General features: G+C 37.5%; 2 protein-coding genes and 1 long non-coding RNA gene across 8 annotated transcripts in view; 2 read left to right on the top strand and 1 right to left on the bottom strand.

The window, feature by feature from the left end:
• The window catches only part of LOC111195250 (uncharacterized), a 13059-nt gene extending 11289 nt beyond the window's left edge, over positions 1-1770 (top strand). The window contains exon 4 of the long non-coding RNA XR_002651574.2: positions 1671-1770. This is a non-coding gene — a long non-coding RNA (uncharacterized LOC111195250). The remainder of the gene's footprint in view (positions 1-1670) is intronic.
• A 13445-nt stretch (positions 1771-15215) lies between these two features.
• Positions 15216-56306, bottom strand: fam135a (family with sequence similarity 135 member A). Of its 4 annotated transcripts, none has more exons than XM_049472157.1 (22): positions 55743-56305; positions 52920-53007; positions 46950-47076; positions 42338-42417; positions 38901-39040; positions 37074-37144; positions 36088-36261; positions 35127-35253; positions 32775-32928; positions 29816-29893; positions 29238-29287; positions 27267-27422; positions 26314-26387; positions 26034-26188; positions 23328-25287; positions 21548-21708; positions 21146-21237; positions 20797-20894; positions 20359-20510; positions 19508-19618; positions 18484-18597; positions 15216-17728 (listed from the first exon to the last, which is right to left on the bottom strand). In XM_049472157.1, the coding sequence occupies exons 3-22, from the start codon at positions 47024-47026 to the stop codon at positions 17523-17525; spliced, it is 4230 nt and encodes a 1409-aa protein (XP_049328114.1). In that variant the 5' UTR covers positions 47027-47076; positions 52920-53007; positions 55743-56305; the 3' UTR covers positions 15216-17522. The 4 variants fall into 4 exon arrangements, with proteins under 4 accessions (XP_049328114.1, XP_049328113.1, XP_049328116.1 ...); XM_049472156.1 differs by having other exon boundaries at positions 27267-27425; XM_049472159.1 differs by lacking the exon at positions 29816-29893 and having other exon boundaries at positions 55743-56306.
• A 2262-nt stretch (positions 56307-58568) lies between these two features.
• Positions 58569-72089, top strand: part of col9a1b (collagen, type IX, alpha 1b) — a 46953-nt gene continuing 33432 nt past the window's right edge. The window contains exons 1-7 of one of the 3 annotated variants that reach the window (XM_049472168.1): positions 58569-58828; positions 59383-59450; positions 62963-63034; positions 64387-64519; positions 66177-66573; positions 69183-69266; positions 70746-70766. In XM_049472168.1, the coding sequence (XP_049328125.1) occupies positions 58806-58828; positions 59383-59450; positions 62963-63034; positions 64387-64519; positions 66177-66573; positions 69183-69266; positions 70746-70766 (798 nt within the window). In that variant the 5' untranslated portion in view covers positions 58569-58805. Of the gene's footprint in view, positions 58829-59382; positions 59451-62962; positions 63035-64386; positions 64520-66176; positions 66574-69182; positions 69267-70507; positions 70694-70745; positions 70767-72089 lie in introns of those variants that run through there. The other 2 variants (XM_022682071.2, XM_015606871.3) reach the window with 2 other exon arrangements.

Raw genomic sequence — 72089 nt, forward strand, 5'->3', positions numbered from 1 at the left:
TCCTCCACCAGTCTTACACACTGCTTTTGGATAACTTTAAGCTACTCCTAATGAACTTCATGGGTCATAGGTTGGTAATGCATTGCTATGGTACATGAGTGGGCTGCTACGGTATTGCTACAGTACAGGAACTGGTTGCTATGGCTTTGCTAAGTGAATGCTAAGGTGTTACTATATTATACTTTAGCTGTTGGTTGCTAAGGTGTTGCTAAGTGGTTGCTCTAGTCACTATGGTAGTTACATCAGCTAGCAGAGTGTTTGCCAAGGTGATTGTGGGTGGTTACTAAGTTGATACTATTGTAAAGGAGTGGGTTAATAAGGATTTGCTCGAGTACACTTGCTGGTTGCTTAAGGTGTTGCTAGTTAGTAACTACACCAATGGGTTGGTTGCTATGGTGTTACTGTACTATATGTTGGCTGTTGGTTGCTGTGTTGCCGTAGAAGTTACTAATCAATCAGCGTGGTTGCTAAGGTGCCCTATGCCCTAAGACATGAAAGGGCTAAAATTAATACTAGAGATCAACAACTGTATCATAACTTAAAATCTACATTCTTACTAAATCTTACGATGTTAAAACTTATATTAAAATTTACATTCTTAATAAAAATTACTGTTAATACCCATATTAAATTTTACATTCTTACTTAAACGTACTATGTTAAAACTTATAATAAAACTTACATTCTTACTAAAACTATGTTAAATTTTATATTAAAACTCACATTCTTACTAAATTCTTACTACTGTTTGATCTTGTCTTTTTGAATGCAATTGAACCCTTACAGCACCGTGAGTCCAGAATCTAATAGAAAGTATTAATTCTCTGGACAGTAGAGACAGTTACTCCAACAAAAGCAGGATAAACTCTTTTAATACCATTATGTGTTGAGGAGGTGCTACCACCTAGTGGAGAGTTTAAAACACTAAGGCACATAATCAATCAATCAATCAATCAATCAATCAAGCTTTATTGTCACACAGCCACAGTACAAGTACAGAGACTGGTCAAATTAACCATCAACCTGTCCACAATAGGGGGGGGTTACATGACAGGAAGACAGAGAATAGGAAATTAGAATAATATAAATTAATAATATAATAATACAATATAATATAATACAATTAACATATAATAGCCTTTTTCATCCATAATTTTAGCCTGATTTTAATGATTAACTATCTAAAACAGAGCCAGGCTGTAAATTCATATATATATATATATATATATATCCCTCACAGCAAAGAACATTAAATAAGGTTAAAAATGTAAAAATCACTATTAATTAACCTTTATTTAACATCCAGACTATGAAGAAACACATAAGAATCATGTAATAAGCCTAAAATACTGATGAGTGCCAATTTCAACATTATAATTTGTTTGATGGTCGTGCGGTGACTGCACTTGAAGATACTTTCAAAGTTCTTGAAATTCTTCTTTTCGCATTGACTAACCTTAATTTTTTTAACTTTACTTATTTGAGTAGTTTTTTTTTTTTTTCATAATCTGGATTAGAACATTACTTAAATATTCACTATTCCCTGTTTACCTGTAACTCTACCTCTTCACTTCTTTACAACAGATGCTCTCAAACACTTTATTAAGAGGCAAGACATTTAAGTAATTAACTCTTGATGAGACACAGCTGTTAACTGAAACTCATTGCAGGTGAAGCTGACTGAGAAAATCCAGCCAAGATGTGGGTCAGTCTTGGCCTACAGACTGAAGGTACAATTTATCATTTTAGAGTTAGAAATTGTATATAAAATTAATATTTGTCATTGTGGCAATAATAAACCCAACATTTAGAAATTAAATATTCCTGACAGTTTCTTTTTATGTTTTGATCATTTAAAGTGTCAGTCACGTGTTCACTCAATCATGTGTTCATCCAATCATGTGTTGCTGCTTGATGGTGATTGGCTTTTAACTCTGAAACGTCTGGTTTGTAATGAGTCTCATCAGGTGAAGTGGAGCTGCAGTGCTCTCTCAATGTAGAGGTAAATATTATTTTTATATTTAAAGGTTTCACACACTTAATGTGTAGAGTTCAAAATGTATATTAATATTTATGAGGTAGTGATACAAATGTTTTGGTTATTATAAAAGCTATTTTATTAAGGAGTTTTAAAGGTTAGGCCGGTTAGCTTGAAATATAGGTAGGTTAGCTAAATAAGTTCGATAGTTATTTAGCTGTATTAGAGAGATAGCTTAGTTAGAATAGCTACTTAGCTAGCTAGGTTAGCAATGTTTAGCTAGAAACCAGAGACTGTAAAAAAGATGGACGCCGTGTCGCCGTTCCCATTCATTCAATGAAAATGAAGCCAAAATCTTCCGCCATGTTGGCGAGCCTGACACCCGATTCTGCGCAGTAGAGACCAGAGGAGGGAGAAAGACTGTGGAGAGACAGCCTACTCATTTAAATAACCCCGCCCCTGAGGGCTGCCTCGCGGTCATAGACTGCAGAGCGGGGCGGAGCGGAGCTGACGGTCTGTTATTGGTCCCGCCCATAAGCAGCCCTTTTACACATCAATAACCACACCTTTTTTTAATAGAGCTGAATAACGTTTTAAAAAACGAATTATGTGGGGATATAAAAATTTGACAATATAAGCAGAGGTTACACTAGCTGCTGCATTTAAATAATGGAGGTAGAATTACAGTATATTAGAAAAACACGTGATTGAAAGTTGTTCTGTTTTGCCATTGAAACCTATGGGGATGGGTGGAGTTACACAGCTTTCTGCAGCCGAACAGCAGGGGGCGCCCGACCTGTGGTGGCTTCACTTTTGAGAGACGATGCTCTGTCCAGCTATATACAGTCTATGCTAGAAACCTATAAAAACATGGTAAAGCTATAAAAAATTCAAACATTAAAAAAAATGATATAAAAACATGCAAACACTATAAAACATGATTTAAAAACGTGGTAAAAAAAAAACTTAGTAAAACCGTAAAACAATGGCGAAACTATACAATATTATGATTAAAAAATATGGTAAACATGTTAAAACAATAAAACAAATGTAAAAATATGGTAAACATGGTAAAACTATAGAAACATTGTAAAAATAAGGTAAACAGGTTAAAACTATAAAAACATGATAAAAAAATATGGTCAACATGTTAAAACTATGAAAACTTGGCAAACATATGGTAAACAAGTTAAAATTATGAAAATATGCTAAACATGCTACAACTATAAAAATATGGCAGACAAATATAGCAAACATGGTAAAAATATAAAAACATGGTAAAAATGTCAAACATGGTAAATCTACATAAACATGGTAAAAATATGGAAAACATTGTAAAATTATAAACACATGGTAAAAACATGGTAAACATGGTAAAATAAAAAAAAAAACATGGTATAAACATGGTAAACATGTTAAAATATAGTAAATAGGGTAAAACTATAAAACATGGTAAAATTATTAACACATGGTAAAAACATGGTAAACATGGTAAAACTACAAAAAACATTAAAGAAATATGGTAAGTATGGTAGAACTACAAAAACATGGTGTCAGTGTGGTAAAATTATGGTAAACATGGTAAAACTACAAAAAACATTAAAGAAATATGGTAAGTATGGTAAAACCATAAAAACATGGTAAAAATATGGTAAACATGGTACAGCTATAAAAATATGGGAAACAGGTTAAAACTAAACTAGTATGAAAATGAACGTTGTAAAAAGTTGAGGCTCAGGGATTTTCACACTATCAGCTCTGAAATTGTTTAGTGCTCATTTTCTGTTCTTGGCCTAAATCTACTGGAACATCAGATTTTGTGTTAAAACAGTAAAATTGATAAGTATGTCTTGGTGTTGCAGCTGCTGTGATGCAGAAATGAGACGGTAAGAGGAGAGCTGGAATTCCAGGAAGGGTAGGGGGCGGAGCTACAATAAAACACAACATCTCTGCAACAATTTCTGTCTTTTTAAACATCTGACATCTTAAACAGTTAAGAAACTAGATATATTAGATATATGCGTTCATACAACCATCATTTCACCTTTCACTTTCAACTGAGCAATTCTGCAGGGTTTTTTTTTTACCTGGTGTTGATCATTTGCATAGTGGGCGTGTCCTCCCATCTCTCACTCACCGTCAGTGTGTAATCATTCTCCACAGGCTGCTTCTCTTGGGATTTGTATAAGTGTTACGTGATAGTGAACTGCCTGGCCTCAGTGTTGTAGGCTGTAAGAGCAAGTTGCTATGATTTTGAGTTGGTGAGTGTATTTGGATGATATAAGTTTGATATAAATATAAAAACTAAAATCTTAGCAAGTTAAATCCTATTTCTTGTTTATGTGTAGTTGTCAGATTTTTATAAGAATATGTTTATATTTATTTTGATTTTTATAAGAATTTAATTTATGTAATTTCATATATTGTAAGTGTATTCCTTTATTTATTTCATTTATTTTTTATACATGTATTTGCTAACTAAAAAAAAAAATATTTCCTGAATGAAACAAAATAGTATTTAGAAGATTAAATAACTTAATCCTCCTGTTATATTTGTTTATCAGGAACAGCAATGGTGTTTCGGGGTTAATTTGAACCGGTGCATGTTTGTTTATCCAAAATAGAAACCCCCAAAAAATAAAAAATCCTTAAAGTAGTCTGAATATTTCATTACTAACTACATTACTATTTATTCTATCAATATTTAATGCAGTGATGTTTCTTACCTCTTATAGGTAATGCTTCAATTAGGATAATTCACTCGTTTTTAATAAAAAATATTTGTGTTCAAACTTTTTTAATGTTTCACTACTTTATTACTTTTGAAAAACCAACGTATAAAACAATAGTTTTACAAAACATTGAAACATAACATTGCAATGTTGTTTTAGTTTTTGTAGTTTTTGCAGAGGGTGGTTGCAAATATGTGAGATGAACCATTTTTATTTAATATAGTGATTAAACTAATTAAGGCAAGCAGAAGAAGTTTTATACTGAAAAAATACTTTTAACTATTTTTCCAAGATCTTTAAACTTTAAAACGGGTCAAATTGACCCAGAACATAACAGGAGGTTTAAGTAAGTTATTAATTTTTATAGAAATATGAGGATTCAGAGTGATGTGATGGTGCAGGAGGAGCTAGTATGGTGTCCCGTGACTTTTGTCCTGTCTCGTACAGGTTAAGAGCTCTACACTGAGCTGCTGTGGGATGTGTGTGTGGTTGTTCTCCTGCATTGAGAGTGAATGTGATGGAGTTCTGCTGATGCTGCTTCTCTGATCTATACTGAGTTTGGCCACAGGGGGGCAGCACTGTTATTTATCTGCTCTTTTAAACAGAGGTCACAGGAAGCACATGCAACATCTCAGGTGGAGGTGAGTAGATTTAAAAGTCTGTAGAAAATAGATAATGAGCGCTACTCAGGTGTTATCAGGTGTACTCAGGTGTTGGTGGTATCATATCTGAGAGGTGAAAGTAAGGTGTTGCTTGGCAGTTTTAAGGTATTCCAGGTGGTTGCTAAGTGATTACTATAATGTTGCTATGATACGTGGTTGCTGTTTTGTTAGTATCATATCTGAGATAGTTTGTAAGGTGTTGCTAGGCAGTTTGTAATATATTCCAAGTGGTTGCTAAGTGGTTACTATGATGTTGTTATGATTTATCAAGTGGTTGCCAAGGTATTTAGTATGGTGTTGCTAGGCAGTTTATAAATTTTCCAGATGGTTGCTAAGTGGATGCTAAGATGTTGCTATGATTTATCAAGTTTCGGCTAAAGGGTTGCTAAGTGGTTGCTGGTATCATATCTGAGATTTCTGAAGTTTGTAAGGTATTATTAGGCTGTTGCTGAGGTGTTCTAGGTGGTTGCTAAGTGGTTACTATAATGTTGCAATGATTTGTTAAGGTAGTTGGTATGGTGTTTGTAAGCTGTTGCTGAGATATTCCAGGTGGTTGCTATAGTTTGTTTGCTAAGTGTTTTTTAAGGTGCTGTTAAGTGTTTGCTAAGGTATCCCAGATGCTTGTAACACTGCTGCTAAGTAGTGGCTGGGCTGATGGTACCATATCTGAGATCTGAGTTTGTAAGGTGTTGCTAAGCAGTGGCCATTGTATTTCAGGTGGTTGCTAAATGGTTACGATGATGTTGCTGTGGTTTAAATTCATCAAGTAGTTGCTAAAGTAGTTGGTACAGTTTTAGTAGGCAGTTGCTAAGATATTCCAAGTTGTTGCTAAGTTGTTGCTAAGTTGTTGCTATGATGTTGCTATGGTTTATCAAGAGGTTTTAAAGGTGGTGTTAAGTGGTTGCTAAGGTATTCTAGATGCTTGTTACAGTGTTGCTAAATGGTTGCTAGGTCATTGCTATAATATCTGCGTTTTTTGGTACGCTGTTGCTAGGCATTTGCTAAGGTATTCCAGGTGGTTGCTGAATGGTTACTATGATGTTGCTATGGTTTGAGTTCATCAAGTGGTTGCTAAGGTAGTTGGTACGGTATTGCTAGAGGTTATTTCAGGTTGTTTCTAAGTGGTTGCTATGGTTTGTCAAGGGGTTTCTTAGGGTTTGTTAAGTGGTTAATAAGGTATTCCAGAGTGTTTGCGAGGTCATTGCTATAATATCTGCTGTGTTGCTAGGTATTTGCTAAGGTATTCCAGGTGCTTGCTAACATATATGTGGTAGATGCTTAGATGTTGTTAGGTGGTTGCTATGGTGTTGCTAGGCAGTTGCTAAGGCAATGTTAAGTTTTTGCTAGGTGGTTGCTAAGGTGTTGTTAGGCTGTTGCTATATAATCCCACGTAGTTGCTAAATTGGTGCTAGTGCTGCAGCTGTCCCAATACTTTTGTCTGTATGGAGTAATTTGTTAATCCCCAGTTACATATACACATATACAGTTCTGGAAAAAAAGAAATCCTTTAAAAATATGTTTTTTATTTTTCTTTTATTTTACCAAATTGAAAACCCCTAGAATATAATCAGGAGGAAGATGGATGATCACAAGCCATCAAACCACCAAACTGAACTGCTTGAATTTTTGCACCAGGAGTAAAGCAGCATAAAATTAGCATAAAGCAGTGTGTAAGACTGGTGGAGAAGAGCATGCATGAAAACTGTGATTAAAAACCAGGGTAATTCCACCAAATATTGATTTCTGAACTCTTAAAACTTTATGAATATGAACTTGTTTTCTTTGCATTATTTGAGGTCTGAATGCTTTGCATGCAGTTTGGGAGAAATGTTGTCTGTAGTTTATAGAATAAAACAACAATGTTCATTTTACTCAAAAATAAACCTATTAATAACAAAATCGGATAAACTGATTTAGAAACCGCTTAGAAACATAGCTAACACATTAGTGCCCATTCCATCAGTAGGGCAATAACACATAACACTTGCAAAATAAGGGACCGGGATTCGAGTTAGAAAGGATAAGGAGCAAGGGGATAAAAAAGTGAAAAGCGATTTACTGTAGCGTTTAAATTAGATCTGAATGGGTGTCTCTGATTGGTTCTGAGAGTGTTCATAGAGAGAGAAAGTCTGTTAATAGATTTTTCCAGTGATTGATGTTAATGTTATTTTTGGTTTTCCAGTTGATGAGGATGATTTTATTGGTGGTGACTCATGAAAACAGGAGTATTGTTTTCTGGTGTTGTTTTAGTAGTTTAGTAGATGATGCGTCTCTTATAATAGATAAAGTGATTGTTTTGAGTGGATTTGGGTGATATAGATCAGGAGATAAGAGGGTGAATTCTATACTGAATGAGCTGTAGGTTAGTGTTTCTGATCATGTGGTGATTATTATTAGATCAGTTTTGGAAGTTAATGATGAATCTTCTTCCCATTGCTTGTAGGATAGAGTAATAGTAAAGTTTAATTGAGATAATATTTGATATATGTTGTGTAATAATAATGCTAATAAATTGTGAAATTGGTATAGACAGGTCTGATGTAGTTGGGAGGTATTTAAGGATTCAAGTTCTTCAAATGCCATTTTTCTGGGTTAGTTGAGGATGTGAATTTAAGGTAGTATTGTACAAATTGAGTTCTCCTGATGTTGTCCTAACTTCTGGGTTAGTTTGTAAGTGAATATAAGGTGGTATTGTAAGAAATCAAGTTTTTCTAATGCCGTATTCTGGGTTGGTTTTGGATGTGAATTTAAGGTGGTATTGTAAAAATCGAGTTCTCCTGATGCTGTATGTATTTCTGAATTAGTGAAAGAAGTGAATTTAAGGTGGTATTGTTGTAAGAATCGAGTTCTCCCAATGCTGTACAGATTTCTGGGTTAGTTGTAAAATGAATTTAAGGTGGTATTGGGTCCAGTTTCTTTTAGATGGGTTTAGATGGTGTTTGTTATCTTGTGAAATTTCCACCAAATTGTCAGAGTTGTTTCACAGTTATATTGTTTTATAATTGATTCAGTAATAGTGATAGTGATATATTTGCATGATGTTTTGATGTTTTGTAAGTCCAAAATCTAGCTGAAATATTGGGTTTTATCCATTTTAATATGTATTAGAGTTAATTTGTAAGGAAATAATGGTGGCAGTTTGGTGCCTCCATGATATTTTGAGTTGTGTAATGTGGTGAGTTTGATTGTGGGCGGCTTATGTTTAGAGTATTTAGAGATTGAAACCATGTAGATTGACGTTTTTATTGGGAATCATTGATAATAAATAGCTGATTTTTTGGTAATACTTAATAATTCATTTTAATTAGTGAAATGAGAAGTGTTGTGCAGTGATGGACATTTATATTTAAGTCACTTATTGCTTTGGTTAATGAGTTGAAGTTGAGATTAAAGACCCAGATATCAGAATTTCCTGGTAATTTCATGATGAATGGACCAATAAAAAGAGGAGGTTTTGTTGTAACAGTGATGTTTTCTGGTTGATTAGATGTTAAACTCAGTTTAATCACTCTTAATCACTCTCAAAGTACTTTTAGCGTCTTTAAAGTGCATTTTGACTGGATTTAGAGGAAAGTATCCAGTCTGTTAATAAAGTGAATAACACTGTATGTGTTCAGTGTGGGCGTCTATTCCTAAAAGCTGCCTGTGATTGGCTGTTTCAGAGCTGAAATTCTAGCGCTCGCTTCGTCCGACACTCTAATTTTGCTCTCATTTGCATATTCGAAAGCAAACAGCCAATCAGGAGTGAGAAAATGAACGAGCTGTATTTATAGAGCGTAATATGACTAGTGTTCTCGATCGTGGTGAGGTCTGAAAAAAAGGCTAATTTTTAGGTTTTATCCACCACGGATGAGAAAACTAGAGCGGAAGAATAAGTATTAACACTGACGCTCTAAAAAACTTTTAAAATTTTGTCCAAAAAAATTAAAAACCCAAAAAAAATTCTAGCCTCCTTTTTCTTCTTATTTTCTTTAACTTCTTTTTGGTCTGATGGTGCTCAGTGGTTCTACTGCTACCTGAGAGCTGCACCACCTACTCAGGTGCTACCTGAGTTAGGCTGCGACGTCTCAGGTACAGTCTGACATCCTTCTCCACCAGGAGCAGCATCAGTCTGGGAAGCTTCATGATCATCATCCATACTGGATCATCACACACTTCCCCAGTGCTGAAGCTCCTCTGCTCACACAGAGTGGAGACTGAGAGTCAGTGGGGTAAATCTGGGTAAAAGAGTGCAGCCCAAATTTATACAGAGTGCTGAACTCCAGCTCTTTTATACTCCAGGACTGAGCTTCACACTGATGCTAACAGAGTCAGGTGATCATGAGGGCGGAGTCTAACCTACCATAGATGAGATGATTGGGTGATACTATAGATATACCCAGTATGAGACTTTAAAACTATATTATCTTTAATATGTGGATCTGGTTTAAGCTTTTAGCTCCAGCTATAAGTCTAAGAATTTGAGTAAAAATGTATGAATAGAGATATAAAAATAAGATAAATTCTATTTTACACCATAAACCCACTAACTGAGTGGTACCTCTCAGAAATTTGCCCTTTATTCTCCAGCTGCAGTCTGGAAAACGTGGGTTTAAATGTTCTCCACAGTTCTGATGCCCCCGGTACATCAGAGTGGAGAACGTGGGCAGACAGGGACATTCAGGTTCTGAAATTAATCAGATCCCAAACTCATACAGAGCAAATCATCTCCTCACACTCTTAAACTCCAGCACTGATCTTCACACTGATGGTAAATGATGAGTCCGATGATCACAAGGGTGGAATCTTCCGTAACTGAGTAGACAGTGGTCAAAAACATGATTAAAAGCTGCAGTAGTGTAAGAGTTTCCGTCAGTTTTATCTTAATAAGTTAACACTCCTGAACTTTTGGCGAGATTATATGATAATAGAATTGAGAAACTCCATCAGTTTAGTTGGAGTTTGAAGCCTGTAGTCTACAAATTTAACACCCACCAATAAAACCAGTGAATGAAGAGACTAATCAGACTCTGTTGACCAGAGTCTAGAAGCTATAACACACATATCCACCCTTACAGCATTAGTTTCTACATTCATGGTAAAAGCTTTCCTACTGAGATGTTGCTCCTCCCACCTCTCTCTCTCTCTCATCGTCAGTGTGTAGTCATTCCCTACAGGCTGCTGCTGCTGCTTCTCTTAGGATTTATATACAGTATGTGTTATATAATAGTTTTAACTATAGCCTGGTCTCAGTGTTGTAGGCTATAAGAGCAAATTACTATAGTTGTTTTGTGTTGTTGAGTGTATATATAGATTATATGCTCTCTGGTCACATTTTTATTACTCAAGCTTAAATGACTGATACTAAAACAGAAAACTAAAATAAACTTAATCTTAAACTAACAAACAATGTATAGAATGTTGTGCCCACTACATGAGTTTTGTTAATGTAACAGATAGATACAAAACTTAAAATAGGCAGACTAAAAAAAACAAAGTAATTTTTTTAAGTTGGTGACACTTAAAAATACATATTTAACGTTTTTATGCGTATAGGACAGCTTGTGGTGGATTTCTTCAAACTGCAAAAGTTCTTTCGCAGTAAGTTACCTTAAAATTTGGGGTTTTCTCAACTTTTTACATAAGTTTTTACATTGCATTAACTCATTCAGATACCACAGCAATCATTGCAGATACAGTTGTGATGTTCAGGCAGGCAAATCCAATCTGATTACTTCCACATAAAAAAGTTCAGACTCATCTCAACAGATCAGAACCAGAGAGAGAGAGAGAGCATAAACTCAGTTTCCTTTTCTTTAAGTGACTCTTAAAATAAGTTAAACTCACCAAAACCAACTGTGTCAATCTAAAATACTAATATCCAAAAAAAAAAGGTTGAAAATCTCAAACCTATGGTGGCTCAGTGGTAGAATCAGCGCCACTAAGATCAGGAGGTCGTGGGATCAAGGCTTGTGAGAAGCAAATCTTTTACCGTATTTTCAGTGTAAAGTTGGCTAATCGAATGATAAATGCTAAAAAAAAAATATATAGCAGGTGTGAGATCCTGTGGCTCAGTGGTAGAGCACTGCCTCCCCGGTCAGGAGGTTACCGGTTCAAGACCGGTCAGGAGCTCCACATCACACAAACACCAGAGGAGCATCGGTGGTGCGGTGCTGATGGTGGCAGGAGAAGGGCGTTACCGAAAAACCTGAGACCCGAATCCCAGGAATCCCAGGAATGGGGGGGAGAATATCTGGGGTGTCTCCCCCCCTGGCCTCCGGAGAGAAGAACAGCAGGGGTTATAAATCACATACAAGAAAAAACTTAGTTAAATTTATATCCTGAGGTCTGGAATAAAACCTATCACCCCTAGTTGGAAGGAGTTTCAGGAAGTAAGACCCCCTCCCCCTTTCTCTCCAGGCTCCTCCCTCTTTTTTCCACCTGCTCCTCCTCACCTCACCTTTCTCCTCTCTCCTCCTGTACCACCACCACCACCAAGGACTTGAACCCACAACCTTTTGCTCTCAAGTCCAGCACTTTACCCCAAGGCCACCGAGCCAAACAAGATAAATGCTTTTTTTGGGGGGTTTGTCATGAAGATTGAGAGACAGAGTTTTAAAAAACTTAATCTCCGCCTTGGGCGGGTTCACTTGTAGAAAGGGCAGGGCTGCTTGCTTAGAAGAGTGGCAAAACAGAGACTTCTACTGGCTGATCTTCTTGGTGGAAATAAGAGATTGAGTGATCACTAGAGCAGAGATTATCTCTTTTGTCGAACAGGAAGATAGGTAGTCACACCAGTAGGACACTTTGTTTCGCCTCTCTATTGAGCAGACAGAAACTGTTCTACTGGCTGATCTTCTTGGTGGAAATAAGAGATTGAGTGATCACTAGAGCAACGAAACAGAGACAATCACTTTTATCCAACAGGAAGCTCAGCTAGTAGGGCACTTCGCCTCTGTTTCGCCGCTCTAGTGAGCACTCTCTCTTTATTCCCAGCAAGAAGATCAGCCAATAGTGCACTTTGTCTCTCTTTCACCACTCTATTGAGTGCCCTCCTGCACTTCCAGTGGTAAAGAGTGCCATGATGAAGTGCCTTCTAGGCCACCCTCTACTAGACAGTGTCTCAAAAGTGTCGTTTTCAGTAGAGTAAATGTGGTGGATGCAGGACTGTATAGGGCAGGGGTGTCAAACTCATTTTGGCCGAGGGCCACATTGGCATATTGGCTGTCCTCCGAGGGCCAGATGTAACCTATAAATGTAATAAAATGTAACCAAATGTAATATATGTAATTACTCCTTAATGTTAAATAACTCTCAATATATTATTTATTCAATCAAATATTACAGTTGCATGGAAAAAATGTTTGCGTGTTGCTCTATTAACATAAATCCTTTTAATTTGTCATGTCATGAAATCCAAAAACTCCATCAATCAAGAACCAAACTATTCAAGTGAATAGAAATGACATCAAGTTATATTAACTTTGATATTAATAAATATAAAATCAAAAATTGTGAGCTGTTAAGAACATAGCATTTCCTCAGATTTAGCAGTTCCTCATCCAACCACTAGTGGGAGCTGCAGCAGCAGCAACACAAGTCCGCAGTCTTCACTGAGTCAGAGCTACAGCCCAGCCACGGGCTACAGGGCTCAGCTCAGCCCAGCCAGTCTGGAGCGATTTTAACATTTTAAGTTCTTCTGTGTATGAAATAAAGACTTTTCTAACCGGATAATACAGCTCTCTACAGTTCATCTTTCAGCCCAACCAGCTAACAGCAGCAGTTTAGAGCAGAGTCACGGAGGCACTGCTAGGATTACATTAAAAACAGGTCAGTTATCGCGCTGCTAACCTCAGGATGTTTATAACTACGGAGTTTAGTGGACACACCATGGCTGCAAGGTTAGACTGTTGAAGGCTACTGAAGACTATTAAAGGCTATTGGAGGTTATTGAAAGGGTTATTGGGGCAGAAATCAGTAAAGGCTGGTTAGATAAGTGATTCACGTGCTCCTCCTTTGCTTCGGTGAAACTGTGAATAGCGCTGTCACAGTGATGTTTATTAACGTCATTAAAACAGATTTTGTCAGCTATTGTCGTATAAATATTCACACAGAACTTATATCTCTCCTAAAAAGCGTTTATTTTGGTCAGTAACACTCTTCGTAACACAAAAGGCATACCGGTCTTTCGCCTTGAAGCACAGCCGTCCGTCAGCATCAGCTTCTCTTTTTCTGGACATTATGGGATAAACATTTATATGTCTCAATTCCACCCGCGAAGTTACGCCTTCCCTCCGGCAGGGTTTCCACATCAATGACTACACTGCCGTGTAGTGGCAGTAAGCCGTAACTTTGCGGGTAATACAATCGACAAGCATTGTGGGAAATGTATTGTTTGGCCAAAGAACGCTTCCTACCTATTTATTATAGACACTAAGATCTTACAAGCTCTCGCGGGCCACATAAAAAGACGTGGCGGGCCACATTTGGCCCGCGGGCCTTGTGTTTGACACATGTGGTATAGGGTTATTATGGACTGGGATGTACTGGAATTAGGATCTCTGTATCTCGAATTCTGAGGAACTTTCAGTAAAAGTAAGAGCGGTTTTGACTAAATCAGGGATGCCCGAACTTATGGTGCAAGTTTAAAGAAGATCAGAGAAAGTCAAAATTTTCACCCGAAAAAATCATCAGTGGTATACGCTGTTTTTGGACGAAATTTTTGACTTTCTCCGATTTTCTTCAAATTCACAACTTAAATTCTGGTCATCCTAACATAGACAGATCCGGTCTTAGTTTTGCTGTATCTCCTTCCTAAGTTGAGATACAGAGATCCAAAAAATAAATCCTTTATGACCCAAAACCATGTATTTTTTATGCTAAAAATCACTTTAAAATCATCACCTCATACCTTTTTGATTCCATATCTGCCTTCTAAAATTACACTGTCCAAAACCCATATATATATCTATATACATCACTGCATCCCAACACATTTATTGTTCACCAACAGGTTCTGAAGATTTAAAAACACCAATCATCTTTACCTTGGGAGGGATCACCCAAGGTCTTCTTCTTCTGTGTGGGTTGCTGTGGTATCTTCCTGTGGTAGATCTGGATTTGTGGAGGTTGTTGTTTGTCTTGATGTTTGTCCGATATGAGCATCAAGACAGAGACACATCAAAATTACTACTAGATATTAAAGATGAAGTGGTTGCTAAGGTGTTGCTATGGTGTGCATTATCAAGTAGCTAAGTGGTTGCCAAGGTTTTGCGAGCCTTAAAACTTTTGGCTAAAATCACTACTAGAGATCAAAGACTTTACTATGTTTTAAAACTTACATTCCAACTTCCAAATTTCAGTGCTGGACGAGTTGGAGACCAACATTTACTCATGTTTGATCTTGTTGTGTTGAATGCAATCAAATTCTCACAACAATCTTGTTCTACAAAAGTTCTTTGTGTCGATATCTGAAAAAACTGTAGTGATTAAATAAATATAATAAAGAGGATAGAAAAAGGTGCTGGTTGCTAAGGTGTTGATGGGTGGTTGCTATGCTAATTGGTTGGTTGCTAAAATGTTACTATATTATACTCTAGCTAAATGGTTACTAAGGTGTTGCGAGCCCTAAAACTGCTACTAGAGACTAAATTTACTACTAAAGATCAAAACTTACATTGTAACTTCTAATATCAGTCCAGGATGGGGGTTGTGTTGAATGCAATAAAACCTTCACGACAATTTTTTTCAAAAGTAGGTCAGTAGATCAAAACGTGGCAGTTGACAAGTTGTGACAAAATAAAATAATACATTAAAATTTGATTAAAATCAAATTTTATGCTACAAAAAAAGAGGCAACGTCACTAATTTGAGTACATTTAATGAATTGTGAAGTCCATGGTACAAAACCATTTTTTAACAAATGATAAAATCGATGTTTTATTTAAATACACTTTTTTGATTACAAGCATAAATTAAAAGTCCCCGTTAGAAACCAAACTTAAATACTTTCCTCGTACATCTACGAACCTTCTACTACGCTCTCTCTCTCTACGAGACTCTCCTACCGCAACACGACCAAATTAAGATTCCGTTAAACGTGGAAAACCCCTGTAGTAGTAAAATGCTAACATGCTAACAAGTTCCTGTACCCAACGCCAGGCTGGGGTAGTGTGTGTGTGTGTGTGTGTGTGTGTGCGTGAGGTTCTGATGGCTGAACAAGACAGCGTTTTATATGTAACCGAAGAAGAGTCCAAGGCTGTGTTGTCTCAGCTACAATCATCATCATCATTATCATCTCACATCTGGAAGTCTTTTTATCGCAATCACGTTTGTTTTTTTTTATCGTAAAAAAGAACCGTCGTACAAAAACGCATGTACTCAAATGGCAACGGACTGATTACAAAAAAAACGAAGAACAATTTAATCTGATGCGGTTCGAATGCCGGTCAACCACGGATACGTTTAAACATTCTGGAGAACAGCGCAATTCTTTTTTTTTGTTGTTTTTCGCCACTTTTACGGAGAAAAACGAAAACGAAAAACAAACTCGGTACTTCAGTCAGTTCCTCCCACGATGACTGTATATAAAAGAGCATGGACGGCGGCACAACATCTCTTGGAACCGTGGTTTTAAAGTGTAGCTACGACAGGTCTGGTTGCAGTACGACAGCAAGCATGTAGCTCCGCCCACCACAATGATTTTTTACTTTTTTTTGTGTGTGTATTTTTTAGCGTAACATTTAGTTTTTTTCTGTGCTAATATTATTGTCACATTTTTTTTAAATTGTCCTACAGAAATCCTGCAGTTTATAAATTATATATAATATATAGCCAACATTTTTGAATATCGCGAACAATATTATTATACCCTGAAATATCACCCACCCCTAATTATCTAATTTTTAGCAAAAGTAAAATTCACACTGGTTTAATTTCCTATAATATATCTACCAGAGACAGATTATATCCAATATCTGTCCAGTATCATTTATTTTACTTTAATACTGGATAAATGGAGATATTTGGAGTACGTTATTAGTATTATTAGTATCATTCTAGATCAGTGACTTTTGTTACAAATCTGATAAAATTCTTGTATTTTTTTTTTAATATCTCAGTTAGGAGTGTGCCATTTTGTATCGTTTGCAATAATTTTGCCAACATTTTTGAATATCAAACGATATTATTATACCCTGAAATATCTTGCCACATCACCCACCCCTAATTATCTAATTTTTAGCAAAAGAAAATTCACACTGTTCTTATTTTTTTTTATTTTTAAGGCCATATCGCCCATTCCTAACGCTCGGTATATCGTAAGAAGGCGGGGCTATTTTTCGTATTAAATGTGTTGGCTGGATCTGATTGGCTACATAAATACTGTAGCTAGTTAATCATCCTATTATTGATTTTGTGATGTGTTTTTTGTGCTATTGTTCACATAATCAGCTACTTCATACACCTTTTATTATGTTCGCTAAGTAATTTTAGTTTGGAAATTAGCATAAAATGCTTCTGGTCATTTAGGCTATGCTGTAAACTGATGTAACTAAACTCAATGAAGGCAGGCTGAGACACTAAGCTTGGTCTTGGAGGGCGGGTCTTCATTTTTACAGAAAGCAAGCACAGCGTCCATGCTCTTATATAAAGTTATCAGCCTCTACGTATAAATATTTCGCTCTTTTTTCGTTTGTTTGTTAGTTTTGTAGCAGCTACTTTTCCAGTTCAGCATGAATAAGATTGAAATCAAACGAATTCGATTGTACTGTGGAAGAAACCTGGCAAAATAGAACTTGATAATAGATAAATAACACTGAAATTTTACAAAGAAAGAGACTTGGCTTTATCTCACCAACGAACAAAAAAAAAAAATTAAAATAATAAAATAAAATAAAAATCAACCGTAAATCAGTCTTTTAAAAAGAAAAATAGCAGTACAAAAATAAAAACGGTAAATCCCACATTCACAACAGACCGAATAAAAACAAATATCCAGAAGGAAATGTAAAAACACTGACATACGCTTCTCTTTACCCCACTGGACCAAGGCAGAGGCATATTTAAAACCATAAAAAAATAGTGATACGCTGTTGAATGTCTGTCGGGGTGTTGAGGTATTCGCTTCCCGCCTCCTGGATCTCTCCTGGTTCTCTCCTGGTTCTCCTGGTTCTACTGAAAGAACTTCAGTCCGGCCACCAGGAAGAACTTCTCCAGGAAAATCTCGGAGTCGAGGACGGCGATGTGCGCCGCCCGGCCGATCAGGGAGTTGGCGGTGTTGGGCAGTGCGTGGATGACATCGTAGCGCACCAGGTTACAGTCTTTGTTCTGAAGCACCGGAACCAGCAGGTTCTCGATCATTTCAGAGTACACCGGGCCTGCGGAGCACACGGACAGAGACAGACGGACAGATAAACCAACTAAACCTTACAGCAAATACAGAAAACAACAAGCACACTTACACACAGCAGAGACTCTGAGTCTTTAACACAAAATTCACTACATAATTCTTTATAGCTAAAACTAGTGATTAAAAAAACTATTTAACAAGACAAACTGAGAGTAAAAAAATAAAACCCCGTAAATAATTTAAATAACCCATAGACTGTATAGGTAAAGACAAACAGACAGATAATTAACACATGGATAGATAAAAAAAGATGGCAGACGGCTGCATAAATGGATGGATAATCCAGACAGACAGATTGACAAATAGATAGAAACAAACAGGTAAGATAAACAGATAGATTGATAATCCAGACAAGAGAAGGATTGATAGAAGGATAGATAAGAAACACAAATGGATGGATGGATGGATGATATGAATAGTCCAGACAGTGACAGACAGATTTACAGATGGAGATGGATTGATGAACAGTTGGATTGAAAAATAATCCAGATAGACACATAGAAAGATAAAGAAAGACAGAAATAAAGACATAAAGGCAGATAGATAGATAGATAGATAGATCAAATAAACGGATGGATAAATGGATGGATAATCTAGATAGATAGATACAATCAAAGAGACTAATTAAAGGACAGATACAGATACACCAATTGATAAATGAATGGATAATTATCAAGAGACACAGAAATGCAGAATCTCAGGCCTGGCTGTTTTCACTCTCACCCGTCTGCTTGTCCTTTAAGGCTGTTTTGCACATCTCGATGCGAGCGGAGTGATAGGGCACGTAGCGGTCCTGCAGAGAGCCCACCAGCACCACGTTCCTAAAGAACTGAAGACCTGCACCACAAACACACACAGCCCACGGAGATCCATCAGCACCAAATACACACGTTACAATACCCATAAAACTAGTTTTCTTTTTTTGGTTGGTTGAAATTAAACGAATTCGATTGTACTGTGGAAGTAAGCTGGCAAAACAGAACTTAGATAAATAAAAACAATGATAAAATTCCGATACAGCAGGCTATGTTCACACAGCAGGTAAAAGTGGCCAAAATCTGATTTTCTGACCAAATGCTATATTTACAGAGCAGTGCTTCACATTAAGTTTCACTTTAATCCTTCAAACAGAATCTTAGGAGCTACGAATGAGTTCAAAATTCGCTCCAGATCGCTGAAACGGATACGTTATTTGGCCACGGTCAGGTTTTCATTATTTTTTACATTTTCCTTTGACTCGAGGCCACGATATATAGCCACGTTTGGCCAATTCATTAGGAACACCGCAAGGTTGCAACAGAAGACTTCTAATATTGATGGATGAAACACATCAGTCTAAATATTTATGATCTCTGTTATCTCTAGGGCTGCAACTAATGATTATTTTGGTAGTCGACTAATCTGACGATTATTTTTTCAATTAGTCAACAATTATTCATGCCATTTTTAAAATGATAGAAACATAAGAACATGACCTTTAAATGGCATTTAAGTATCTGAACATTGTTTAAACATAAAAAGTACTGATATTTAGTGATTAAATATGTAATCTGTTGTGTTTGGGCACTTTTGGAGACACAAAGTTGAGTACACAAAGTTGAGTATAAACTGTGTAAGCAAACCATTTACCCATCTCCCATTGCAGCCAGCCTTTCCCCAGCACTTTGTGTAATGTGGTACTGTTACAACTTTTAACTTTTCGTTAGTTGTGTGAACTTCTGCAGGCTGCTGTATAACTGATACTAACCTGCTTTCTTGCTCAGCTTGTAGAGGAAGGTCTGTCGCGGGTCTGAATGGTCCCGGCAGGTCAGCTGCAGCAGCGAGCCGGACTTCTTCCACTTCTGCATGAACCACAGCCCTGTAAGAGAAGGTGAGAGTCAGAACAAAAACAGCAAACCCTGATACTGTTGAAAATATAGTTTCTTGAAGAACTTTTACAGATTCTTTAATTTGAAACTAAGGTATTTTGAGAAACCTTCAGGAAAGGGGTTTTAGAAAATGATGTTCTTGAAAGAGGACACAATTACACAATTCAGAAATCATATGAGTTCTTTACACACAAACACTCTCACATAAAGATAAAGATCTCACCAGCTCTATTTTTACCAGTTTCAGTTACCAGTTTCATGAGGCCACGCCTCATGTTACGCTTAGTTTGTGCTAAATGTCAAAAAACAAACAGGCTAGGTTATAATTAACTGTGATAGAAGCACAAAACTATAGAAAATTATTTAAAAGTTCTTACATCTTCTGCAACTTCTGACAGTAGGCATGGAGTAGGTATAGATTCCTCCCTCATACGAAGTCTAATCCTGGCTTATCCTGCTATGTACTTTCTGAGGTTCTCAACCAACAGATTGAAATGGTGTATCAACTGATTTAGTGGGTTAGGGGTGGAGCCAGCATAAGAAAACGGATGGATGGATGGTTTATAGGGGCAGAGCACCTTAAGCTTACTAGATGTTTTCTCAAAATACCTTACAGGGTTCCTCCACAGTTTCAAATTGATGAACCTCTGAATGTTCCTCAAGGAACTTAGACCTTTTATAGTGTACCTCAGTGTACATCTATTTATTTATCAGATATTACCATACGCACCCGTGTTGACGAGAGCCGAGGTGTTGTAGAGGGTGCCGAGGTGAGGGCCGGACAGTGACAGGAAGGTGTGCAGTCTGCTCAGGTAACACTTAAACCTGGGCCTGGTCAGCACTGACCGCACGATCAGATTCCCCAGAGAATGACCCACAAAACTGGGGAAAAAAAACAAAAAAACAGATTATAGTGGTGAGAAAACAAATACATACATTTATAATATTTACAACCTATGCATAATAAGACAGGGTTGTAGAAAGCTGCATAATATATACTTGTGCACTGTTCCAAGTACTCGTGACTATAACATAATGCTTGAATATTAAATAAATATAAAGATTCTGTGGTAGACTTGTGCACTTGCACCACCTGCTGGACAAAGTCCTCTACTGCATGTGAATTACACATTGACTAAAATGTGTAAAAACTGTAAAAGGAGATTACCTTATCTTGGAAACGGTGAGATTGTAGATCTGTATGTATTGCACAATTTCATCCAGCAGTCGGTCAGTCATAGACTCAAAGTCAGCGAAGGTGTCGTTCTGAAGAGATCACACCAAAACAAATAATAATTCTTTTTAAAGTTAAATAAAAATGTTAACAATTAGGTCTGTCAAAAGAAAAAAAAATGCTAAAAAATAGTCATGAGATCATTAAAGATTGTTGTTCGTTGTCACTTATTTGGTCATTTAAAGAGTACATTTTAAAATACTAATAAAAGTGATGAATGTGATTCATTTAGATCGATTTTTTTAATCGCTAGACAGCACTACAACAAAAACAAGCGTATTACCTGGTTACGTTCCGACATTAGAAAGTCAATGCGAGCTCCAGGCAGACCCAGCTCCAGATACGTCTTCACCAACCGTAAATCTGCACTGTTACCTGTAACAGCAAGAGAAAGAATTTAAAACTCTTGATCTCTTGAACCTAAAGGAGGGGAACTTTATAAACTTGTGCAGAATAGGGTATAAATACGACAAATAATTAAACATTTTGTTCACCAATAGAAAGAACAAAAAATAATTGCGACAAATCGACTAATCGACACAAATAGTCCTTCTTTGCAGCCCCAGTCCAGAAGCAAGCATCTAATAGAAAGCCTCCCTGGACAGTAGAGACACTGAATTCACAGATATATATTAACGATATAAGCACTGTTTATTTATATACTAAATTAGTATAGATTCCTCACCGTCCAGCCCGTGCACACACACGATGAGGTGAACCCCCTCGTCACAGCTCTCGTCCTCGTCCAGGCTGAAATACGGCACGGTGGAGGCCAGCTCTGCCACTTCACTGTACAGAAACCCGGGCAGCTTCAGCTGCTTCAGCTCCTCCCTCGCCTGAACAAACCTGCAATACACACACGCACATTTACACACAGTTAAAGCAGCAGTGTGGGCTAGCTGTACACATGCATTTCTGGACAAGCTGAGAGATTCAGACACAAATAAGCATGGAGACCTGGGGGTGGTAAAATAAGGCTATGTTTACATAGCAGGTAAAAGTGGCGTAAATCAGACTTTCTGACCAAATCCACTGTTTATTTTACACTGTTCACACAATATTTTATTTGTTCCATGTGTGATATAACAAGCTTTAATGTGTGTTAGATGACATTTAAACATAGATGCATTGATGTACGACTTCTGATACGATGCCGATATTACATGTATACAGCTCTGAAAAAAAAAATAAGAGAGCACTTAAAAAATGATGAGTTTCTTTGATTTTACCAAATTGAAAACCTCTGGAATATAATCAAGAGGAAGATGGATGATCACAAACCATCAAACCACCAAACTGAACTGCTTGAATTTTTGCACCAGGAGTGTAAAGCAAGTTATCCAAAAATGTTGACCATAGTTTATAGAATAAAACAACAATGTTCATGTTACTCAAAAATAAACCTATAAATAGCAAAATCAGAGAAACTGATACAGAAACAGAATTGGTATCTTAAGTTTTTCCAGAGCTGTGAGAATCTAGGCATCGCCCAATAACTAAAAAAAAAAAAGCAATTATCAGCCGATGCGATACCAATATAATTCCGATATCAACATGCAACCCTACATTTAGTTCAACTGGTTTCCAACTGTTGGTGCAGAAAAAAACATGTTTTTCCCCATTACAGCAGCTAAAGTATGAATGTTTTGGAAAGGAAAACTCAAAAAAAGTGGTGTCAGCATTTTCGTTATGTGCCTCACCTACAACAAACCACACCATGAAAAACATGCTGGCAGCAGATCAGTTAACCTAGTCTGGGTTTCCCCACTTCATCAGAATTTTCATAAATATGGGTTTTGCAAGTGAGCAACTGCGTTATTACTGTTTCACTGCACAGAACTGCCCTACTTTATTCACATTTTCAGATTGTAAGCAAGAGATGTGAAGTACAAATACTTTTTTACCCTATTTAAGTAGAAATGTTGGTTATCTATATTTTACTCGAGTAATTTTTACACATTTTCACACAATTATCTGAACTTTCTACTCCTAACATTTTAAAAAGAGCCTCGTTACTCCTATTTCATTACAGCCCCTTTTTATATTCATTAATAAAACCCCTATCCAGATAAATCTCTTCATCCAGATAGAGTGTATCTGACTGTGACTGGATGTAGAGAAGTATAAACATATACCATTCCGACACCCTATGGGTTTATACTGGGATCCATCATACCTGCACTTTTATACTTTTTAAAGTAGTTTTGAAACCAGTACTTTTACTTAAAGAGTAAAAAGCTTGAGTTGATACTTTAACTTCTACATAAGAAGGGTATTTTAAACCCTAGTATCTATACTTCTACCTACAGTAGAGTAATGAATGAATAATGATATTTCTCACACCTTTATTATCATCAAAACCACTTGGATGTTGGAATTTCATTGTTTCCAGTTAATTTAATTCTATTACCTTATCTTTAATGGAATGGCATGTTGTAAAAATCCCCAAGCAGGGAAATACTCACGCCTTCATCTGAGCAGGAGGCGCCGTCTCGTACCAGCAAAGGTTGCTGCAGGTCATCGCCGCTTCCGAAGACCGGGTTTTCAGGCTAGTTCTAGGAGAGTACGTCTCCCTGAGGTGCTCGAACCCCAGCTGATCGTATAAGAGACTCCGTGCCTCGGCTCCGCCTCCACTGCCCTCCACCTCTCCAGCCTTCGCATCCTCTTCGGGAAGACCGTTGACATAGAGCGGTGCGTCGGTTTCCTCGTAGTAGCCGTTCTCGATCATCTCGTGCTCTTGCTCTTCTTCGTCTTCTGCTGTTGCTGCTGCTTCCTCTTTCTCGGCGGCGTTGGAACGCGCTTGATTGCCCAAGGTGATAGCGGAAGTCTCCACGGGGCTGATCTCGGATATATCTGTACTGGAACGCGAACCGAAGTAGTTCTCCACCAAGCCTTTCTTCACCAGGTCTGTGCTGCTGGTGGCGGAGGTGCTAGACTGAGCGGCTGTCTGCAGGTCACTGGAGACTTCTGGTGCACCTACGCTAGAAGGACCAAGATCTGGAGGATCTGAAGCCTTGTCAGGAGCTGACGAGCTAGCTCCTCCTCCGCAAAGGGACAGAAGCACAGAAACGTCGTCCTTATGGAACACCGAATCATCTCCGAGGCTAGTGGTGGCTCCTCTTTGAGGTACAGTCCTTGCTGGGATGTTGGTGCACAACGGAAGGCGGATGTCGGCACCTCCGGAGAAAACCAAGGTCTGCTCTTGCACGATGACGCTGGATTTCCTCCCCACTGTCTCGCCCTCCACCTCATCGTCTGAGGGGAGCGAGTTGATGGAGGTTAGGGAAGACTGGACGCCGCTCACGGCGCTGGTGCTCTCTGGGTTTGGCAGCTCTGGCGTTGCGGACGCTTTCGACGCGGGACTGAGTTGAGGCAGCTGCTTTGCGCCAGCACATTGAGATGTCGGTTCGACCGATAATTGTTCAACCGGTAAAGGAACCCAATCTAGATCCACTCCAGCGAGAAGGGAAGAAGAAGCCTGGTTGCCCAGTGGACCTGGTGCCAACTGAGTGGCCGAACTTGGCTCACTCTCGATGCCTGAATCCGACAGGCGCGAGGAGGCAATTGGTATGTTGTCGCTCCTCAATGACATTGCACAACTAGCCACTAGAGCCACATCGGTGGTCCCCTGCAGCCCCTCCTGATTCTGATTCTGCCCACTTTGAGGCTTGGACTCGCAGCAGTCTATCTGTTTGATCTCAGGAATGTCCCTCCTGGGGGCTGGATGATCGCTTGGGCACGGAAAGAGGATGGTGACCTTATCGCCCTGGTAGGGGTTCTTGTCGCTAGGTTTGACCTCGATATGCCGAAGCCCAGCAGGCGCGATCAAACCGTCAACACCATGTGCCGTTTTGCTTTCGGGGGCTCCAGCTCCAGTACCTGCCTGGGGCCTGGCCTGTGCTTGCAAAGTTAAAAGATTTGTGAAATTGTCCCTCTGGATACCAGTGTTAGCCTGGCTGTCGTTCAAAAGACAGTCTATAGTGTGAGTGGTTGTGGCGTCATTCTGATAAATGGATTTATTTAATGTGGAGCTTAACCTACTGCCGGGATCTCCAGACAATAAGTCTTGCTCCTCTTTTTGATTGCACTTGGGGTCGCCCTCTTTGGACTTGCCAGCCGGGTCACCATGTGGAACCTTCAAGTTCTTGTAGCCGGTCAGAACTACCGAGTCCTTTGAGGTCTGTCTGATCAGCTTTTTTGCATTCTCAGTCTTGGCGTTCTTCTTGAGTTTGATTGACTTGGCCTTGGATTTGATTGGAGGCTCATTCGGTTCTGCCCAGCCGGTGGCCAGAGCGGACTGGTGGAGGTCTGGGCTGAGGGGACCTACTGCACTGGCACCCAACTCTTTTGAATTAGGCTTATCTGCTTTACTAGATACAGAACCAGTCCTGGTGTTGTGCAGACCAAGCCACGGACCATCACGATCTTTAGGAAGAAATGATAAATCAATCAGTTGCAGTTAACTAAAACTAAAACTAACAGACAACCATTTAACAGAAATCTCAAACTTCAGAGATGTTCTGGGTACATTTTTACATTTTGGATACAGTAAATTCCTCAAAAGCAATATTAATATTACTCTGAAAAGGGCTTGCATTTATTTGTTCTATCACATTCAAATATCCCCACAAATATTGCAAACTCTTGCTGTATAGTGACACATTTTCTTTGTATTTGGAGAAAGTTTAGACACTTTGGAGTAGACTACAGGACACCTAATATAATGCTTTGTAGCTTCTTTATGCTTTCATGCATCTTCTTTACATGCTGTACTTTGTTTGTCAAGACCCTTGTGGAGTGCAAGCATTTAAATATTGTAAAATAACAGGCGCTTTTTGTATTTTTGGACATTTTCTTCTGCATTTGATGTTCTAAAAGGGACCTTAAAAATGGAAACAAAAGGCTGGAGGTAAATGATTGTTTGGGATGTGTTTTGTAGAATGACCTAATTGAATGTTTAATTGAAGAGAGCATAATAAGTCCAGGTTATTTAGAGAAATTATAGAATATATTTAGAATAAAAGTCACTGTATTCCATATAGAAGAGTATTTTAATAGTGTTTTTTAAACATCTGTCCCAGTGTCCCTACTAACGCATTGTAAATATTGTATACCGTGAAGCTCTACAACCACACCCAAAAGCCATTAACTAATGCTAAGAATATACAAACCCTCCGTAATAGACTCCAGATATCGATCCTCAAAGATGATGGGCAGGGAGTTCACGTCCCCGTCCAGGTCAGCACATTCCACAGGAAGTGGCGGCAGGGAAAGGAAGTATGAGGAGCTCTTAATAGCTGCAGTCATCTGCTGGTGGCTGTGTGCACTGCAGAAACACGCACACATAAAAGAACTGTCACCAACACTGAGTCGCTAACTCATGAAAGATCACATATGTGCCCCATATGCTAAAATCCACCACTGTGGTTTGCTGGTGTGGAATTCACTCACTGCAGTTCCTGGAAGGCCAGAGCTGCCTGTCTCGGGTGTTCCAGGCAGAAGAACGCCTCAGCAAATCTCCGCACCTACAGGAAAATTATAGACCAGCACTGATGTTACACAGAAATAAATTAGAAGTGAACTGAAGCTACGAGAATTTTGGTGGGGTAAAAGATGTTTTTTTTTAAGATAATTAAAGTTAGAACAGGTCTATGGGTTACACACAAAATTGTTCATTAAGGTTTTTTTTTGCACAAAATCACTAGAGAGATTTCACCAGAGAGATTTCTTACCAGATTTAGTCTCTTTCAAAATGAGCCGTTTAAGGGCTCTGTCACTTTTATGCAAATAAGCTGTTGCTGAGTGTTTACCACACATTATTATTAGCTTGTGCTAAATGAAAAAACACGAGCAAACTGCAATAGAAGCAGTAGGTATAGATTCATCCCTCAGAAGAAGTCTGCTGACTAATTCTGCTGATGTTTTTGCTGATGTGTGTGGCTCTGGTGGGGGTTGCTGGGTGAGGGGTGGTGCCAGCTTTAACCACACAATATTGTTATCTTGTGCTAAATGGCAAAACACAAGGAATCTAGTTCTTGCTTAAGCTTAACTGCAATAGAAGCAGTAGGTATAGATCCTTCTCTCCGACAAAGTCTGCTGGCTAATTCTACTGACATTTTTTCCAACTAATCTAGTTAGTGAGGCTCTGGTGGTGCTAGTGTGGTTCTATGCAGGTTTTCTTTTTGTGAAATGACAATAAGGGTGCAAACAGAGGGCTATAAGGATCACTGGCAAGATGGTGTAGCACAAGCAACCAATAAAAACCCAAAAATGTGAGTATATTTTTGCCATTTTTAGCTGAATAATGTTTTGTTTGACAAATATTCGAGGCATGCCTAGTCCGCATGTAAGTAAGACCTTGTCTAGTCTGTGTAAAGTGTAGAGTGCAGTGTGTGTGAACTCACCCTCAGGGCGTGGTGTTCTTGAGCCAGCAGTGCTGAAACGCTCTCGTGCAGAGAGATGGCTTCCAGGAACTGGCCCCACAGAGCCATCTGCAGAGAGCACAGCTGGGCAAGGTTCATGTTCACCAGCTCAGCCAGCTCGTCTGGGCTCTCTGCCCTCTGCTGTAAGACAACACGCACACGGGCACAACAGTTACAATAACATCTGAACGAGAGGACACATTATTTACATACTATATACCTTCGCTATAACAATAGATTACCACCTGGATTTAACTAATTATAGAGGTAAGCGCTTCCTATTGGATAATATTCACTGCATAAGTGATAACGCTTCAGCTGCAACAAGTTATTTAACCCTAACTGATGCAGGGAGTATCTTCTCATTTGTGGAAAGACACAGCCTGCGGTCGTGGGCAATGCAGAGAAAACACGTAATGCTCTGCTAAGTGCAGTTCAGCCACTGATCTAGTCTTAAGAGTCTCTGTAAATCGCAAAATTCACCGGAGATCCTATAGTTACACATAAATGTGGGTAGTCCAGGTCCAGAAAACAAAACTCCAGTGGAGTTTTGAGTGGAGAACTGTTCTAAACACACACCTACCTATCTCAATTGTACTTGGCTGGTGGTGTTCCATAGACAAATTCTAACCATTTGTTCCTTAGCTCTGAATTACTGGGTAAAGTATATAAACACTGATGTGTTATTCGCACAAATAACACAGGAACGAGCCATGTCTGCCTGTGGGTGGTTGCGAGCCAAGGTAGGCGAGGCCATGAATTTACAAGTTTATGGTGATTTTCCTGATCTACTTTTTTTTTTTTTTTTTCATTTTACTGAATATTGTTTTTACTAGCTACTGCAGACAATGGAGGTTGAGGAAGAGTTTCATGTGCAGCATCATATACAACTCAGAGTCTACTGTATTTCACAAAGAACAAGAAAAAGGGGATTTTAGCGAAATGGCACCTTTTTAAATAACTTGTTGCCAGTTGAAATATAGCCACACATGCAGTAATTATTTAATGAGAGTATATTACATATTTGCTTAGTAATATTCAGGTGAGGACCTTTTTTTGGCCAGGCTGTGTAAATGTTTGCATTATTGACCAGCTCTACTATGTAATTTAAGGTGTTTAAACAAAATATAGAGGAAAAAAGGTGAAGATAGCATAATCAAATCCCTCCATTCCTCCTTCCATCCATGACCAGCTATGCAGCCAGCTGTATTCACTGACTGCCCAACACCCAGTCTGGAATCCGTCTGAGCCCCGGGGCTTCCCCAGCTCCAGAGCTGCTGTTTTTACAGATGTGTTACATTACGTTTCAGCACTGAGCTCTAACATCTGCTAAAATCCTCCTACAGGCCCCAGTGAGGGAGTACAGTCCAATCTTTTATTCCTACATATTCAAACATGCAAACACTACCAGCCATTGTCCAACAATACTAAAAAATACTACAAGATTTAACATGTTCACTGTTCCCCTGCGGGACTGTACTGTACAGTGATTTATGGCTCTGCTTTTATTGTGTTTTAGGTGTGAATCAATACATCTACACATATTATTTATGCAATGCAATTTTAAGCCTGTTAGGAGCTTATATAACAGGACACATATAACAGTGAACAGTATTTTAGCCAGTCATGCTTCAATAACTGTGACTCCATAACATACACACAGTGTGGACTAAAGTAGGTGAAGAAATAAGTATATAATTCTCAAACAAATTATAATAAATGATTATTTAAATTTCTTTAAAAAGTGTATAACTGATTTTTTATGCTATTCTGTTATTATTATGTCAGTGGCATTTAATAATCTTAAAAGTACAAAAATATTGTGTATCGCAATAATTTTCGGGGACAATATATTGTCACGAAAAATATATCGTGACAGGCCTAAGTTTAAGTGAAGACACCACAAGAACCCACAAACCCACAAACTCAGCCTCAAGGATGTTCAGAACCTACCTTGACTTGTTCGCAAAGCTCTTGAATACGGGCTTCCACATCTAGTTTTTCTAAAACAGGCAAAATAAACAAATGTACATTAATTGACGCTCTTCAGTTTTTCTTGGGTTAAACCATTTCAGAGAGAGAAAAAGAGAAAGAAAGAGAGAGAGAGTCTTTCTGAAGGACCTGAGGTTTTATTTATTTATTTTTACCACAGGCGTGAGATCTACGAGAAAGATAAATATATATATATATATATATATAGCAGAGGGGGGAAACGAGAGAACACAACAACAGAGAGCAGCAAAACTGCATAAGGATTGATTTCTAGTCTGTTCTAGTCAATCCTGGTTCTCAAATCAACCATGGATCTGAACCCAGTACTCTCAGCAGATCTAACAGAGGTAAGAGCTCTTTGTCTACCACAGACAACAGTCCACATGAAGGATGATAGATGATAATGTAGAAGAAGATCAAGACAGGACAGGGGAAAAATGGGGAAAAATGGGGAAATAGGATAAAAGGATAAAAGAAAGAACCCAAAAATGAAAGGCAAGAGGCGTGTTGAAGCTGAGGCCAGCTTTGGAGGGACATACCTATGTAGACGCGCCTTTGGCCTCGGGGAAAAGGTCTTCTGAGAACTCGTTCATAAAGGACTTGCATGCTGGGCTTGGCTAGTGTGGGATTGCACATATATAGGCATGTTTAAAACGTGTCCTCGTCGGTTTTACTGCTAAAGCTAGAGCCGCTAAGCGCTAGCTAGCCCTAACATACATGCAGGAACCAGCCACAAGACATGTAAGGCCGAGAACAGCCGGGGAAGAGGTTTAAGAGTTAGTGGTTTTAAGTGAAAGTGTGTTTGGTAAAGGGGAAGGAAGTGGTCACATTAGCCTTAACCCTTTCAGACCCTGAGTACACTCCAATTTACATTGTGTGTTTTATTCTTTAGTGCTTATTCTTTCACATAACTCAGATTAAGACCTGCTGTCCTTCAGAATAGATATTTATATTATACATAAATATTAGCCAATCAAACAGCAGTTCAGGCCTGCCTACTGCATATGAAAAATAAAAATCAGCAGACTTAAAGCATGGCAGCATCCCAGCTAATGAGGCACCATGTAATATTTATTTCAGAGATTTAGGAATTTTACCACTTAGAAATGATTTGTAAAACTAAAAAAACATAAAAAATACTACTAAGAATTTATATATAGATAATTATAGTATTTTATCTTGTTTTCTTAAATGCAGACAGAAAAGGCATTCAAATATTTTTATCACTGGACATAATTCAGGTCTGAAAGGGTTAAGAAGGACACAAACATTAAAAAAAAGAGTGGAGGGGTTGCATGCAAACATAAAATAAAGAATTAATCAGGAAGCATAACATTATGACCACCTTGTTTCTATACCCATTATTCCATTGTTTTATCAGCTCCATTGATCAGTTTGTAGTTCTATAAATATAAACTGTGGATTATAATCCTTTTTTTACCCTGTTCTTCAAATTTCAGTGCTTAATGTGTTGTTACGTGTCTTCTATGCTATCCCAGGTAGTTGCTATGGTGTTGCTAACTGGTTGCTAAGGTGTTTGCGATAGTATCGGTGGTGGTTGCTATGGTATCCGTATTGGTTGCTATGGTGTTTCTAAGTGGTTGCAATGTGGTTGTTAATGTGTTACTTACTGCTTTCTATGGTATCCCAGGCGGCAGCTATGGTGTTGCTAAATGGTTGCTATGGCATTGCTAAGTGGTTACTAGGTGGTGATGAATGTGTTGTTAGGTGGTTTCTATAGTATCCCAGGTGGTTGCTCTGGTGTTGTGATGTATTCATGATGGTTGCGATGGTGTTGCTAAGTGGTTGCTAGGTGGTTAATATGGTATCGCAGGCGGCAGCTATAGTGTTGCTGAGGTGATTGCTAAGTGGCTGTTACTCTGTGGCTATGTGGTTTCTATGGTATCCCAGGTGGTTGCTATGGTGTTGCTATCTGGTTCCTATGGTGTTGCTAAGTGATTGTTAGGTGGATGCCAAGGTATTGCTATTGTATCTGTGGTGATTGCTGTGATGTTGCTTAGAGGTTTGGAGGTTTAGAGGTTGGTTGCTATGGTGTTGCTAAGTGGTTCATAGGTGGTTCCCGTTACCTGCACTAATGGAGTACATACATTTTGGTGCAAAAGTACAGTAAATGGGCGTGCAATTTTGCTCCCCATTCATTCTTAATAGGAAAAAATGTGAAACAAGGGAAGTTTTTTTTTTACGAAAACCATGAACTACAAATCGTCCTATATAATCAGTAAATATAAAAAGATAAAATAATGGGATAGTTGGTGTTGAAACAAGGAGGTGGTGTTAATGTTATGGATGATCGGCGTATATACAGCTCATACAGAGTTAAAGGAAAGGGTTAATGAGTTAAAATAGGATTATTATTTTAAGTTAAATGCAAGGTCTGAATGTAGATTATATATAGATAGACTGATCTGAGTTAGTGGTATTATATAGAGGTTACTGGAATCAGCTAGTGGTAGAAACTAGTTTGAAGGTTCTAGTCTGAAAGCTAGTAGTGCTACTGTAGGTCTTGGAAGGTGAGTTAGCAGGACTCAGGTCTACTTGAGCATTAGCACAGCAGAAGTGTTGTAGAAGATTGTAAGTCATTATTTAAAAGGTTTAGACAGGTTTTAAGGAAGCGGGCAAGAGATCTAAGAGGGCAAAACACTTTAAACATGGACATCAGACATCTCTATATCAGTCTACTACAGTAAGATTGAATCTAAATCAAGATTTAGCGAAAACATTCAAAATATCAAAGTCAAAATTAAGTAATGGCTAAACAATTTATTTGTTCAGGGCCCCATGAAATCCATTTTATTTATTAATATGATTTATTTTATTTCTTTTTGATGTTCAGAAAAGGCTGTTTACTTATTCAAATTTGTGCCGATTAATAAAATATAAGCTTGTTTGTTTTAATGTTTGTTCCAGGAGCAGCATAAGGTCACCCAAAAGCAGTGTGTAAGACTGGCGGAGGAGAACATGATGCCAAGACGCATGAAAGCCGTGATTAAAAATCAGGCTTTTACCACCAAATATTGATAAAATATTTCTAAATAATTAGGAACTTTTGTTATTTTCATTATTATTTTTCCTTATTTTTCATTTTGTGCAGATAAATACTTTATAGAATAAAACAACAATGTTTGTATCACCCAAACTCTATAATTTTTTTCTGGTATGTGCATGAAGTGGACATGTTTAGGATGCTTAAGTTCTAAAAGAATAATTGTAGCGTTTGGCAATAGACAATTTTGCGCATTTCTGTCTAAATAATAACCTGTTTTTCTGTGGAAATCATAGGGCCCTATTTATTATAGAAACTTAAAGTCTGAGACTGACATAAAACTACACTATATACACTATATGGACAAAGGTTAAGATTTTTATACCTTTGATAACGAGGCAATTAAGAGGTGCATCACAATACATTTGTCCGTTTAGTGTAGTAATGTTAAACAAAAACACGTTTTTCAGTAATATGATCATTAAACTACGTACCAAGCTCCAGGCGTTGGGAAGCAGGGAGGCTCTTGGTGAGAGTCATGAAGTACTCGAAGAGGCCCTGGTACGCCAACAGCAGACTGGCACACAGGCTCTGATGCAGGGTGAAGGCATGCTGCAGACACTGGTCCGATACCAGGAACGTCTTTCCCTGCATCAAACAGATAGAAGCATCTAATTATCAATTACTAATATCTCATTTTCAATTACAATTTTCTAATTAAACTGAGGCAGATAAGTGAGATAAAGTAAAGGTGGTGGAAGAGTGAGATAGAGTGAGGTAGAGGGAGGCTGGTGGTAGAGTAAGACGGAGCGTAGTAGAGCAAGGCAGAGTGAGGCAAAATGAACTAAAGCAAGCTACAGTGGGGTAGAATAAGGCAGAGTAAGGTGAAGTGAGGCAGAGTGAGATAGAGCAAGGCTGGTGGTAGAGTGAGGCAGAGCGTGGTAGAGCGAGGCTGGAGGTAGAGTGAGGCAGAGCGAGCTAAAGCAAGCTACACTGAGGTAGAATAAGGCAGAGTAAGGTGGAGTGAGACAGAGTGAGGCTGGTGGTAGCGAGCTAAAGCAAGCTACACTGAGGTAGAATAAGGCAGAGTAAGGTGAAGTGAGGCAGCGTGAGATAGAGCAAGGCTGGTGGTAGAGTGAGGCAGAGCGTGGTAGAGCGAGGCTGGAGGTAGAGTGAGGCAGAGCGAGCTAAAGCAAGCTACACTGAGGTAGAATAAGGCAGAGTAAGGTGGAGTGAGACAGAGTGAGGCTGGTGGTAGCGAGCTAAAGCAAGCTACACTGAGGTAGAATAAGGCAGAGTAAGGTGGAGTGAGACAGAGTGAGGCTGGTGGTAGCGAGCTTAAGCAAGCTACACTGAGGTAGAATAAGGCAGAGTAAGGTGAAGTGAGGCAGCGTGAGATAGAGCAAGGCTGGTGGTAGAGTGAGGCAGAGCGTGGTAGAGCGAGGCTGGAGGTAGAGTAAGACGGAACTTGGTAGAGCGAGGCTAATCATAGAGTGAGGCAGAGCGAGGCTGGAGGTAGAGTAAGACGGAACTTGGTAGAGCGAGGCTAATCGTAGAGTGAGGCAGAGCGAGGCTAATCATAGAGTGAGGCAGAGCGAGGCTGGAGGTAGAGTAAGACGGAACTTGGTAGAGCGAGGCTAATCGTAGAGTGAGGCAGAGCGTGGTAGACTGAGGCTGGAGGTAGAGTAAGGCAGAGTATGGTAAAGCGAGGCTGGTGGTAGAGTGAGTCAGAGCAAGCTAAAGCAAGCTACGGTGGGGTAGAATAAGGCAGAGTAAGGTAGAGCGAGGCAGATGGAGGTAGACTATTGTACAACACTGTGCTCTCATACAAGATTGACGCTGATGAGAACATGTTTAAAAGGTACTGGAAGGTGAGTAAAGGTTTTCTAAACTGCAGAGTTTGTTAGATATTTGCCTCCTTTCTGATGCTCTACAGATGATTCAGAACTGCAGAGCTGCATGGCCTGGCCTCAGATCACTCCCCGAGATAAGAATATATAAAAGTGGCTGTTCAGTTTAATGTAAAGCGAGCTGAAGTGGAGAACAATGCTGCAATAAAACAGGAATGAGGCGGTAACCGCACGTATCATATAATCTCTTTCACACGATCAATGCCAGTTGCGTAACTCAGTCTATTCCTGAGAAAGTCTGAAGGGTTTTTGAAAAACTCTCCTGTGCTATTAATGCTACTGTCGGTTACATAAGGCTGCTAATGCTAGAACAGCACAGTCAACGAGTACCTGTAGGGTCCTCTTCTCTAATGTTATTAGGGAAATAAAAAAGTGAATATAGATTCCTGCTTCAGATGAGGTCCTTAAGCTTCAACAACTCTCAAGTTAAGTATTGACACCTTTCAAGCTTATAACTCTTAAACCTTAACCTTTAGATTCTTAAGTCTCAACCACTCAAACAGAGCCTCAAAATATCACATATTCTCAAACAATCCCAAGTTCTCAAAAACCTCCCAAGTTCTTAACTTATGTGTCAAACCTTTGTAAGTTTTAAAATCTTCAAACATTCCTAAGAATGTTTTTTATTAAAACTGTTCTTAAGCTTAAACTTCTGAATTTCTAAACCTAATTCTGTCTAAATCTTAAACCTCAAACCTTTCACGTTACTAGGCTTCAAACATCTTAAGTTCTTAAGACTTATAATGCTTCTTAAAACCCGAGCTGCACAACATATATCGTTTGAGCATCATCATCGCCGTATGAACTTGTGCAATAGTAGTGAAATATAGGGCTGTATCAGACAGTAAGTTGCATTTTAAGGCTACTGTGCAAAATTATCCTCTTGAGAACTGATCTTAAATGCATGTATATTTTCAGTATATATAAAATGCTCACATCTGGGGAGAGCTGTTTGACGTAGGTACTTCCGAACACTACAGACTCCAGAGTTGGGATGAGGGAGTCTTTGCTCTGTGCTGGTGCGTTACGGTTCAGCCAGGTGCTTTTAACCAGTCGGGGGAAACTGAAACACAAACAAAGAGAGTGTCAGTCAACAAAGACTGAGTATGCTTCAAGTAGTACGAACAGGTTTTTGAGCATTGTTGCCTTTAAAAACCTGTTAAAACACATCAAAACACAATGCAAGCAGCCTTTTGGGTTGTCCTGGTTGATTAGTCAATTAGTCTATGCAACCCTTAAACAGTACTAACACTTTCTTGTGTAAGAAAAAATTGAGACTACTTTAAAATGACCAGTTGCAGGTTTATGTTTAAGTAAAATGAATATTGCTGTTTTTTTCTAGTTTTTAAGCATTAATTTCCAGAAATGGTCAAAATAATGAAAAAACATGTAGTGCAAAAAAAAAACAAGTTTATATTTATGTTAAAACAACAATACTAATGTTCAGCTATTCAGTTAAGAAATCAATGTTTGGTGGAATGACCCTTTCACAGCTTTAACGCCTCTTGGCATGCCCTCCACCAGTCTTACACACTGCTTTTGGGTGCTCTTATGCCACTCCTGAACTCAACGCAATCTAGAGGAAGATGGATGATCACAAGCCATCAAACCAAGCTGAACTGCTTGAATTTTTGCACCAGGAGTGGCAAAAACTTATCTTATCTAACTGTTTACTCAGCTTAGCTTTACTTAACTTAGTTGGATACCCCCCCCCCCCCCTTTTTAAATGCACCTTATAATCCTGTGCACCTTATAATGCAGTAAATAAAAATATGGTAATAAAAAAATTGCAGAAATGTGTATATATTCTAATAGACTGGGTTAAACAGAATTATACTGGGTTAAAAAATATATATATATATACTGGGTTTAACAGGCTTTTTGACCCTTCTCTGACCTGATGAGAGGCTGATGCAGGGCTACGAGGGAGGCGTGGATGGTGACGGAGATGACGGATAAGTGGAAGTAGTCGAACATGACGTTGACGTGCTGGTGGATGCCTCTGTGGAGGCTAAAGTGCAAGCGTAAGGTCCGGCTGCTGATACTCTGCAGGGAGCTGGAGTCCTCCGGCCTGAGGATTTACAGATTGATATACAATTACTTAAACATTTACAATACAACATTTACAACAAGTCATCCAGACTATGAAGGAACACATAATGAATCATGTAGTAACTTAAAAGTGTTAAACAAACCAAATATACTCTGTAAAGAAGCATTTAGATTTCTGAGGCTGGTAACTCTCAGAATGATGAACTTATCCCGTACTCTGATCAAATTATCCTGTACAACAGAGGAAACTCTAGCTGGTCTATTCCTGGGGCAGTCCTGATGAGTGCCAGTTTCATCATTATAATGTTTTTGATGATCTTTGCAGTCTAATTTCTTGAAATGTTTCTGATCGACTGACCTTTTTCTTCACAAATTTACAACTGATGCTCTCAAACACATTAAGAGGCAAGAAATTCAAGTAATTAACTCTTGATGAGTTCAGCACAGCTGTTAACTGAAAGCCTGAATTCCAGGAGACTCTACCTCATAAAGCTGACTGAGAAAATCCAGCCAGGATCTAAAAAAAAGGGGTTGTACTAAAATTAACAAATGAAAATACTCTGGTTCTTTGAACACTTTTTTGTTTAGTCAATATGTTCTTTTTAATAAGTTGACTTTTGTATTTATCTACAATGTAGAACATTCTTAATACATGAAAAAAACACAGAATTTATGGTGTGTCCAAATTTTGACAGGCTTAATAAGCTGATCTACAGCTGTTGGTCTTACTAAAACTGCAGTTTACACTTGTCTTAGACATAATATTAAACGGTTTTGGGCAATATTTTAAAAATATTCTCTGTATTACCTATAATAGATAAGAAAACTCACGTATAGTCGCCATCTGTGAAGAAGAGATCCAAAGCCAGCTGAAAGTCCATCTCATTCAAAGACTCTTCCACCTAAAGATAAAATAGTGCAATTATTTATTAATTTAAGTTAATTTTTTTTTATCAATCAACAGCCATACTTCTAGTTCACACAACAATTTTGGCCCAGTTTTTCGGCCACAAAATATCTAGCAGGTTTAAAGGGATAGTTCGGTATTTTTGACATGAGTCTGTATGGCATCATCATAACCAGTGTTGTGCATCCACACTGACTTACCCCCCACAGCGTCCTGTGAGCAGAGTTCTTGTCCAGTTTAGGTCAAAGCGAAAGTAGTCCGGCATGTTTGCTGGGGTCAGGAAAATAACTCCTTTTTCTTCCCAAAGCAGTACGTGTTCAAAAGAGTGATTTATTTACATCACAAAAAACTAACCCTGCAAAAGTCACGCCTCGTAAATCACTTGGGTCCTACTTTCTCTCATTTCGTATCAGTGCGCGTCATTCTGACAGCGAGCTGCGCACGCGTCAACAAGCGAGAAGTAAACAAAGCGACCCAAACACGTAGGCTAGCTGTCAGGTTGCAGCGCTGCGCGCATTGATGTGGAACGAGAGAAAGTAGGACCCAAGTGATTTACGAGGCGTGACTTTTGCAGGGTTAGTTTTTTGTGATGTAAATAAATCACTCTTTTGAACACGTACTGCTTTGGGAAGAAAAAGGAGTTATTTTCCTGACCCCAGCAAACATGCCGGACTACTTTCGCTTTGACCTAAACTGGACAAGAACTCGGCTCACAGGACGCTGTGGGGGGTAAGTCAGTGTGGATGCACAACACTGGTTATGATGATGTCATACAGACTCATGTCAAAAATACCGAACTATCCCTTTAATATCTGACCCAGTCGATGTCTGGAGGTCAAAAGCGACAGCTACCTACAGCCAATAGGATCGCTTAGAATAAGAGAACCACAAGCCCAAAACACATCTTTTGCATGATCAGTGCCGTTTATGGAGTCTGACCACTTTCTGTTCCCCTGTTATATTAGGAAATTACTGTTAACCCTTTATGGCACAGATTATTATTTTTTTTAGAAAGAAAAAAAAAATAACCACCAACCACCAGCTTCCAACAAAAGTGGTCTAGCTGGGCAATGTTGCCCTAATAACTAAACAAAAAAAATTGTATAATTATTTGTTATGTTTGTGACAACAATTACATTACCAAAATTAAAAGATTAGAGGGTTAAACACTAGAAGGAACTCACAAGTGAGTCCTCTATGAATGTTGGGGGTAAATAGAGATAAAAGCTAAAAACTAAAAAATAGCAAATAACTTCTAGTTTTGAGTATTCCTTTAATTTTAGAAAATAGAACAGAGTAATGTATTTTACTAAAAAAAAAAAAAAAGGCAGTTAAGGCACTAGAATTACTGCTACTCTGAGCTGATTGGTTGGTGAGCTGATGCTGGAGTTAAAGTCAGAGCATGTTTATAAGGTTTATAAATAGAGTTGAAAACCTTAAAAAGGTTCATATTGTTCTGTGTTAAAGAAATTAGTACATATTTCAGTATAAAAATGATCAGACATTTTTAAATTTATTCTGATTTTGTTTAATTGCTCCATATAAACCAATTCATTATGGGCTCACTTTAAGTGGGTATTCTCCTCTCTAAAGATTCTCTATCGTTGGCATTGTTGGTTCTGGCATGCTCTTGTAACAAAAATTGTGTAATTCGCAAATTTGTGTTGCCGATCAGTTATGTAGTGTAAAACAGGCAATAAGTAGATTGTAGATAAGTAGATCTGTTTAACCAAAAAATAAAAATATCCCACCTTCTTCTCATCCAGCAGCATCATCACCTTAAATATCAGAACGTCGTTGACGACGATCTCCTCGTTCTTGTAGAGGATCTGAAAGGTTTTGCTGCAGATGACGTCGTCTTGCACCGAGGCAGGAAACGCCAAATCTGAACCTGTGAAGTAACGAACAAAACGAATGAGTAAATAAAAATATAAATAAATAAAAGTAGGGCTTTCACATTAATGCATTCATTTTTATTAATTCATCACACAAGAAGATAATGCGTAAAATAAAAAAAAACTTTGCGGTTATTTTAGCTCGGAAACAGCTGTTAGCCATTATCACCAATTTGCCATTTTAGGCTTCATAATAAAAGTCCCCAGGGCAGATAATATAAATGAAATGTGTATTCATGTGTAGTTTCAATGTTTTATAGCCATTTTCTTCATAAGAAGCAAAAAGCTACCTAGCTAACATTCCTGTACCACTTTAAATGATGCAATGGTTAATAGCAGAGGCTGCAGTATTTAAGGTGGAATGGAAAAATGACATAAAAGCTAATTAAAGCTAATTTCAGCTTTCCATTACAGAGGAATTAAGGAATTGACAATAATAATTAATTGTTGCATCACCTGAACACTTTTTGAAGACACAGGGTTAACTAGCAGCAGCTAGGGTACTGAATTTTAGCTCTCCACTGTTACAATGCTATATCTGTATTGTGTGCTTGAAGGTTTTCCCCAATTATTAGGGGGGGAATTTCACCCTTCTCCTTTAAAATCTGTTCCGAGGTGATAGATTACACTTGAAAACAGGGGGTAGGCATACTAAAGTGTATACATAACGTGTATATGCAGTAATATTTTATTAAGGTAAATAACTGGGACACACGTCTCTCTATAGAAGTGCAAGTGTAATACGTACTAGCTTACTGTATAAGTTAGCAATTTAAGTCACTAATTCAGCATTTAAAAAGGATTTTAATTAATCTTCATAAATCTACGATCTAATACATGATTTATGTAACAGGCTCGTTAAAACGATAACTCTGCCCCCTTCAAAAACTTCTTACCAAACAAACCAGTCATGCTTCCCAGCTGAGGAGCTCTGTAACACAGCATTACTTCTGCTCTAGTTAACTCAAAAAACAAAGGCTTAGCACAGCTTTAGCTTTAAGCCTCGACTTTAAACTCAACAACAAAGACTGAGACAATCAGGCCTTTTACACAGATCTGGCTCTATTCTATTATATACAGCTCTGGAAAAATTATGTGTTTCTTTGATTTTACCAAATTCAAAACCTCTGGAATATAATCAAGAGGAAGATGGATGATCACAAGCCATCAAACCAAACTGAACTGCTTGAATAAAGTTATCCAAAAGCAGTGTGTAAGACTGGTGGAGGAGAACATGCCAAGATGCATGAAACCTGTGATGAACTTATTTTCTTTGCATTATTTGAGGTCTAAAAGCTCTGCATCTTTTTTATTTATTATTACAAGTTATTTCAGCCATTTCTCATATTCTGCAAAAAAATAAATAAATTGGAATTTGGGAGAAATGTTGTCTGTAGTTTATAGAATAAAACAACAATGTTCATTTACTCAAACATAAACCTATAAATAGCAAAATCAGAGAAACGGATTCAGAAACTGAAGCCCTATCCCTAAACATGCAGCGTAAAACATGGCTACCCAACCTTAAACATGGGTATCTTAATGCTGCATACAGCAGTACACCCTGCATCCCCACGAGGAGATGATGGAAGATTGTACAGAGCCTGGAGAGAGGCTTGGAATTCCCACAGCTGGCAGTGTGAATCCTAGCAGGCCGAGGAGAGGCTGAGAGCGAGGATTACGTAATAGAGAGTAAAAGTGTGTGAAGGGCTGGGCAGCTTACATAACACTCAACTCAGTTCCTTCCATAAAGAGGCAGGGGGACTGGTTGCAGTGATGGTGGTGGTGGAGATGAGTTGGAGCAATAATAGTGTTGTATGATATACCAATACTAAAAATGAATCTCAATATTGCATCATTAAAAACGGTACAATTTATTACCACATTTATTTATAACTCAAAAATCCCAACTTGTCATCTTTTCATCTTAATAATTCAGGAATGCCTCAACACATCAGCATAACGTTTATATATACAGCTCTGGAACAAATGAAGAGGCCACTACAGTTTCTAAATCTGTTTCTCTGATTTTACTATTTATAGGTTTATGTTTGAGTAAAATGAACATTGTTGTTTTATTCTATAAACTACAGACAACATTTCTCCCAAATTCCTAATAAAAATATTCTCATTTAGAGCATTTATTTACAGAAAATGAGAAATTACTGAAATAACAGAAAAGATGCAGAGCTTTCAGACAGCTTTCAGATCTCACAAGTTCATATTCATAAAGTGTAAAAAGTTCAGAAATCAATATTTGGTGGAATAATCCTGGTTTTTAATCACAGTTTCCATGCATCTTAACATGTTCTCCTCCACCAGTCTTGCACACTGCTTTTGGATAACTTTATGCCTTTACTCCTGGTGCAAAAAATCAAGCAGTTCAGCTTTGTTTAATGGCTTGTGGTCATCCATTTTCCTATTGATTATATTCCAAAGTTTTATTTTATTTGGTAAAATTAAAGAAACTCATTTTCAAGTGGTCTCTTTCCTAGTCTAAAATGGACAAACTGCTCAACTACCCATTTTCCCGGTGTCATATAACTCGTTAGTGTTAAAAGGTCTCAGGTGTGAATGGGGAGCAAGGTTGTTAAATTTGGTGTTTTTGGGTTCACTTCTCTCATACTGGCCACTGGATATTCAACATGCCACCTCATGGCAAATAACTCTCAGAGGATGTGAGGAACTGAATTGTTGCTCTCCACTGTAAAGATGGCCTAGGCTATAAGAAGATGGCTAACAACCTAAACATACAGCAGTTCTCCAGGATGGTTTTCTCTCAGAACAGGCCTCCACGTGTTATATATACATACATACAACATACTGCATACACTGTATATATATTCTTCACATGATTGACTGAAGGGCTTCCAAGAGCCTGAGTTGTTTATGACCCAAAATTCTAATCTTAACCCGCCCTGAAGCAGGAGAGGAAGGCAGTGCGGGTTTTCGTGGCGAAACAACCCAGTAAAATAAGTGATCCACCTTCAGGAGACCTCAGGTCCTGCCTCAGGTTTCCTTCCAAACCTGTTAAACCTGTAGGAACTCATGCTGCAGGACCCTGATCTTAATTTCAGAAGGAGCAAAGCAACAGGCATGTAACACTGCAGCTTTTCCTGCTGTGTTATTAATAAAGAGTTATCTTATAGTACCTTAAAAAGCGTTCTTTATGTTAGTTATTCTTTGTTTCACATTGGCTCTGCTCAATGAAACATTTTTCCATTTTTTTGTTATTTAATGAGTGCATCACAGAGAATATCTGGCATATGTACTGTATATAAGAGTTAACTTACTTGTGGGATGGAGAAGACTGGCCTCGACTCTGTGAGGGGTCCGAGGTGGTATTTTCATACTACCACGTATCTGATAAAACCTGGAAAAATAAAATCATACAGACTAATTACTAAACAGTCAACAAAGAAACAAGTAAAAATAAACTGATATATGCACGAGCTGGTTTTCTGTAAAGCACCATGGTTTTTTTAAGGTTCAAGAAAAGCAAGAAAGTTATTTCGGTGGAAAAGTGCTTTTAGAGTAAGCTGTAAGTGACTGTGGAAGAAATTCTACCCCACAAACACAGAGAGAACTTGGAAACCCAGGTAGGGCCTTGAACAAAAGTTAAAACATAAGGATTTATTTCTAGCAAATTTATGCTTTATCTTACCAGGTGTTTCAGAAATGAGTGGCTGTTTTCTTTTTTTTTTTTTTTTTGATAAAAAAAAATAAATGTCTTTTATATAAAGATGTAAATCGTAATTACTCCATTTTGGAAAAACACATTAAAACTGTAATTCTACCCATTACTATCCAACCCCCAGGTATAAAACTGTAAAGCTGAGGCAAACTAATAGCTCAGGTCAGTAGATCTAAAAGCATGCAGTCCAGCACTTAACTGCTCATGAATGAGTAATCAGCACTTTCACAACACCACACTTAACCGCTGCCTGCTCAGTTCCCTTCCAGAGTTCTCCGGAAGAGCTGCTTAGTGCCAGACTCTGAGGCTTACACTTCCTACTGTATTCTCTCGTTTCCCTTTCTACTACAGTTCTCAAACGCTAAGTAAACTCCTGTCCTGTTACAGGCCTTTATTCATACTCCCTCCTCCAGGACATGTCCTTCCTCTACATTGATGTTTAGTTAAATAAACCATAAAATAACTACATGTACCTACCACTGTTTCCGCTACACACTTTTTGCTTCAGAATTTTAGGAAGCGTCACAAATTCACAATCACAAAACTCAATTTGACAGAAAGAGAGAATAGAAATGAGAGAAAGGCAAATCAAAATTAACTACCATTAAGTTAGAAAGATAGATTTTATAGTGTAAAAGGATATTCAAAATGTAACAGAGTTAGAATAGGTCATGGGCTATGCAAAACATGTTCAAGTTCTTTCCACACAATCACTCTAACATAAAGATTCTTACAAGTTTCAGTCCGTTTCAGAATGAGCCATTTGAGGCCTCTCACTCATTCTTAACTGCGATAGAAGCACAAAACTCATTATTTGAAAGTGCTTCCATCTCCTTCATCTGAAGACTTGCCACAGACCATAGGTACAGATGCCTCCCTCAGACAAAGTCTGCTGGCAAATTAAGGTCATATCGAGACCACAGAAATCCAGATAGCCAGAATGCTAGGTATTAAGCTCCGCTAAAACTGCTATCCTAGTCCTGTACAGCCCTTGTATCTTTTAATTGGAAAACAAGACACTCTTTGTGAAGAGGTAGTGAAGGGTGTCAAATGATACCAAAGATTACTTTAATCAATTCTTTCATTGTACAGTACTTTCATCTCCCTCATCTCCTGACTTGCCATGAACAGTAGGTACAGATCCCTCCCTTAGACAAAGTCTGCTGGCTAATCCTGCTGTGTACTGTCTGAGGTTCTCAACCAGAGGAGCAAATGGTGAGGCTCTGTTGGGGGTTGTTCATGCCCTGTATCTTTTAGCTGGAAAACAAGACACTCTTTGTAAAGAGGTAGTGAATGAAGTAAACTGATACCAAGCATGTTGAGATGCTGGCTGGCAGGCAACGTACTGGAGGGAACGCCTGGAAAACAATGCCTGAGCCGGAAGATGGGCAGCAGAGCAGGAAAAACACACACAGGCTGTGAGCGACGAGGGAAGAATGGAAAGCATAGTTTACTTCCTGCCCAACAGCTGAGCAAACCCTGGTATCACAGTGACCGACCATTCAGGAGGCGTGGAATGCTGTTGTCTCTGGGTTGTGAACTGCAGTGTCAACATCAAACTGCCCAGCTGTGCTCAGGTCACTTCTGATTCATGATGCAACATCACAACAAGAGTAGAATGTTCCTTACACACCGACCAGCCATGCACCTTATTCACTACATGCCCATGTTGAAATGAAAGCAAGGCTGGGGGGGTACGTTCCTAAACCAGAAATTCCAAGGCAGTGAGGGAGCCGGCAGAATATCCACCAGTTTAAAAGGCAGCACCTGCGTGGACAACTAAAGCCTAATTTACACTCTCGAGTCAAACCAACATTGTAGCCTACGCGTATCTAGCTACGCAGAGGAGTGCATTTACACTTATGTGTGCGTGTATCAGTGGCTCTGTGATGCTCTGCAGTTTAAACGCAATGTTCTGCATTGTAGATTAATACTTAAGTCATCCATAGTGTATCCAAGTGCATCATCACTCTTCATTCTTGGTATCAGTTTACTCCGTTTACTGCCTCTTCACAAAGAGTCAGGGGCTAAACAGAACTAGGATACTAGTTTTAGCTCAGCTAAATACCAGGCATTCTGGCAATCTGGCTTTTTGTGGTCTTAATATGACCTGCAGACTTTGTCTGAGGGAGGGATCTATACCTTCTGTCCGTGGTAAGCACATCAGATGAGGGAGATGTAAGTAATTTCAAATAATGAGTTTTGTGCTTCTATCGCAGTTAAGCATGAACTGGCTTGTTCATGCTAACTGTTTGGCTAAAATCTCCAGAAGACAATTTGGTCTTCAACGGTAATGAGGTCCTGCAACCAGTGCCCCTACTCTAACCTCTAAATGCTCTAAACGGTGCACTATTTCAACAGGACAATGGTCATCCACATACTGCTGCCTTCTTACGAGCATACCTTGAAGATACAGATGCATCTCCAAAATGTGTCCAAAAACTGTGTAAGAACACTGGAGCTGCATGGTATGGATTTTATCACAGGACTCTATTAGGAACATCTCTACAACTCTGACACAACTACGTCTGGCAAAGCGTTTTTTATGCAGTACTTCTAAAGGCATGTCAGATTCGCCCCTTTATAAAACACTAACAAACAGTCACGAGGCTTCAGAGATCTGTGCAATAACTGCCACATGAATAAGTTATGAGTTGAGTGGGCTTCTCTGACGCACAGAAAAATATATGAAAATACTGCAGCAGCTCAACTGAACATACATACAAGGGCTTTACCATCTAGAAGAAGAGGAAAAAAGACATGCTTAAAGATTGCAAAAACAGCAACAGTTCGATCTAAACCACACCCTGTTCATCTTAAGCAATCCAAGCATACAATCTCATACAATATCCCTACGAAGGGGTGTAGCAACTTCCCGTGATCAAACAACTTCTGTAAGACACACACACACAGTGGAAAGGAATGCTGGGTCAAGTGATGCAGCACGTCCAGCAGATACCAGCTCTCTGAAAACATCTCTGAAGTGAAAAGAGAAGTCAAGACTGAAGAAACAGGAAGAAACAGAGAGAGCGAAAGACTTTCTCTGTAGGCCTGAAGCTGTTGTCTGTTGTCAAGATAAGAAAATTAAAACCTTTGATACGGTACGTGTCTAAATATCTCAATACCGAAACTGAAACGATAGCACGGCAAAAATCTAAAACATCACAAATTAATAGAATAATATAAGATCAAACATGGAACTGAAAATTATTTGTTGGTTTTTTTGTTATGATTTATTTCTCCTATACTTAATTTTTGAGCTCTCTAAGAAACAATCTAATTTCCAAACAAAGTTCAAGAAAAGAACAAGAGTCATTGGTTTTGATTCATCAGATAATAAGGCATTTAAAAGCTGGGAGACATTTAAACCCTAAAATCTGCTGATATTTTTTGAATTATCATGTGATCTAGGTGTTTTTGGATGCTTTAAAGAACTTGGAACTTGACAGGTTGAGTGTTGAGTCGACACATTGAGGGAATCAATGATTCAAAATATTGTTTACCTCCATTTGTTTTATCGATTTTTTGTTTACTACATAATTTTTTTCCCTTACATGGTCTTAATGTTTTTTGATTAATGGACAAATAAACATTCTCCAACCTGATCTGAAATAAACTCTTTTTAAATTGACTTCCATTGAAAGTTATAAAGGTTTTATCTCTCTCCTGTAAAGTTGCTGTTTTGGAGAAACTTGTTTTTCTTTGGTGAGCGATGATGTGCTTTATCCTGATGTGTTGAGGCCATCTTGTGTTATTAAGCTGAGAAAACGACAGAAAGGTGCGATTTCTGTGTTAATGCGGTGCCTGGTGCTGATTTGGTTAAAGTACTGGTACCTAGTAAATAGGGTATTGTACCAATCTGAACTACAAAATATTGAGATACCTATTCAAGTATTATTATACTGTGCAACACTAGAGCAAACTGATAGCTTGAACCATGCTTCAAAATTCCCTTCCGTTGCTGTAAATCATAGACTACTGGACCTTTCTGTTGATGGAAAGCTCTGTGAAAGGAACTGCTCACAACAGAGTGGGAGTGTAACCTAACCACTGCAGCCTCAGCTTTCTGTTCTTGGCTGAAAGAAGCGGAGCCCATACACCTAAAGGTTGGATGTTGTGTGTCTATTTGCAGAAATTGTACAGAGTGTTTATCTACAATGCTGAGAGCTCTGACAGCAGCTGGGGTAAAGCTAAGATCTCTGCACACTTACCCTCGCTGGAAGAGATCCACATTGTAGAACTTGTGGAGCTCTACGGAGAACTCCACAGTGGCCTGGACCTCACTCATACTGGCTTTAGGGGTGGAGCAAGGCCAGCTTCAGATCCTCTGCAGCATAACTGTAGAGAAAAAACATTTACATGAAATTAGGTTAATCTAGCATTATAAGTATATCACCCAAAAAAAGACCAGAACTTTAAAGAAAATATGTTTTGAAAAAGGTGTTGAGGTTATACAAGTGTACAGCTTGGGAATGTCCACACTTGTTTGAGGTCTTGTGAGTGAGTATCTGACATTTGTCTAAACGCCTTGCGTTTTGTAAGTGACGCGCATGTGCAACACAGCCATGCTTCACATTAAGTTTCACTTTAATCCCAGACAGAATCTCAAGAGCAAAGCTGTGATATTAGTCTTCTAACATTATTAAAACAGAGTAGGACTGCAACTATTGATTCTTTTGGTAGTCGACTAATCTGACGATTATTCTTTCGATTAGTCGATTAGTCAGTGGTTATTTCTGCCATTTCTAAAAACGATAGAAACAGCAGAACAAGTTAAAGCATTAAATGGCATTTAAATATCTGAATGTTGTTTAAATTCCGTCATGGGACATGATACTAGCTCCTTTCCCAAGCCTTTTTACAAGCCAGTGTATTCTCACATAATGTTTTATACAGTGAACATAAACATAAACAGCAGGATTTCTGGCCTTTTCACCCTTCAGTACCCAATTTTATTCAATTTCTGGAAAACTAAACCACTAAACAGCACGACTGCTCTGGACTTTTCATGCCTATACAAACTGTCCTGAATCACCGTGGATTAATGTGGTTTTTTGAACACCATGCCAACGGTGATTCAACACCAGGAAAATACAATCTGGTTCATGAGTGCATTTAATCTGGATCTGGGAACCTGGCCCTCGAGTGCTGAAGTAGGCCAGGGATTTCAAGCTGAGATCAGAGGGAAAATAGCATTTCACTAAATTCATAAATGTTATTGCCTAATTTATTGCCCAATAACCATGTTTTAATATGTAAACATGGTGTGTGTGCCATCTCTTTTATTCCTGGAAATTCTATTTAGACTGTATCATAGCAATAACATGTTTCATTCACTATATGCACAAAAGCAATAGGACACTTTGAGATATTGTGAACATACAGTGGCTTGTAAACGTATTCATACCCCTTGAACTTTTCTAAATTTTGTCACCTTACAACCACAAACTTAAATGTATTTTATTGCGATTTAGATATAGACAAAAACATGCTATTTAGAGGTTTTAGAGTGAATACTTTTGCACGTCACACTTTTCAGATTTTATATTTGAAAAAAAATTAGAAATGTACCATTTTCGTCCCCTTCACACTTACGCAATACTTTGTGTTTGTCTGTCATTTAAAATCTCAATAAAATACATTTAAGTCTGTGGGTGTACGGTGACAGAATGTGGAAAAGTACAAGGGGTATGAATACTTTTGCAAGCCACTGTGTGTGATGTGTGATAACGTTGTCGGAAATCCCGATATCGATGTGAAACACACTAGAGTAGAATTAAATTCAATTAGTTTAAGCTTCTCAAAGGTTTTTCATCACTTGGCTTTGCTGTACCCATTTATTTTAAAGTAAGAAGTAGTTTGATGTGAGAGTTAACGGTGGACCTCTACCTCACTCTACCTCCAGCCCCGCTCTACCTGGCTATACCTTATTTCACCACACTTCTTTCTCAATCTATCTCTCTGTACATCACTCTACCTCCAGCCTCGCTCTTTCATTCGACCATGCTGTACCTCACTTTAGCTTGCTCTAACTCGCTCTCCCTCAGCCCTCCCTCATTAGATCACATGATTACAGGCTGAAGTATAAAGATCTCCCTCTTTTGCTCTATGTGAGTAAAGCAGTTTGAGTTACCCCTTTTGTATTAAACTGAAATCACATAACGACAAATATATGATCCATCTTAAAGCCCTAGTGGATGCCATGCAGCGGAAACAGCAGCAAAAGAAAGCAGCATACATGGCACTTTAGGATCAGGCCCGCAGTACAATCTGCAAGAATATCTGGTTACAAAACAGCTGAAAACCAGAGTTCAAACCCCCACTACATTCGCCCACCTGCTGAGTAAAAATGCAGTGGATGAGGCTCACGCCTCCGCTATGCCAGGTAACTGACAGGAAGGAGCGGGGTGGCGTGCAGGAAGTAAAGAGTGGGGTCCCCTGGAACTCCCTGTGCCTTTGATCCAAATGAAGGAGCAGCAGTAATCTGATTCCTGCTGAGACGCATGCAAACTCAGCTGCAGCGAAGTCCTGCGCTGTAAATAACACGCCTTTATACCCGGCTGCCGGATCGGCCAAACATAGAGCGAGATATGAGATAAGAAAGGAACAGCAATGAATCACGATTCCAGAATAGCTCAGAAACACTGTAGTGTGATATTGGAGTGTAGCTTAAAATATAAACCATTATGGAAAGGTCTAAAACAAGCCATCAACACCCACCACTCGTACATACACGTATCTTTTTTGATGCAAAAAAAAGTTTTAATTATAATCTGGATATAAATAAACTAGCTTTTTTCCATAGTTTAAATTAAAAAAGCATTTACCATGCTTTAACGAAACTCTCAATTCTTAAAGCCCTATTAGCTTTAGGCCTCTCTGGGGGGGTGGGGGTGGGTCTACATCATTGTAGACAATATTAGTGTCATCTTAGAGAAAAAAAAAAAAATGTGGGTATGCATCTTCACTTTAGCCTTCCTCTACTTCCTTATACCTCAATCAATCTACCTCAGTCTCTGATTCTACAATGCTCTACCACACTTTACCTCTCTCTACCTCCAGCCTCGCTCCCCCTTTCCGACCTTTGAACTTTCACCTACGAGTAGCAAACAAGCCCAGTTTGGTGGGAAAACCGCAAACCTGGCAACTTATGCTACAAAGGCAATTCAAGAGTGCAATACAAAGGGAAATATTATTACTAAAAGAAGAAAATATTAATAAATAAATAATATAGAAATAAACTGATTTAAAGCCAATTTACATAAATAAATAAAAAAAAACATTGAGTGTGAACACAGTTCCCTCGTAGTATTACCAAGTTGTTCCTCACAATAGAAAACACTGATTACATTTTTAAACAAAACATTTTCAAATTGTAATAAACAAAAGTGACATTGTCTGGTATTATTTACACCTCAATTGAAGACAAATTTAAGTAGAATTTCCTGAATATAACAATCTGCCTGTATGAATGACTTTTGTATAGCTACCTGAACTATCAAAATTGTATTATTTGCAGCCCTACACTAAATAAACCACTTCTGACACCAATATTTACATGTAAACGAATAATTAAAGATCTATGTTGAGTTACTGAAAGTTAATACACTATTGCAAAACAATATTTTCCAACACCTCTTTACAAACCTACTCATATTTCCATATATTACTCATATTTCATTGGTGATTAGGTAGGAAACTCTGCACTCAACATTTTCACCAAGTCTGCTCTTTTATTGACTCAAGATATCCTGACCCAGTTTCAGACAGAGCACAAGCTTTCCATATTTAAACTGTGAACACACAGAAACTGAGCCTGATTAGGGCCGAATCCTGTTATTTCAAAAACAATGCCAGAGATCCCGAGCAGACCTGATCTCTGAGGTTTTATAAACTGCTAGTTTAGTGCTGCGGTCGTCTCGCAATACCTGATAACAACTTCAGCCCACGAGCTGCAGGGAGCCAGTGATTCAGGCTGATTTGCATGAACACACACCGCTGTGGAGAGCCGTAGTGTCTGCAAGTACGAGACGAGAGCGATGAGAACTTATCAAAATGCCTCGCTGTGCTCACAAAACAAAACACTTGCAAATGCGACAGCTGTGGAAAGGGCTGGATGGGTTTACTGATGCTCGGCGCGAGTGGAGTGTATGACCACTAGAGAAAATGAGCTTCTCTGTGGTGATTTGAGAGGATTTGTTTTTTTTTTTTATGCTGACACAACAGAGGAATGTCGGGTATGACTGGAAAACCATAAACAAAACAATCTGACCACAGCATGATTTGCCTTAAAAATCACTACTAAGCAGAGCAGTAGGATAAAAATTTGTATTGGCATGCCTATTAACACACCAAAAGAGCTGCAATAACATTCTGAATACAGGGTTCATAGATTTTTTAACCGATAAATTTCTTAACTTTTTCATGCCTTCAAGGGAATTTCTTTTACGACCATATGATGGACAATAAAACCAAAAACCAACTAAAACTATAATTGAAATTGATTATATTAGGCCTAAAATGAATCTGACGCACAATGTGATTTTCTCCAATAAACTGAAACACAAAGATTTGTAGACCATATTTCCACGACTTTACCAAAACTTTCTGGGTATTTTTATTTTTTCCAAAACGTTTCCAAGCCTGGAAATTGCTCATTTCAAATTACTTGACTTTTTTTCATGTTTTTCATGACCGTACGAACCCTGTGAATAACAGCAAACTGTTGTGAACAAAGTGATGTATAGTGCAGTACAGTGAGAAAGAGGAAGGCAGGACAAGGTGGAGTGAGGTAATTAGTTAAAGTGAGGTAGAGTAAGGTAAATTCAGGGTAAACATAGTGAACACTTACACCAAACTACATTTTATTCTGGAAAAAAAAATTGTTCAGCCAAGCAAATTGCTAAAAAAAAAAAAAACTTTGGTGAGTATTGGGTTTCACATTGATGTCAAGATATACAACAGCGTCATCACACATCACGTTTTTATCTTATCGTACAGCCCCTACGGGTTAAACCTATATCCAAAATAGATCAAATGCTTGTTAAAGTAACACTAAAAAAGGCAAACAGTCTTCTGGTAAACCAACAAATACAAGGGCTATATTAGATCAGCTAATGTTACTATCCTAGTCCTGTACAGCTTGTATGTTTCAGCTGTTAAAGCAATCAATTTTTAAGAGGTAGCAAACGGAGTATACTGATAGAAAGTTTTATAAATGGTGCTGAATGCTTTATTTTATGTCAATTTAAGCGTGTAGAGGGAACTTGAACCTTTAATAGCTAGCCTTGATACTGTTTGATACCTTTTTGATTGCTGTTAATCCAGGGTTAGGAGGAACTAGGTTGAGGTGGAGGACTGTTTGAACTTGATCCTTTCCCCACCTATGTATAACAATCCTAAACTTAAGACCATTTGCCAAATGTCATGAACATAAATGCAACTGTAATGTAATTTTATGTAATCTTGCTCAGGCTTGGCATATACTGGCATCCCTGAACAGCCTTTCCTCCATTAAATCTGGTCCTTTTTTTTTATTATATCTAAAGAGTGACAATTGAGCAACACAGTCTATTGGCCCTCAGGTTAATTCCACTGCTTAGTTATGCAAGAGAAAGAGACCAAACAGTGCAATTTGCTGCTGGTTAAAACTGTGCCTTGACTCACACATAAGCCGTAATATTATCACTAGGGATGTTCCTGATCCAATCCAATTTTTCAGAGGATTGGAATCAGATGGGAAAAGAATTTGATCACTAATTTATTAAAAACCTGACATTTCATTGTTTCTGTAGACTCTGCTGCACATAATTCTAACATAACTAAAAAACAAATATTTACACATACTGTAGGTATATCTCTCCTGAAAACCACTTATGTTGGTGAGTAAAGCGCTTCCATTTGTTAAGCCAGCTTAGATTTCCGATGTTTGCTTAGAGGAGATCATAATTAGGTAGCCTACGTGGAAATACTGTGGCATTTGGCCCTGACTACAATTGGTATCAGCAGATCGAGCTGAAATCGCATATATTGGTAATTTTTACTCAAATGAACAGTGTTTCTGTGTTATAGTAGCTGTAATATTGTTTTGGGTCCATGAAGTGTGTAACAACATACTTATAAACAGTTGCAACAACAACTTCTCAACCTGATATAAGATTATAGGCTAATATCACACTTACCCATCTTTGCTCCTTCTGCTACTGTGTCCTTGGCTTGAGTCCAATAAAACCATGGTCAAGCGTTGAGATCATATCTACAAATTCATGCCTAAAACACAGGTAAAAAAAAAAAAAACACAATGTTTGTTGACTCGATCTGGCAATATATACTGTAAGTATCAATTTTTTGGCAACTTTCTTATACAAATATTATATTATTATATTATAATACTTTAACTACTACACAAATTACAATTTGCTTTTGATTTAACTACAAACTGCATGGAACACATTTTTAGTATGGAAATTGTTTGGTTTATAGCATGAAGACTCAACAGAGTACGTAGATGTAAATTATAAAATGTAACTTTATGTAAAGTCTATGTAATTTACGCAATTCAAACCGCTAAATCCAGTGCAGTTTACTTCCAACAAGAATACAACTTTTGAGTATTTTAAAAAATATATTATTTAGACACACAGATAGATATATACTATTATATAAATATACAGCATGGTGTGTTCTGGCATTATAAATATACACTGATACCTTAAGATTACACTAGTACTGTAATTAGTCTTGCACAATATACTGAATCCGATTCTAGAAAAGTATTTTAATACTACGTCATAAAAACAGTACAGCACACAGAGCTTTCTCCTCCTTTTCCTGTCAATAATCATTTTTATTGCTAGAAATCGCGATTGTCTAGACCTGTATTGGGTATTATTAAACAGATTAATCACTAAGAGCTGGTTGCAAATACAATGTTAACTATTACATTTTTATAAACTTATGTTCATGCTTGAAATGAACAACAAACATGATCACACTGACTTTTCTTTTATGTTCTTCTATGATTCCATTCATTTCTGATGGTTACGTTTAAATCATATCTCACAGATCTACTCTTCACCACAGAGTCCCCAAGCTATTTAGAGATTGTTCCTTCAATTTAATATTCACTTTTACATTTATTTTTATTAACTTCTATATAATATTTACATTGATGTAAAACAGAATTCCCTCAATTGAATAAAAAGTCCTTTTTAAGTCAGTGTTTCTAAATCCTGGTCCTGGAGGTACACCTGCAGCTCTAAAGGAGCTTGTTAATGAGCTAATTAGTGGAATCAGGTGTGTTGGGAGAAGAGAAATGAGCAGAGCAGTGAAACCCCAGAACTGAGAAAACACATCTTTTTTATTTGAAAAATAATATTTATACTTAATTTAACAATACATTCAATTCTTTCTCAGATGGCGGCTACCTCTACTGAACTAATTTCCACGATTCAGGCCTCGTGCCCACCTGGTAAGCGATAAGATTGTTACTATAATAGTAATCCTTTATATGGCATAGTGTTGCCCTCTATACAAACACTACACTACTTCAATACAATACAATACAATACTGCACATTATAAATACTACATTACTACACTTCAATAGAAATACCACAACACAATAAACTACTACAACACTACAATAAAATACATTACAATACTACACTACTAACTAAAATACAATGCTACAGTACAATACAATGCAAATAATGCACTACACTATAGATACTACATTACTACAATACTACACTACAAGCAAATACAACACTACTACATTACAAAACAAATACTACACTTCTATACTACAATACTGAACTATATTATAAATACTACGTTACTACAATACAAATACTATACTACTACAATACAATACAAATGCACTACGCTACAACACAACAATAAATACATTACAATACTACACTACACTGACTCACTAGCTAGAATACAATACTACACAATGCTGCACTACACTAGAAATACTACAATACTACAATATTACAATACAATACAAATACAACTCTACAACACCACAAAACATTTTGTAACACTTTTGTAATACTACACTACAATACAAATACTACACTACAATGCAAAAATTACACAACACTACAACAATTAGAATACAATACTACACAACAAGAATACAATACAACACAACTAGAATACAATACTATACTACTAGAAATCAATACAACACTAAACTACACTACAAAAACACATTACAACACTAGCTATAATACAATAATAAACTACACTACAACACAACACTACAATAAAATACTTTACAATACTACGCTACACTACAACACTATAACTAGAATACAATACTTAACCACACTAAATTAATGTTATTTATCTTGAAAATTGGGGGGTTCTATAAGAAGAACAGCTTGACAGAAGAGTATCCAGTTACCTTTTCTTAAGAGCAACATACAGAAAATACTATATTAAAGCTTACTTAAAAATACTAAGATCTCCTGCAATAATGAACTCTATCTTATTATATTTATAAACCCTGTATTTAACTATATTACTTATAGCAGCCGGTCGTGGTCTCCCGGTTATCAGGCTATCTGAGCAGAAGCCGGTGAGTCGCGCTGTGATTGAGGCACCGCTGAGAAGATTTGAGCATATAGCTTAGCATAGATACCTCAGAACGGGCGAATCCGAGGCTGGAGATTTAGCTTTATTGTCAACATTTATCAGCTTTATTCCCCCTTTTAACCTGTTAAAATAAGTATAGGGGGTATTTTACACTGTATGACTTACGTGGAGATTTATGTTACGCGATTTAAAGGATATTTACCTCAGAAACTTCGTGTTAAACAGTGTTAGCTCGCTGGCTAATATCGCGTTAATTTTAAGCGGTTAGCATTAGCCTGGTAGCTAGCGTTTTTTGGCTAACTAACTAACCTATTTAACTACAGTTTTCAACTGTTTAAAGGATAAAATCCGAATATCTGACACATTTCAGATCTGATCATATATTAAAAGCATATTTACCTCAGACCGGTGCATTCCCAGGTTGTTAGCTATAAAAGCTAAACCGCTCCACTTCCAGGCCAAGGCACCGGGCGGCTCGCTTACTGAGCCCGACCTCCAGGCGTCTCTCCCCGGCTGCCCTTCTCACCGCATACCGCTGTCAGCTGAAGCTAACCCAGACAGTCAGTCAGACAGCTGGGTTAGGTTAAATCCTGGAGCTCCTCTCGGGTATTAAACCGCGCCGTTCTCCACTTTATTACCTCGATTTAACTCCGATTTTTAGACTAAACTCCAGTTAAAGCTCTGATCCACTAAACCCAGCCCGCTGTTTATTCTTCTGAACTTCTGGAAGGTGGAGAGGAGCGCTGGAAGGAGCAGTGGCGGGATCTGGGTGACAGGGGGCGGAATCCATCTCTCTATATAATAAACAGGGTGAACTGAAGATGCTGCTGCAGCTGAGAGGAAAATAATAATAAGCTTTATTTGTTTTATTTAAAATTAAGAGTTTCTTTGATTTTACCAAATTGAAAACCTCTGGAATATAATTAAGAGGAAGATGGATGATCACAAGCCATCAAACCAAACTGAACTGCTTGAATTTTTGCACCAGGAGTAAAGGCATAAAGTTATCCAAAAGCAGTGTGTAAGACGGGTGGAGGAGAACATGCCAAGATGCATGATAACTGTGATTAAAACACAGGGTTATTCCACCAAATATTGATTTCTGAACTCTTAAAACTTTATGAATATGAACTTGTTTTCTTTGCATTATTTGAGGTCTGAAAGCTCTGCATATTTCTTGTTATTTCAGCCATTTCTCATTTTCTGCAAATAAATGCTCTTAAATTGCAATATTTTTATTTAGAATTTGGAAGAAATGTTGTCCGTAGTTTATAGAACAAAACAACAATGTTCATTTTACTCAAACATATAAATTAGAGAAACTGATTCAGAAACTGAAGTGGTCTCTTATTTTTTTCCAGAGCTGTATAAATGAAAATATTAGAAAAACAATCCTACAGTGTTATACTGTTTAGGAAATATGTGTAGGTGAATCTAAAAAAAATAGAATATCATTGGAAAGTTAGTTTATTTCAGTAATTCAGTTCAAAATGTGAAACTCATGTGTACAGTTTTCACACAAACCTTATGGAGATGCAGATTTCATTTTCCAGCAGGACAGGCAATGTCTTCAAAAATGAAAAAAAGGTCATGTCCATATATTGTATGATGAGTCATTTCTATTGATTCCATTCTATCATTCTGCCTTGGGGCCAGGTTTGGAGGAGCAGTATTCTCTGTGGCTTTGGATGGAGACCAGCACTCTTTGCACAGACAGCCTCTCTGAAGAACTGGACAAAGCCTTGAGGGCTGGCATCATTAGACCCCCTCTTTCCATAGCACCAGGGGTTACCCAGAGGGAAGCAGTTGGAAGACCAGCACTCTCCATAGTACTAGGCAAAGTCTTGAGGGCAGTCGTTTGGATGCCCTGTGCTCTCTATAGCCTTGAGGGCAGAGAATTTTCCATGAATCTTTGATAAAACTGAACTGAACCTCAACCATCCTGTCCTTACATCCTTCCTGTTTTTAATTCTTGTAGTAAAACTCCTACAGGATGCTAGGCTGCTGTATTCTTCGTTCCATGGTAGACTTTGGACCATGTACTGTCTACATTCTGACAACTGCGCTTGAGTTTGGAAAACAAAAACAAAGCGTGTAATCCCCAGCGCAAATAAAAAATTCACATTTGGCATCATAAATTATTGCACGAGACCCTTATTCAGTGCACCATTTATTATATATCATATTTGCAGTAGGAGAACGTTGATTGGCTTCCACTGAGAACTGTGTGGGGCTGTTATATTTTTGTAATCTGTGTGAACCAACAGTATAACATCTATGTGAGGAAGTCCAAAAGAAGCCTTACCACTGCCTAGCCATTGCCCCTTCCAGCCTCAGAAGTCTGCGCTCTTTAATTTTAATAACATTTAGATATGAATTATTAATTTTCACTGGATTTTACTCACGGCCTTGGAGTAGAAATTGAGGAAATGTGTGTGAGCCACTGTTGGCTAAGTTATAGGGTATAATAAATCTGTAAAAACAGTTTCTCTTAACTGTATTGATCTAAAGTCGTACAAAAATATTCAACATTCGTTCTTTATTTGCACTTATTTATGTTTTATTACAAAAAATAATGAAACTACTACATTAAGTACCTTTTTTGTTTAATTCAACCTTTAATTAAACCAGAAAAGAACAAGTTACATTACATTACATTAACTGCCCAGCTGTTAGCATCATCATCCAGACTATAAAGAAACACACAAAGAATCATGTAGTGATTTAAAGGTTTTAAACAAACCAAAATACTCTGTGAGGCATTTAGGTGCTGGTAACTCTGATGAACTTATCCTGTGCACTAGAGGTAACTCTTGCTCTTCCTTTTCTTCGTCGGTCCTGATGAGCACCAGTTTCATCATCATTCAAGTTTTTGATGGTCTACTACTCATCTGAGTAACTAATTCCTCAGTAGGTTCCTCACTAATTCCTACACTAGACTGTAGTTAGTAGATAATAAAGTGTTTTAATAGTTTTACACATTTCTGCTTAGGGTGAGCAGAAATCACAAACAGTCCATATTAAACAGAACCTGGAATGAAGGTGGGATAGCAAATTCGTGTGAGTTATTTACGTAAGGAAAAGTGTTTAAAATGGATATTTAAGATCGCTAAGTAGATAGCAAGCTATTTGCATGTAATGCTGTAGCTTGAGCAGCTTGTGTGCCTTAACTTAAGACTTTACCTTAGTACAAAATATGCTGCTTTACAGGGACGTTCATGCATTTTCCAAATAGACAATGCAAAACCACATGCTGCACACATTACAAAGGCACTGTCACTTAAATTTACTAGTGTTTGTATTGTATGCACCCCTGACAGTAGTTACCACCACTATGTTGACACCCACCCTCCTCCACCATCCATAAACTAGTGCAAACAACCTATAGCAGATGTAGGCCTGAACCCTCACACATTTGTATGTTGCTGGAAGCAGTAAGCAGTAAGCTGCAGTGAGGATCTAATGGAAGACGGGATGCTCAGAAGGTAAGGAACTTTCTCTTCTTCTATCTACAGATGGTTATTTGCACACGAATGAATGGCAAATGTAAGTAAACTACAAATATATAACTGATACTATATATATATATATATATATATATATATATATATATATTATATATATATATTTTTTTTTTTTTTTTTTTTAGTTAGGTATAAAAGAAAAGGCAAAATAAGCTAAAGCTTCAGCCTATACCTTTTCTGTTTGTATTGATTGTTTAAAGGCAAGATACAGAATGTGTTTTTGGTAACACGTAACACTTTATAATAACTTTCATTCATATATTTCATCAGAATTTGAATGTTAACAAATGCTTACACATGACATTTATTTATTGGTATGGATATTCATATTAAAAATGTCAGCAAATCATTAGCTCATCAGAATTTAAACATTACTAAATCGCTAGTAAATACGGTGCCATTTCTGGATAATTTGATTATATAATATTAGTAAATTCTGTGCACTGATCGAGAGTCCATCCTCATATGTGTAAAAAAAAAAATCTGTGAATATTTCCCAATTTACTTATTTTCAGGGCGTTTCTCTGCTACCTGCTATGTGATGTCATACCACAGTGTCTCGGCACGGGTCTTCACGCTCAGAGTGAGTAAAACATTTTCTGACAACATTACAACATTAAAACATTTATAGAATGTATAGTTCTGGTAACGTTTCTAGAGCATCCCTTGTTTCACTGTTTTAATGCATAGTGTTGGGAATGTTACTTTTAATGTTTCGATAATGTTTGTATTCATCTAGGTAGCAGGAGTGTCCCTCGCTAACTGTAAAGGAGAACTCCAGGATTTTTGTTGTGGTAAAACATGATGAAGAGTACTTACCTTTGTTGAATAGCACACCTCCGCTCTTCTGCAGCTTTCTGAGATACAGTAATTTTGTGCTTTTTGTCCAGCATCCACTTTTTTTTAGCACCCACAAATTGATTTTAATGCTGTAGTTTTTTATTAGTGTTATCCTATATTCCAGCCACTTGTTGAAGCACTTGTGATGGTCTGTACTGGATGCTGGTGATCTTCAGGCCCTCAGGCGGCATTGCATTAATAAGAAGTTGTACTAATTCTGTACTGGAAATCACTGCATGGGTTTAGAAACACTTTTAGAAATCATTACTCTTTGTGAACACAAGCTGGATCACACAGAGAAGAAGTCGTATCTCAACACCGCTGTGCTTTTTACACCGCTATCCAGGATCAAAGTAGCTCAAAGTAGCTCAACACCCCATTGGTACAATCTGGAGAGCCCTGACATTTAAAACAAGGCATTAATAACTTAAAAAGTGCAGAAAAAGGATGTTAAAAACCACTGTTCACATCCTGTAGTGTAGACTAATCTACAGGCACCGTAATCTTAAAATAAATTCAGATTATCAGTACATTGATGGCGGTGCCTGAAGATGTAAACAACGTTGTAAACAGTGTTTTTTAATAAGCTTCTTGTGCACTTTTTAAGTTATTAATGCCTTGTTTTAAATGGCAGGGCTCTCTGGATTCTAGCAAGAAGGTGTGGAGCTACTTTGAGCCTGAATAACGGTGTAAAAAGCGATTTATCTGTGATTATTAGCTGTGAGAGAGCAGATCCGGGCTATTCAACAAAAGTTAATACTCTTTATCAAGTTTTACTACATCAAAAGTCAATTTAACTTAACACCAGAGTTCTCCTTTAAGAAACTCCCCTAATACCTCAAACTAACTACTTTTAACTTCATTTCCTGATCCTCTCATTTTCTCTTCTATCCCACTATTTTCCTTAAATTGATAAATTGAACCCATTTTGCTGTGCAACATGAAGATATTTCCTTGCTTATTTCTGATTGGCTCTTTGAGTAATATAAAAAAGGGACAGAATGTTTGGAAAAGTTGATTCAGATCCTGTCAGTGTGAACATAAGCGGCAGGGATATATAACACTAATTCCAGTTTAAACTTTAGACTTTCAAATGGTAATGTTTGCTAAACTGTGGTAATTTGTTGTTCGTTGTTATTGGCTTGTAAGCCTTTTGCTGCTTAACTCTTAGCATTAGCAGCTAGCTGTTTGTTAAGCGTGCTACTAACTTGGTTAGTAGCAGCTAATCTCTCCTAAGAAGACCTTTAACGCAGATTCATCACATCACTAAGTTTAACAAACTAATTCACATTCTCATTCGCTCAGAGCCTGGTGACATAATTGCGTTTTTTAGCGATATGTAGGGCATAAAAACACATAATACCTAAACTCATGGCTGCTGGCACATTTACTTTCCATTGTTGTTAAATGTGGAATATGGAGCTACACCAGCGTTCTATTCCTCCCTTAACGCCTCCCTTAACAATTATTTTTGTCCCGCTCCTAAAAATAAAAGGAAGTCTTAGCATATAAACTTTAAGCAAGATACTAATTAGGTTAGTAGCAGCTAATCTTAATTTGATACCCCTCTGCATGTGTTTTTTATGAATGTTTCATTCAATAAATTAATATACACTGTAGAAAACAATATAATGTGTTGTTTTCTGTTGAAGACACATGCAACAATTTTATTTCTTTACATCATACATACATTTTAGCCAGTGTCATTAGCTCTGGCTTTAAGAATATGACTATTAACATGCAAACCCAAGCAAAGCAGTCTATAACCGGGGCTAATAAGAAATTTTCGAATAATGTTGTAATGAAAACCACTGTTAATAACATTTTTGGAACATTATTCCTGTAAAGTCACAGGCTAACCTTCTGAAACCTTTTTAAAATATTGTTAAACATTCTTAGAACGTTCTCTGTTAGCTGAGCTATCACTGCTCATCTTCTCCTGCTGCTATCTCTAAGGATGAGCCGGGTGATGAGCAGACTCCTGACCTCAGTAGTGTGGACTCGACAGTCAGCAGGGGAGCAGCTTTACAAACACACTGATTACACTGTCCACACATCACCATGTGTACACACCACACACACACACTATACACACATAACGCACACACTGAATTCACAGAATGAAAGAATGGGAAAAAAAAAACTTGAAAAAGACCTGAAGACTAAGTACATAGTGGTGTCAATATCAGTGCATTACATCAGTGTTATTAAACTTTTATTACTATTAATGATTTTCTTAATAATCTCAATTCATATTTTTTTCATGTCTAGTTGTGGTCTACTCTCTAGTATGAATGAATGCAATGTGAGCTGTTTTTTGTATGTATAAAAAAAAAGTGCTCAGGTGTTTCTATTTAGCCCTGCTTTATTTCACTGAATGAGAGGTCTCTAAGAATATTCATACATGAAAAACATATGATTGGCTAACCGTTTCTTTGATTTTACCAAATTGAAAACCTCTGAAATATACTCAAGAGGGAGACGGATGATCACAAGCCATTATTTCCTGCAAATAAATGCTCTAAATGACAATATTTCTATTTGTAATTTGGGAGAAATGTTATTCGCAGTTTATAGAATAAAACAACAATGTTCATTTTACTCAAATATACACCTATAAATAGCAAAATCAGAGAAACTGATTAAGAAACTTTATATATATAGGGGCCATGAACTCATGGGTTGACGTCGACACCCTAACATCTCTCTGATCAACTCGTATTTCTGAGGGTTTTCTTTTTTTTACTAGCTACTGCAGACAGTGGAGGTTGAGGAAGAGTTTAATGTGCAGCATCATATATAACTCAGAGAAACCTATAGTATTTAACAAAGAACAAGAAAAAGTGGATATTAACAGAAAGACACCTTTAATCCAGATTAATCACATCACCAAGTTGAAATAATGATCATTTTGCTCAGAACCTGGTGACATATTTGCATTTTTTTTAGCAGTATGTAGGGATGTTAACACATCATAGTGAGTTTGGGACTCATGGCTGCTGGCACATTTACTTTCCATTGTTGTTAAATGTGGAATATGGAGCTACACCAGCGTTCAGTTCCTCCCTTAACGCCTCCCTGAACAATTATTTTTGTCCCGGTTCTAAAAATAAAAGAAGGTACTAGCATACAAACGTTTTAATTCTAAAAACACCATTCTGAATTTAATTTAGTTTTGAATGATTATTAATTTACATTGGCTGACCAGTTTACTGCATGAAAATGAATGTTAACCCTTGTGTACTTTATCCCCAGCTGTACCTGTTTCCATCCAAACACTCCAAAACACCTGTCCTCAGACCACAGTCGGAGGAACCACCTTCCCAGGTAACTCACATAACTCAAACATCTCTTAGATTAATATATCATTTAAATATAGTACCTTATGTAACTAATATAATACAAATAAATGCCTAAAGTTATCCAAAAGCAGTGTGTGAGACTGGTGGAGGTGAACATGATGCCAAGATGCATGAAACCTGTGATTAAAAACCAACCAGAGTTATTCCACCAAATATTGATTATTTCTGAACTCTTAAAACTTTATGAATATGAACTTGTTTTCTTTGCATTATTTGAGGTCTGAAAGCTCTGCATCTTTTTTCTGTTATTTCAGCTATTTCTCATTTTCTGTAAATAAATGCTCTAAATGAGAATATTTTTATTTGGAATTTGGGAGAAATGTTGTCTGTAGTTTATAGAATAAAACAACAATGTTCACTTTACTCAAACATAAACCTATAAATAGCAAAATCAGACTAAATACGAGATTAAAGTCAATTTTGACATGGATTTTTAGTTTTACTGTCCATGTCTGCACTGTTGTTTTAAGTAAGTAAGTGTTACATTTTGCATTGATGTATTATATTAATTGTACACAATATATTACACAAATAAACACAATAAAAAAGAGAGTTCTACAAGGGAGCATGGTTTTAAGGAGGGACGCATTTTTGGGACACAGCCCATTTTTCCACGTACAAACCCCCCACCCCACCCATTACCCTCCACCCACTACAGGTACTGTACACGCGCTCTGAACGCTGCAAGTAACAAACAACACCGACAAAATGAAACAAAAGAGAGAAAAAATACCTGGCTGAGGTGTTAATTAAGGTAGCACCTGAACAAGCCATGCCAACACGTGTAAGTAGCTGCTATTTAATTCACTTAAACACACTTTATTATCTTCAGTAAATCACATTAAATTTTTAGTATACTTGTTTGTTTATTCTATAAACTACAGAAAACATTTCTCCCAAATTGCAAATAAAAATATTGTCATTTAGAGCATTTATTTACAGAAAATGAGAAATGACAAGTTCATATTCATAAAGTTCAGAAATAGTTCATAAAGAGTTCAGAAATCAATATTTGGTGGAATAACCCTGTTTTTTAATCACAGTTTTAATTTCATGCATCTTGGCATCATGTTCTCCTCCACCAGTCTTACACACTGCTTTTGGATAACTTTATGCTGCTTTACTCCTGGTGCAAAAATTCAAGCAGTTCAGTTTGGTGGTTTGATGGTTTGTGATCATCCATCTTCCTCTTGATTATATTCCAGAGATTTTCAATTTGGTAAAATCAAAGAAACTCATAATTTTTAAGTGTTCTCTTATTTTTTTTTCCAGTGTTGTTTTCTGGTTTAATCTGATCCTGTCTCTGATCTGCTGCAGGGTTTTATATAATGGCTCAGTTCCAGATCGCAGAGCTGGCTCGGAGAGGAACTGTTAAAAGAGTACCCGGACCGACCCGTCAGAAACCGGCTTACAGAATTGGACCCGAGTTCAACTTCAGAATCAACACCAGGTCAGAATAACAGAAAACCTGCATTTTAACATGATGATTTATGATAAATGAAGGTGTGGCTCCATCTAGTGGGTGCTGAGTGTAGTCTCCCTGTCCATGGTACTGAAGATAAACAGCACTGACATTTTTAATGTGTAGAGTACCAGTCAAAAGTTTGGACCGGCCTTAAATTCAGTTTTTTTTTTTTTTTTAAATGCTCTGCATTGTCGATTAATACTAAAGTCATCAAACTATGTTAAACCAACAAAAATATGTATTATATTTTACATTCTTTAAAGGCAGCTTGGCTGGATTTTCTCAGTCAGCTTTATGAAGTAGAGTCTCCTGGAATTCAGGCTTTCAGTTAACAGCTGTGCTGAACTCATCAAGAGTTAATTACTTGAATTTCTTGTCTCTTAATGTTAAGGTTTGAGAGCATCAGTTAAAGTAAAGTAGTGAAGAGGTAGAGTTACAGGTATACAGTGAATAGTGAATATTTCATTTTATCTCCCTTTAAACATACAAGTATATACTATTATTTTAATTGACACCACTAATATACATATAACTGCATTTTACATTTTCTACATTCATTCTTTTATTTTTATTCAAATATCCGCTATGAAAAAAATTGCGTCTGAAAAAACCCCCAAATGTGATTAATTGCAGTTAACCCTCTTGTTATGTTATGGGGTGAATTTGAGCCGTTTCAAAGTTTTAAGATCTAGGAAAAATAGTTAAGTATTTTTTTCAGTATAAAACTTCTTCTGCTTGCCTTAATACTGTAAAATGTATTTTTTGAGGCTCAATTTAATAGTGTAGTTGATCAAACAGAGATGAGATGAGTGCTGAGAATTTTGTTGTGATTAATCAGATTAAATTTTTTAATCGATTGACACCACTCAAAAGGTGTAACTGATATTCGTACAGAATTTTTAAAGCTATAATTTTTATGGTTTAATAATTCAGGTGTATAAAATTACATTACAAAAACAGCTTTACTGCTCTAGTGGGTGGAGCGACTGTCTAACTGCCAGCTTATCATTTCACTCAGGAGATCATAGGATCAAATCCCATTCAGCACCACTATGGCCCACTATGTGATACAGCTCCAAAAAGTGATAATAAAGAGATAAAAAGTTGCCTTTGACAGATATATCAGCAGAATAACTATTTAAAATAGGTAAAATTACAGATTTTATTTTTAAATCAAAGAATGCTTTTCATAGTTAATGGTTAGTTGTATTAAAATGACCTGCTAAAAGCTGTTAAAACAGATAATTTAAGGAGCATTTTAAATTTCTACGGATTTTCTTTTCTGAAAACTCACATGGTTGTTTTTTTTTTTTCCCAAAAAGAAACTGTGTATAGTGAAATGTATTTTTTTAAGCTCAATTCAGTAGTATTGTTGATCAAACCGAGATGAGTTTCCCACTATGTGATACAGCTCACACTGTAAAAAGTGAGAATAAAGAGATAAAAAGTTTTCTAACAGTTATAAAACTGCTTTTGACAGATATATCAGCAGAAGAACTATTTAAAATAGGTAAAATTACATTTATTTTTAAGTTGTGATTAATCTGATAAAAATTTTTAATCGATTGACACCACTAAAAAAAGAGTAACTGATATTTGTACAGATTTTTTAATGCTATAATTTAATGGTTTAATATCTCAGGTCTGCGTACGCTATGGGACTGCCGGAGCAGTTTCGGTTCGAGGCGGTGTTCCGGATGGACGGGAACACGGCTGGTAAAGTCTGGAATATTTGGCAGATGCAGGATCTGAGCGGTAGGGAGCAGCTGGCGGTGCGGCTGAACGGACCGGCGCTGGCTCTGGAGTTCTCCTACATCACGGCGGAGAACCGGCCAATGACGGCTCTGTTCCCGTACCTGCCGCACCTCTTTAACACCCGCTGGCATCAGCTGGCACTGGTGGTGAGGAGGAGCTCGGTGTCTCTTATACTGGACTGTCTACCCGTCGACTCCCAGCAGCTGCCGGCCAGAGCGCCCGCCAACCTGGACGGCTTCACCCACATCGGCAAACTCAAGGATAATCCGGCGGTTTCAGTTCCGGTAAGCAGCTGAGATGTTTCTGTGGTGGTCCAGCGGTCTAAACCTCTGCCACTATTAGCAAGAGGTCGCAGGTTCGAACTCCCGCTCATTCAGCTTTGCCATCAAGCTGCTGCCGGCGTTCAGAGGGAGCACAATTGGCCCTGCTCCCTCTGGGTGGGTAGATGGCGCTCTCTCCCCACATCACTCTTAGGGTGATGTCTGCAGCACAGGGCGTCTGTGAGCTGATGTATCAGAACCGAGTCGCTGCACTTTTCTCTGATCGTTAGCGCTGTGATGCTGCTCGGCAATGCTGCATCAGCAGCAGCTTGAACAGAAGCGGTGTAATAAGGGGAGTCCTAGTAAGTGGGTTGGATAATTGGCTGTGCTAAATTGGGGAGAAAATGGGAAAAATTAGAACAAAAAAAACAAACAAAAAAAACATATTTGCTTGCCTAAAAAGCAATTAGAAATACACAAGAGAAAACAAGAAATTTCACTTAATAATAAATGATCAGTGTGTTTAATTTTTAAATTCACAACATACATTTCCAAATAGAAATAAATAAAACACAAAATAGACAAACACCACAAGTAATAATTAAATAATTAATAATTATATATATTTTTTTTATTATTTCAACTTAGGATTTATTTTAAGCATCAAAAATATAGGGCTTTAATCAATAAAAACGGCATAAACAGTGGCTCTATGTTGTGCATCTTAGCTTCTGAACAGCAGAGAGGACAGGGGATGTAATCGATCAATTTTTAAATCGAGTAACTCAAATTACTCTGGAAGCCAAACTGGGTCCCAAAAACATCATACATGACTCAATGTTGGCGAGGATGGCTATCAACAATGTAAAGTTCTTGCTGGAAACCTTCTAATGCAAATATGCATTTAAATAACATAACGTTTCAGTAAAATTAACCCAAAAAGTGTAATCAGTCACTGTGTAATTTTAAATCATACCTTAAATTGACGCAGATTGACGCAGATATGTTAATGTGAGTTAAGAGATATTTGGACCAAACTTGGTTGAGTTAACTCAAAAAAATCCCCCATTATTGGTAACTGTATCATTTTACATTACACCTTCTAATGTCTATATGCTTTCTATTATCACAGAAATCCATTTTAATATGAGTTAGGAGATATTTGGACCAAACTGAGTTAAGTTAACTCAAAAAATCCTCCATAATCAGTTACTGTATCATTTTAAATCAGACATTATAATATAGAGATGCTTCAAATTAACACAGATAACCATTTTAATGTGAGTTAATAAATCTTAGATTAAGTTTGAATTTTGAGTTAACTCATAACTCAAATGAGTTGTCACAGAAATCCATTTTATTGTGAGTCAAGAGATATTTGGACCAAACTGGGTTGAGTTACCTCAAAAAATGCTTTGTAATCTGTTACTCTATTCTTTTAAATTGGACTGACTTTAATTTTTATAGAGTGGGCAGTTCTTTAAAGAATTACTGCTGTAATTTTATTGTGTTTTTATACACAGAAATATAGGGAATACCAGTTTCGAATGAAGACAACTAACACTTTTCACAGTTTGGAGTTTTAAGAGCAGCAGATTCACTAAAATAAGTTGAGTTAACTTAGAAACCACTCTGTACTGATATTGTAAATCAGGTACTACATGATTTTAAAGTAGTCTGACTTAATTTTTTAGTGAATTTAAGTATTTATACTGAACAAAATGAGCTGTTTTTAAGGCCTCAGTCTGAAGAAACTTTCTGAGAGTTGTTTGACAATCCCAGACTGGTGTTACAATACCGCTGGGAAAGGAATCTGAGCAGCGCCGGACACATTTCTACACATACGTGAGAACTCTTACACTTACACTGAGACTCTACTGCAGTCACTGCACTGATCTCAAAAGCCTGGTTTTACACTAAAAATGTTAAGGGTCCATATCTAATATTCCAAAATCTACTTATATAACTCTGAGATATTCACTATTAATTCAGTTTCTATAAAAGAAGCAAAATAAACTCTTTTTGATGTCACAAAAGCTAAGAATTAAAAACAGGCTGTTTTAGTTACTGCGCCTTTAAGACTTGAGATTTGATTTATTCAAATGATTCCTTTTTTCTGATTGGCTACCCTACTTTGTGCTACAAACTCAATATAACTTTAATGCAAGTGGGAGGAGCTAAAATGCTTTCTATGAAATAGATGGATTTCTAAGTGCCCTATGTATTCACATGTTCTAATGAACATTTAATATTCAGGTATTTTAAGTTGCACCCATTTCTGCTGACAAACATGTGCAAATACACTGTATAAAAGAAGTATTGCCAATAAAATAGGAATCTCAGGCAGCTTTACTTATTTTTTTAAGGTTTCTCTACTGAAGATGGTTACAAAACTCATGTGACATTTAAAAAGCATGTTTAATAGCAAGTCCACTAATTCCTAAAAAAATCACTATACGGTATATGTTTCTAAAACACGCAAACCTATTTTTATCTTTTCAAGAAGACCCAAACCTGAAATTGCTAAAATGTATTACCATGCAATTTATTAAACAAATAGATAAATGATGAAACAAGTGATTTAGTGTTAGTAATAACAGTGTTGTTAATAAATGCTGTATCTGTTGTTTCAGTTTGAGCTGCAGTCCATGCTGATTTACTGCGATGCATCGACTCCACAGAGAGACGCCTGCGGAGATTTACCCGCCAGCAGATCGGTAAGAGTTCAGCTCAGGTTTAATGCACTGTTTTCTAAACCCTGTCCTTAATAGAGGTTATTTACTGCGTGGTAGATCTAATGAGTGGGTGGGATAATTGGCCTTTCAGTTTAGGAAGACAATTAGATATTTAATAATAAGATTTTGGATAAAACTCAAGAAGGTTGGAAAAAACACTGGAAGTTCACATAAAACACAGGAAGTTTTGGATTCTGTAGTTAGAAGATACTGGATAAAACAGGAGATTTTGAATACAACTCAAAAGATTTTGGATAAAACTCAAGATGTTTTAAACTTAGGAGATTTTAGGTAAAATACAAAAAAAAAGATAAAATTTGGGACATTTTGTATAAAACTAAAAATGTTTTTGATAAAATTCAGAAAATTATGGATAAAACTCAGGAAGATTTGGATAAAAATATTTAATATAAAACAAAGAAAGTTTTAGATACAACTTTGAAAGTTGTGGATAAAACTCAGGAGATTTTAGATAAAACTCAGGAAGTTTTGGATAAAACCTGGGATGTTTTAGATAAAATTTAGGAAATTTTGAATAAAACTCAGGACGTTTTAGATAAAACTCGAGATTTTGGATAAAATTTAGGAAGTCTTGGATAAAACTCAGAAAGCTTTAGATAAAATTTAGAAGATTTTAGTTAAAACTTAGAAAGTTTTAGATAAAACTCAGGGTATTTTGGATAGAACTAAAATGTTTTTAATACTCATTTTGGATAAAATAGATTTTTTTTTTCATAAAACTCAGGAAGTTTTAGATATTTTAGATAAAAAAACAAGGTGTTTTACATAAAACTCAGGAGATTTTGTATAAAACGTAGAAAGTTTCAGATAAACGCAGGAAATTGTGGATAAAAAAGAAGATTTGGGGTAAAACTCAAGAGGTTTTAGATAAAACAGGAGATTTTGTGTAAAATTATGAATAAAACAAAGGAAGTTTTAGATACAGTTTAGAAAGTTTTGGATAAAACTCAGGAGATGTAGGATAAGGGGTTTGGATCTAGTCCGTGTGAATGTGGAAGGAATGTCGAGACCCCTGGTTAAGATCCCTGTGGAATGGAATATGTTCTAACTCACCTAAGAAAACCATTGAACCCCCTCCTGTCTACCCCAATACTCACTCAAGGGATTGGATTTGGAACACGCCCCCTGGCCCCTCCTCCTGTCCTCCAGGCTCCTCCCCCTGGTGCATATGCATGCGGGCTGCGTGGTTATGGTGGCACTGGTGTTTTAGTTAGTTGAGCTGGGGGACTGGCTGGATTGGGTGGTCTGGTCTGGACTGGTGTGGTCAGGGGGTCCGGCTGAATCCTGATACTGGTGAGAGTGGTGTGTAGTGGGGGGAGATGATGGCTCGGGGGCCGGTGCTGCTGCTGGTTCTGCTGGGCTTGGTGGCGGTCCAGATTTCAGCTCAGGTACAGTTCTGATCTTCTTTATCTTCTTCTTTATCTCCTGTGTGTGTTACAGATAGAGGAGGCGGAGTTTGAGGTGAGTCTGATGATGTTTTTGATGTTTATTGTGTTTTTAGAGCATTTATTTACAGAAATAACAAAAAAGATGCAGAGCTTTCAGACCTCAAACAATGCAAAGAAAACTTTTTTAAGAGTTTTAAGAGTTCAGAAATCAATATTTGGTGGAATAACCCAGGTGGTTTTTAATCACAGTTTTTATGCATCTTGGCATCATGTTCTCCTCCACCAGTCTTTCACACTGCTTTTGGATAACTTTATGCTGCTTTACTTCTGGTGCAAAAATTCAAGCAGTTCAGTTTGGTAGTTTGATGGTTTGTGATCATCCATCTTCCTCTTGATTATATTCCAGAGGATTTCAATTTTGTAAATCAAAGAAACTCATCATTTTTAAGTGCTCTCTTATTTTTTTGTCTTTAAAGGAGTTGAGTAATGTACATCCTCCTGAAAAAATTAGGTTAAAACCTGCTGTTGGTGATAACTGGCTGATTAGAGATGGTCTAAGCTGATGTTTGATAGCCCTAATGAAAAAAGCGAAATCAGTATAGATAGTTTTTTTGACCAATAGGATCAAAATTAAATGTAAAATTCATTATGCTGATTAAGAGCCATTCTTTCCACTTGGTTTAGCCCTTGGTTTTAGCTTGAGTTTGATGGTTTAAACCCACCTAACTAAACTATTTTAGATTAACCAGAATTACAAAGCGCATGGTTGACCACCATGACATCCCCTATGCTGGTCAAGAGTTGGTTAAACATCTAGCTTAACAGTGTAGGGTGTGTTTCTTTTTTATGGGTTTGAGTTGGTCTACAATCATGATTAATCTGACCAATCTAAACAGCCAAAAATATATATATTTATGACCAGCAAGACCAACATTATGGTTGGCCTGCTTGGGTTTTAAGTGGCGTTCCATTATGAAAGTTATGCCAATTTTTTTTTTTATTTGATGGTACAGCTTCAATGTCTACCAGCGTAACCAACCTGACCAAGCCCCTTAACCACCAAAAAGCAGCTTAGACCATCTAAAACCAGCAACCAGACCAGTTAGTTGGTTAGCTGCCTTCAAACTCAATCAGTTTGACCATCTTAAGCTATCTAGCTGCAGTGGATATTCAGATTTTTATGCAGAATAGTTTTATAATAACTGAGTCGGTTCTGACTTTTTAGATAAAACTCAGGAAATTTTAGATAAAATTCATGTTTTTAATAAAACTTTTTGATAAAAACTCAGGAAGTTTTGGATAATACTCAGGACATTTGAGATAGAAATATTTAATAACATTTATGATGCTTTAAATAAAAAAAAATACTTTTTTTAATAAAAAGTTTAGAAAGCAG

Source organism: Astyanax mexicanus, chromosome 25, assembly GCF_023375975.1.
Source record: "Astyanax mexicanus isolate ESR-SI-001 chromosome 25, AstMex3_surface, whole genome shotgun sequence".
NCBI classification, from domain to species: Eukaryota; Metazoa; Chordata; class Actinopteri; order Characiformes; family Acestrorhamphidae; genus Astyanax; species Astyanax mexicanus.

What these genes read in the sequence shown, in the direction of transcription:
- fam135a (XM_049472156.1), bottom strand. Translation starts at nt 47,026, where the DNA reads ATGAGTGAGGTCCAGGCCACTGTGGAGTTCTCCGTAGAGCTCCACAAG. An exon ending in TTCACAGATGGCGACTATAC is followed by an intron (nt 36,262 to 37,073) that starts GTGAGTTTTCTT and finishes GTAAATCCTCAG; the next exon opens with GCCGGAGGACTCCAGCTCCC. An exon ending in TTCCCAACGCCTGGAGCTTG is followed by an intron (nt 29,894 to 32,774) that starts GTACGTAGTTTA and finishes ATCCCACACTAG; the next exon opens with CCAAGCCCAGCATGCAAGTC.